The following is a 59,137-nucleotide window of genomic DNA, read 5'->3' as shown; positions in this document are numbered from 1 at the left end:
TTAAAATATTTTATTGCGACGCAAACTGATGTGTCACAGACGATGACAAATCTTATAATGGCGGCCGATCGGCTTGTATTAGTGTAAGCGTGCGTGGGGCTATATATTTACACGTTTACCGGCTTGTTTTGGTGCCTCACTGTTTTGTTATGTAAGGTGACACGGAGTCCTTACTTTTTTACTCGTCCGTGATAAGTATCCATAAATGTACCAGTCGATCTGTTACAGTAAATAAATAGTTGCATGTATTTGTTTGATGCGATTACTAATATTGTGACATCATCAATAACGATCATTATGTTCACGAAGTATCGAGCATTGAATTCAAGGTTTTAAGGTTGATGCATCCAATACACGACAATTTATATAGATAATTTTTATTACGTTTTATGAAATACTTGATATTTAAAACGCCTTACAAACTAATTTGTTATGTTAGTAGGTAGGTATAGGTATTGTAAAACACTGATTGATTCAGAAGAGTGGCCGTTGAGTTTCTTTTATGTTCTTCTCACGAGCCCTTCTTTTTCTGAACATAAGGTAAATTCAGTAATTTATAAGAGACATTTATAGTGACGATTCATAAGGACTTAGTTTAAGCCTATTTGAATAACGTTTATTTGACTTTGACTTGAAGTAATTTCATTTGTTCTTATACAAATTGTCCTTCAGTCTGTAAATTACGCCTTATATGTCATAGTGTCGCGATAGTGTTATAATGTATTCTTGGATCAATGAATGACGCGGTATGCCTAAGTGTTTCCCTTTAAAACTTGTGTAAGTATTTCCCCAAACATTCACCTAGAAAAGACTGTTCAACATAATGTTTTATTTTTTTCCCAATCGTGTAAAATATATGGAGGATAATGGAGATAGTAGTTTTAAAAAATAGCGATACGTTACAACATACATAATCTAAATTAGATATTTAGGGTAAGTTCCGATATGCACTACGAGCACTGCACAGTGCTATCAATGTAGAAACATTTGTTCCGTTATGGACTGCCAGTATACTGCCGCAGTACTCTAGGGAAAAATATGATGTCATAAAACGTCGCCATAATCTACTGTGAGCACTGGCGTTTTCGAGGTAAGGTACTCGCAGTACTTTGATCACGTGATCAGTCAAAACCACTCGAATGCCTAACTTTTACGCCTAATATTTTTTGTCTGACAGTACTCCAACAACAGTTTTTTTAAATGAACTAGAAAACTTTAATACACTCATTTGAATGCTGCGTCAAAAAATGCGGCTGACAGTATACGGGATTGCGTTCCGTTTTAAACAGTACTGGTTACTGTACGAGGGCGACACTGAAAATTTCGGGAATCAAGGAAGTTATTTATAGAACATTTATATATATTATAGAACATTTTTAAATAGTAATAAAAACAATGTTAATAAATAAATTATATAACTGTAATGACATTTATCAAACTGAGACAGACATGTAACAGCACGGCAGTTCAGTCCCTAGGTTTCTTTAGATCTAGATATTCAGATATTTTATAGTACCCTTTTGTATACAACTCTTCCACGTACTACATAGCTGTGGAAAGAACTTCTTTGTGCGGTGTTTCTTTGACGATATGACATGGGTACCTTCAAAAAAAGTGCGTACACCTTTCTTAAAGGCCGGCAACGCTCCTGTGATTCCTCTGGTGTTGCAAGAGAATGTGGGTGGCGGTGATCACTTAACACCAGGTGACCCGTCCGATCGTTTGTCTTCCTTAAAGAAAGAAAGCGCGATCTTGCCAATTTCTACCGCTTATCACATTGAGTATTCATAGCAGTTCGGGTTGCTACCAGCAGTCGAATTCTCCCACGAGATATTACGTCAAATTATTATTATTATATTAATTTTATCAAAATTTATTCTTGATCCGGAGACTCGTGCAAGGCAAGCGGTTCAAAATTCGTCACTATAATTAGTTTTGTAACAATGATATTTTTGTTTGCCGTTTTTGTAACATGGCCGCTGCATATTAGATAGCGTAGATAATTAAATTTAGTTTTCTATTGTCTGGTTGAAGGTCATCTATTACGCGCTTTTTGTACACGTACACACGTTTCAACTGTTAAGGTCAGAAGAACTATAAATAATTAGTCAGGCCACAAATATAAGAGTATTTTTAAGAAGTTTCGATTTTTATTTATCATAAATTTGCAGTGTTTATACTTAAAATGTTTGCTATATATTATTAGATATACTTACTTAATTAAACCATTGTTGAAGTAGTTTTCAACGATGATGAGAAACAGAATGTCCGATAAATAACAAAGAGGATTGTAATAACAATTAATGATGTTAATTGAAGTATAAATCGTAAATAATAAGATATCGTAGAATCTTCCACAATTTAAAATAGTTTTCTATTGTCTGTTTAAAGGTGGGTGAACTTATTACATGCTAAGAAAGGGCAAGTATTTTAATAACCAGTCCCACACTCATGATTTGTATATACTTATGAAATCACATAATATACATACATACAGAGGGGAGGCTTATATTACCAGTTTCAGGGAGGTTTCTTTTGCTATCGTGAGGCAGTAATTATACTTGCTTACGGCTGGAACGGCGTCGTAGCTAGTGAGATTACGCTGAGATTTTTAAACCAACCTACGTGATTAATTGATGCGCAGTGTTTGCGATTTGGTCCCATAAGAATTTGACATAGTTTGGCCCAGTATTTTTCATTTTACAAACATTTTTTATGAATATTTTTGTTTGCGTTGATGATGTAATGCACCGGCACCGGCACCGGCATCATCATCATCAGCCGGAAGACGTCCACTGCTGGACAAAGGCCTCGCCCAAAGATCTTCACGACGATCGGTCCGGCACTGACTTAAACCCTATCATTAGGTGGCACATACAATTAACAGTATTTTATTAATATTAAAGATGTGCATAAGAGGTGTAATTAAATTAAATATTTAATGAATTATTTTATACGTTTCAGTTTTTTAAGTCGGTTTTTCAAACGTACTTGACGTTTGAAAAACCGACTTAAAAGTGTTTTGTTATTTCAGTTACCTAACAAAAGCCTTATAGTATTAATTTTTGAACATGATAATGATATTAGAAAACTCGTAAAGATGGATGATAATTGATATTTTTAAATGACAATAAGTGTCGAGACAAGCAGGACGTTCCGCTGATGGCAATTGATACGCACTACCCATTACAATGCAGTACCGCTCAGGATTCTTGAAAAACCCAAAATTATGAGCGGCACTACAACTGCGCTCGTCACATTGAGGCATAAGATGTTAAATCTCATTTGCCCTGTAATTTCACTAGCTATGGCACCCTTCAGACCGAAACACAGTAATGCTTACACATTCTGCTTCACGGCAGAAATAAGCGCCGCTGTGGTACCCATTATCTAGCCGGAATCCTGTGCAAAGGTGCCTCCCATTGGTAAACTGTCCCACTGCAACTAATGTTAAAATCCAATTGATTAAGTTGTATATAGTTATATTATATTATGTATCAATAAATTTGTTTTTAAATAAAACATATAAGATAATAACCTATTCTTTCATGTACAGTAGCGCAAGAAAAAAGCTATTGCTCTACCAATACGTATAATAAAATCTATATATACATATATATATATATATATATATATATATATATATATATGTATATAATATGTAAGACTAACTGCTTGAGCATCGTTCAAGGCACTATCTACCACACTTACCAAATCTAATTCTAACGCAAAATAATGATGTAACTACTTGCACTTTTATGTGAATCGTATATCGACCAAAATATATAATCTTAGAAACCAATCATAAATTATATAACTATATAGATGAATAACGCTAGATGCCAAACTCCCTCATATAGAAAACTTATCGAGTAGACTAAGTTCTGCTGCATACGCAGTTAAAAAGATTAGTTCCTTAACAGACATTGAAACTGCAAGATTGGTTTATTTTAGTTACTTTCACAGCATTATGTCATATGGTATATTATTATGAAAAAAAAAAAATAAAATAATATTACGGGATAATGCTGCTGATATTGATTCTATTTTTGTGCTGCAGAAAAGAGCTGTTCGGGCAATTTATGGTATGGGACCAAGCGAGTCGCTTAAATCTAAATTTAAAGATTTTAAAATTATGACTGTTTCTAACCAACATATATATATGGAAATTTAGCATAATATGTTCATAAAAATGGCAATAAATTTCAAAAGGTATATGAAAAACATAATATTAATACTAGAAACAAAAATAAACTGTTAATGCCCACTTGTAGGCAACTCGACAAGTCATTTATCGGTAATTGCGTTAGATTTTATAATAAGCTTCCTGAGAACATAATGGAAATGTCCCTTAACAAGTTCAAAGCCTATATTAAACATAAACTTATGGAAAAATCGTATTACATTATTATTATTAGTATTAGTAGTAGGATTATTTAGATGATAAGAAAGCTTGGGTATGAATTGTTCTAAAGGATTTGAGCTTTAATTATCCTTAATTAAAAATAACAGTATTTATAATTATGAATAATTATACTATAAGCAAACTGTTCAAATTGTAAGTAGAGGTGTTTAGTGAGTGTTGTTGAATATATTGTAGATGAACATTCTTATTTTTTGTTATTTGGTTGAGTTCTTGTGACAGTTTTCATCATGCTTGCTTAAATGTCACAGCTTGTGGTGGCAACGTGGGACGGGTCGTTCCCTTCCCTAAATATCGTCCAGGGAGGCGATATCTGGCTCATGAGTCATGCTCATATATATAGATGAGCATAAATATAAATATATATATATATATATATATTTTGACTATTTGACGTTTGAGTTTGTTTGTTGCATCATTTTACATATTATATTGTAATTCAAATGATTTGTAAATCGATAGAAATGTAAATCTTGATATAAAAAAGTGGCAATGAGTTTCTTGCTACATCTTCTCATTAGCTCAACCCTTAACGAAGTAGCGGTAAATTCAATAAGAAAAATATTTTTTTTACATTTTTAAGTGTCATTTCCGTGACCTACTTGAATAAAATGATTTTGATTTTTATGTTAGGTCATACCTAGTCTTGCTACTAACTACTACTAATAAATACTGAAACAAAGAAAAATATTTCTATTGCAAAAAACATTTATTACTTTTACAGTGTGTTAGTTAAATACATAAATTTAAAACAATTTAAAATATTAAAAGCTTATTCGAAGTGGTCTCTATGGCTGCAATATAATAACAATAGAGTATAAAAAATTGCATTTGGCTCCATACCTACTTCATGTAATGCAATCACAGCGATTCAGTTCTCTGTATCACCCCACTCCATTTTAATACCCCTAAATATTGTACAATATATTGGCGCCAAAATGAGAAAACTCAATGAACAATCATATAATAATGACAGATTCCAAATTCAAATGTAATATTTTGTTTATTTTTAATTGTAACAGTATTTATGGCCAGACTAAATATATTAATGAATACGATACACACTGGTAGTTTTATCCTTGATACACTTTCGTTTCAACTGTTACGGTCGGAAGAACTATATTATTAGTCAGGCTATAAATACTTACAACTTAAGAACTTTCAATTTTTATTTATCATGAATTAGTATAGCATTTATTTCACAAACTGATAATTTCATGATATTTTCACATATTTTGATATAAATTATTTGGCTAAAATTGTTAAACCATTTTTGAAGTAATATCCAACAACAAATTGTTGGATTAACGCAAAAGGGAATGTCCGATAAATGGCAGATGAATATAAAAATTTTGTTGAAGGAAATACTAATTACGATTAAAAAAGTGTTTTTTTTAATTATGTGAACAAAGCCATGGAAATAAAAAAAAATCGTATTACAGTGCGTTGGTTTGAGACGAATAATCTGCACTTAAACAGTAAAAAAACAAAGTGTTTACGGTTCATTACACCAAACACGGCGGAGGTACAAACCAACGTACTTATAAACGACCAGAGATTGGAACTTGTGGACACTACGGTCTTATTGGGTATCACGTTAGATAAAAAGCTTAAGTGGGGTCCACATATTGCCCAACTAGCAGATAGACTCAGCTCTGCGGCATATGCAGTTAAAGATTAGAGAGTACACTAATGTTGCGACCGCTAGATTAGTTTACTATGGTATTTTACTGTGGGGTCATGCTGCTGACATTGATATAGTATTTGGTCTGCAAAAGAGAGCTTGGTTATAGAGAGTCTCTCAAAGAAAAATTTAAGGAAATAAATATTATGATTCTTCATTGTCAGTATGAAAATTTAATATACGCGCACAAAAATCGTCACCTTTTTGCTCTTAATAGTGATTTTCACTTTTACAACACTAGAAATAAGGGATTGCTTGTGACTAACTCTAGTAGGCTTTAAAGATACATATTACCTTTAGGCGTAAATGTATACACTTTTATAAAAAAGTCCAAGCCACTGTTCAGGCAATATCTATAAATAAATTTAAATGTTTTATTAAAAAATGGCTCAGTCGTAAACCTATCACTCCACAGCTGAATATCTAAGTGATCGGACAGCCTGGGACTAGATTATGATTATTTTATAGCAATAGCAATGACAGTACAATATTGTATATTTTTATTACAAAGAGCGCAAAAAAAAATGCTGGGAGAGTGTCTAGCGCCGCTTCTTCTCTCTCAGAGCGCCATTTGTTTCCGAAGCGGCAATAGTATCTAGTATATTAGAATTTACATCAAAACGAATCCGAAAGGAATCAATTTTGAGAAAATAAATGCCTTTTATGCCTTTCAAGGTACATTTAAGGAAATTTAGGATTTTTCATTATGTTTTGTTCTACATTTCAACTTTATCATTTTTGGTTATTATTCAAATGATTTTTTTATGTGTGTACATCGATTATGCTAAGATTAATTATCCGATTTACGTGGAGCATTATTTCTTATTTTATGAATATTTTTGTTGCGATGCCTAGGGACTTAAACTCTATCTGTAGCACATACAAAAACTAGTGTTTTAATTAATATTAAAGATATCAGGTTTGCATAAGAGGTGTATTACATTAAATATACTTTTTAGTTTTTGAAGTCGGCTCTTAAGCGTAGTTTTTGTTATTTCAGTTACCTTCCATTGGTGGTTGTGGAACTATTTTTATATCTAACTTTACCACGGACGAGAAAAAAAAATAAGGACGCCGTGTCACCTTACATAACAGTGAGGCACCAAAACAAGCCAGTTAACTTGTAAATACATAGCCCCACGCATACACTTACACTAATACAAGCCGATCGGCCGCCATTATGAGATTTGCCATCGTCTGTGACACATCAGTTTGCGTCGCAATAAAATATTTTAAAAATGCCGTCGTGCGTTGTGAAAAAGTGTAAAAACAATAATATAAAAGTATTTATGGATATATGATTTTTTAAGGGAGATAAAATTGTGTAACTGGTATACCCCGTAACCGCACACACACTATCATAACGGTGCTTCACTTGCTAATATCACGGCGCGGAGTCCTTCTTTTTTTACTAGTACGTGACGTCAACGTTAAGTAATAATTACAGAGTCTATACTCTGAAGTGAAATATATATTTTTCAACAACACGGACTTAGCTGAGTCTCTCACCAGATGAGCTTCTGTTTTGGAAGGTTAACGGTCTTCTCGTTTCAGATTTCGCATATTACATACATTAACATAAGGTAAGGGCAATAAACTATACAATGGGAAGATAATTTCAAAAAGATTGATGGAACAACATGGAGAAGCACAACTTACGACAGGAAAAGTGGAAAAATTTGGAGGAGGCCTATGTCGGCGGACAAGCGAGCAATGATTAACATAAGATACATTATATATTAGGTGAAATATAATTTTAATCATTAAGTTGTAGCATAACTTCAAAATGTACCTTTTCAGTTTGCTTGAAATAAAGGCTTCATTCATTCATTTATTCATTCAAGCGCTATAAAGCATACATTTATTTATTACACTCCCACAGAAATATAGATATCGCTCGAATTATCGGCGATCGAGTGCTCCGTGAACCGCTAAATCACTTGGCGTTGCGTAGAGACGTCGCTTTATTGTGTGTCTTCTACCGTAATTATCATGAGGAGTGTTCCGAAGACCTGGTTCAACTGATTCCTGGCACCCAATTTTACCCCTTGATATCATCCCCACCATCTGAATTTGTGGCATTCCTCCTAAGTGAGGTTTTCAGAGAACTTTCTCCCACGTGAAACCAAGCTGTGGAATGAGCTTCATTGTTCGGTGTTCTCAGGACGCTTAGCGTCCTTAAAAAAAGCGAGTATACCTTTCTAAAAGGCCGACAACGATCCTGTTATTCTTCGTGTTACAAGAGAATGTCGGCGGTGGGGATCACTTATCAGGTGACCCTTACGATCGTCAAACTGTATAATTCAAATCAGCCTTGATGTTCCCCCAGACTGTCGTCCCTAGATGGCGCTAGTTGGCATCAGACAAATGAAATATCCAAAATAACTAACGACGTGTTTCGGTAATCACAAAAAGACCCCGAAGCGAAATTTGTAGCGTATCTGCCAAATATTATTGAAATAAATATTATGACTTTAAATAAATTTAATATACTTTCATTAAAATCATCATCTATTTGTTCTAGATAAAGCTTTTCATTTTATAAACGTGGAAAAAGTTTAACTAATTATGTTTTTTTTTTTATATTGGGTTCATAGCTATCTGTCAAATATTAATGAAATAAATATTATGACTTAAATTTAATATACTTTCATTAAAATCATCATCTATTTGTTCTAGATAAGGCTTTTCATTTTATAAACGTGGAAAAAGTTTAATTAATTATTGTTTTTTTTTTTGGGTTCATAGCTTCTTCTATACTTTAATATTATAAATAAGGGATTATTCGTATGTTATTTCTTAATGCTAGGGTAAACCTTGGCAAATGGCTCATCTCTCAGACTCTTGGACATCCGCAGCACCGAAAGTTAGGAGATGTCTTTCCGGTCTTTGTGATGGGAGTATGCTGAAGTCTTGAAGGTACTTGAGTAATATCTTATATTAACTTATGAACAACTTCGATATGATACCTAAAAAAAATTAAAGCGATAACTGATGCACATATAATATAATGTAATATAATGCATTAAATGTAATTTCACAGTGCAGTCATAAGCTTTTAATGAGTGGGAGGCATCTTAGGACAGGATGCCTGCTAGATTATGGGTACCACAATGGCGCCTATTCCTGCCGTGAAGCAGTTATGTGTAAACTTACTATTACATTATTGTGTTTCGGTCTGAAGGGCGCCGTAGCAAATGAAATTACTGGGTAAATGAGACAAAGTCTTATGTCTATTTCATCTGTGGCTAATTTAGTTGGTTTTACAATTAATTAAGATTTAAATTTATAAGTAAGTTATTTTAAAATGTCATTATGTTACTGTTTGTTGGTCCTATTAAAGTAAACTAGTAAAAAAACAAAATTCGGTTCGAGAATATGGCAGCTAGCATTAAATATTCTAGTAAAACTTGTGTAAAACGCGTGTTTGTGAAATGGCAGACATCAACGTGAGGCTCGTGCGTTTTACATTTTCAAGTGATGAACATTTCCCGTCCTACTGAAATCCTTTAAAAGAATCAGGTATACCTATACGCAATTCCAAAGAATGACGCAAATCGGAGATTACTTGATCGTCGATGACACGAGCCGCTCTACGTTGCATGCGGTAAAATGGATCCGCCGCCCAGAGATAAACCGAATTGACAACTATTTCACGTATTCACGTTTTTTTTCTGGATTACCTGTCGTACTAAAGGTAGTGTACGTTACTGTTATTCTGATACCATGCCTTAAATAAAGAAAATCTCTCCTATGCTTTGTTCACGTATTTTGACTTAAAATTTGTTATATTTTGTATTTCAGTGTCTTGTTTGTGCCTAACAGAGAAATGCAATGGACCAATGGGTTAATAAAAGGTGGAGGTACCAAAAATACAGTGGCAGAAAGATATTGCTGGGATAGACTGGTGAATCAGTGCAAACACAGATAAACCTGGATAAAGAAGAAGGAGGTGTTCTCCAGAAGAGAGCTTCATATCGATGAAGATTAACAAGCTATCAACACTAATAACTATGAACTAAGTTATCTTAATCACTAACAATTAACAAATACATCTATTTTGAATTAAGTTATCTTAATCACTAACAATTAACAAATACATCTATATTTTTATGGCAGATAAAGATAAACGAGCTTACTGGTCACCTGATGTTAAGTGATCACCGCCACACACAATCTTTTGCAACATTTTCAGAGGAATTCAGGAACATTGCAGAGGAATTACAGGACCGTTTCGGCCCTTTAAAAAGGTGTATGCGCATTTTTTGAAGGTACCCATGTCGTATTGTCCTGAACACCGCACAAGAAGGCGCAGTCCATAGCTTGGTAGGGAGACATGTGAGAAAGTTCCTTAAACGCCACACATCCAGATGGTGGATATAATATTGTAATTTGTGGCGTGTCATGCGAAGGTGGAAATCGGCGGTAGGAATCCTATTTAACTAATATTTACTTTAAATTAGTGTGAAGAGTAAAAGGGTTTTTGTACATAATTACAAAAATAATTGAAACACCTTAGCTAGGCGATAAAAAATTTCTTTTAAGTAAGTTTTACGCAGAGAGTAGTAGGTAGTTGAACATAAATACGCGAATGGAACATTCATGGAATAAATATTATAGTAATATAACGTTTTATCACAAGTTAGAACTATCTTCTTATCTACGTTCAGAATCACACTTGGCTAGTCTTGAATGGAATGCTGCTGCGCGCTGGAGTCGATTATTCGACAGTAGTGATTTCTTACATCTGACCATTGTACTCAAATGTATGAATGATAATACTTTAGTAGTATTCAAACCTTTATCTTGAATCGACGCGCGAGTGTGGTAAATAAATATGACGTTGTGATCTCTAACAAAATGAATACAATACTAATTGGTAGTGTTTTGTTGCATTTTTTTTCGAATTTAATAAGTGGAAGGGTTTTAGGAAACGGATTGTTCAGGCTTGATGCGATTCATTATAATGATTTTCATGCCAGGTAAGATATTAAACTACGAGAATATGAATTTAGAGAATAATTAAGTAATTTTGTATAAATATAATAATCATGAGGAAATGAGGAGGAAAATTCTATTAATACCGTTATACAGACATCATGTAATACTAACATTTAGAACAGAATCGATAGGTAAATGTAATGTACATCATTTATACGAGCTTATATAATAGTTATATTATTTTATTTAGTTACATGTTATATTATTTATTTACATGAATCAATAATTATGTAAACTATCGAACACATGTACGAAAATTTATAATAACTATTATATTAGTCTCTGTTACATTGCACTAAATATAAAACTATTCTAATCTAAAACTAGCCAAAGGGGAAAGTTGTATAGAAAGTGTGTTCATTTAAATATGTAGGTATGTTTGACCACGAGAAATGTATTATTTAAATAATTTATTTATTTTAAAAGAGTCTGTGGCGCAATAGGTTGAACCGTTGACTCTTGTTGAAATAAAAAACCAATTTAATACTCCTTAATATAGATGTTAGATAAACAATAAACATATTAATAGATACAATGTGTATGTTGATATAGTATTAATTAACGTTAATATGATACGTCTAACGATCGGCCAACAACAGATAAGAAAAATATTGGTACCAGTACCAACTTTAGTAGAAAGGTCGGGCCTTAGCAGGAAAAGTACACAGTTATTATACTAACTTTATAAGGAAAACGGAAAAAATTAAAAACGAACTTCAAAACATTTTTAACTTATCCGCTAGGAACTCTGTTTTGTTAATTAAAATATAATTCCGATCGGTTCAGTAGTTTTCGCAATATTACCGAAGGAAAAAACCGGCTGTCCATTTTTTTGTATAGATGACCAAATGGTAGAAGTGTATGATTTATTACCTTACATCATATTTTATACGTCTAGATAGACTATGACAGCTTTAAAAACGACGGAAAAAATAGAGTTAAGAACTAACCTCTATTTGGAGTAATTCACGCACACTAAACTTATATTCCTGGCCTGTTTTTATCGGTTGTCTAACAGCAAGAGACTCTATCTCGATTATATATATTACATTTCCTTTCAGCAATATATTATATTACCGAAAATTACCTTTGCAAACGGCTTCTATACCTCCTTAAGTGATATTTTACTACCATTTCGACATCATATATCCAAAATATGAACCTAGTTTACGAAAATATATTTTTATCAAGACGTTATCACTTATAGTTAGTGTGAACTTAAAACATGCACAATTAGATTAATCGAACAACGAAAGTGCAAAGTTTAGACATATTGTTATCAATACTTACAACGACTTGTTATTAGTAGCCCCGTTTACTAATCTATTGTTATTAATCGGTGGTTTATTTATGTTTTTTATAGAATAGAATGACGGTGGAGTACAGTCGTATGTCTAACACTAAAATATTAAATAATTAGGCTCATTTTGTGTGTTCTTAATACTCTATAACAGGTTAACGCTCATCGAATCGACTAACGGCCATTCCCAATATACTATCTATAGATTCACAAATAACTACCTTCTACTGTCAATAATCTGAGGCTGTCCCAATATAACCGATATGTCATTCTTATCGCCTTATATTGGGATGCGAGAGTTGTAATTTCCATACAAACTTTATATCGCTACTAAGCTATACGTCGTCCCATTGACAGACAGTGTGCACGGATAAGGTGAGTTACCGTCGATAAGCTTAATGGGACAGAAAAGTCAACGATAGTTACGACTTTAATCTCAAGTAAGAGAAAGACTGAATATTGGGAACGGCCGTAAATCGAATTGCTAAGTGCGTAATCATGTCGCTTTACTTATGTCAGCCATCTGTTCGGTGTCAATGTCAAATGAAACCACACTAGTCGTTATTGTCAAAAAATACACTTACAATTGAAAAAAAGAAATATTTAAGCATTTTCCACCGCTTCTAAAATAAATGTAAATGAATTAAAAACACACAAGAGTTATTGATTATAGTAGAGGAACCAATTCACACTTACTGTAAATAAATTAAGTTATTATGCGAGTCACTAATTTCCATTAGAGCACAACTTAGATCAACTATATTTCTATTCATGGTATTTAAATATGTATTCTTGTTTGTATGCCTATCTAAGTCCTGGACTGCTTGACCGATCTCGATTTGAATTGGTTTGTTCTAAGGATATAGAATTCTTTTACATAAGGAGTGGGCCATTCATGTAATTGACCCCAGCCTGGTTGGTTATAAGCATAGTAAGAATGGCAGTATGTAGCCATAAACCATATAGTGTAATTACCGTGTATACTTGTATGCAGACGTTCCAAATTTACACTAAATTTACAGGTAATTATAATTAATCGGCGGCTCATTTACAATTTTTTTTTATAAAAATAGGAGGACAATGAAACACGAAAAAAATATTTATAGACCTTAAGCTAATAATTAAATAAAAATATAGTAACTCCTTTGATTAACGCAAGTGATACGTACTCTGGAAAGGTGACGAAACGTCGCGTTAAATAAATAATAATAAAAATGAAACTTTTACGCAAAATCCAAATGTAAAATACAGTTTGTCATTACACTTTTTTTAATCCTTTAAAAAGTATTTTATTCAAATGATCTAAACTGGGGCTGTAGATATTGGCTCAATATTATTCCACATTTTCCAAGATAGTTTCTCGATTTTAAAGATTGACTGCTCTAGTACAGCAAATATTAACTTCGATGGTAACAGTATACCTTTCTGAAGGGAAGTTCTGTGCAACGTAAGTACATATATACATTGCCGCTATAACTCCAGTTGCTTATAATATTCTTGGTCAACAAGCAGCAATGTATTTATTAAGTTCAGGTTACGTATTTTAAATTTAGAACCCGATTCGGACAGTGACAATTGACACACGATTAAGGAGAAAAGTGTGCTTATATCGTCTTTTAGCTCCCTTTTACTGTTCCGCTATCCAACTGTGAATGATATGTTCTCTTATGTGTATAGAATTGTTTCATTGGTTTTATAAAATATAATTGTATTATCTGTCAGACACAAAGTTTATTACATAACAGATGTTTGAAAACAAAGCCTCGCATTCTCATCTAACGGAAATATTTTCAAAATAATAATGTTTACAGGTTTGAGGAAACAACAGTTGAGTATCCAGTTTGTACGTCAAACGACAGCAATTGTCTAGGAGGCTACGCGCGATTGTATTATGTAATAACACATCTATTGAAGGAGAAACCAGGCGCTTTGTTATTGAACGCCGGCGACACGTTTCAAGGAACCTATTGGTATACGCTGCTGAAATGGAATATAACACAGAAGTTTATAAATTTACTACCAAATGATGTACATGTCAGTAGATTTATAACGGACTTTTTATCTAAATCATTAAAATTAGACCACATCCTTAATCTGACAATACAGTTTTCTAATGATATTCTTGACCTTTATCGTGGCTTTGGGAATAGTTCCCAATACATTGCAAATAAATACAATTATTGATGATTGAATTGATTCTATTGAAGGCTGTCGTATTAAATATTCAATTGGCGTATAAAATGAAAGTTGCTGTTATAAAGGTCAAGAATAATTGGCCATTGATGTTTGTTTTATATCGCGTTTGTCTTTGGACACAAGGCTTTAGATTAACGACCGTTCCCAATATACTATCTACAGACACGTTACTACACTCTCACTACAGTGTTAAATTACTACCTTCTACTGTCAGAAATTAGCTGTCAATAATCTGAAGATGTCCCAATATACCCGATAAATCTTTTATCGCCTTATATTGGGACGCGTGAATTGCAATTTCCATACAAACTTATACATCGTTAGTAAGCTATACGTCGTCCCATTGACAGACAGTGTGCACGAATAAGGTGAGTTACCGTCGATAAGTTTATTGGGACAGAAAAGTCAACGATAGTTACAATTTTTATTTCAAGTAAGAGATAGTCTGAATATTGGAAACGGCCGTAAGACATTAGATGTTAATTGACTCTTAAACGATCGACAGTATAATTTCTGGTTTATTTAATATTGGTAGAAATTTAATGGTTGCTTTCACTAAGATGTAAGTAAGTATAAGGATGAGTCGTCAAAAAGGAGTTATTTATTTGGCTCTTTATTGTATTAAAAAATACTAATACTAATTAATACATTAACAAATATAAACTAAACATAATTTATTCTTTTTATATTATTTAAATATATGACAGAAACGCACAGCATTGACCATTATAAAAAGTAGAGTTTAATGCTAAGGTATAAATTAACGTTACAATAAAAGTTAAAGTTAGTTATCGCATTCAATAATCTCTAACTTAAAACTGTTATTTGTTATTTTATCTGCAGTATGGCTCTTTTACCACACCACTTTTGACATTCTTAAAAGATATTTTTCGAGGTTTTCCAATGAATTATCGATTCAGTTAAATGTTTGATGTAATTTTTCCGTGTCATGATTCTCTGACTCGTGACTAAGGTAATTTATTAGCATCATGATAAGTGACCGAAAATTACAGATATATATTTCCAGCTATGCAACAAGTACTTGCAGCACAAGATCATGATGATATTCTATTTCATATGTAAAAACTACTGAAATATCTAAATTTGATGTAAAAAAATATTGGTAATGCGTTTTTCCACATTATATGCTATTAAGAATAATTATTTTCAACCAAATATATTTTATAAATTAATAGTAATCTTTGTCTAAGTCAAGATCAACCTTATATTATAAGTAAGTAATCTGTGGCAATGATTTAATTGTAAAATCAATAATTACCTTGTATATTACAATATTAAATTGATCACTCTCACCCAACTAATACTCATTAAATTGTTTTACGGACACTAATTACAACATGATAACACTCAATAGTAAATAATAGACGACTCTGTACTCAATATGTTCCATAGGAGAGAATTACTAAAAGACCTGAGACTTATTTCATCTGCAGTCCAAAATGGAAAGGTCTTGAAACGTCGGATTAATAAAAATAAAAATACAACTCTAAAAGAATTTAATTTAAATGTATAACACTCGCGTTAATTAAAGAAAATACTAAAAGTTTTATGTCTAAAACAAAAATTTTGGTCATTACAACTGAAATGATAATATGCTGTTTTCTCTGAGAGTATATTTAGTTGCAAGTTCACTCTTTTTTCTCCGCAGACGATTGGAAACCATGAGTTTGACGACGGGATAGCGGGCCTAGCACCGTACCTTGCGGCACTCCATGCTCCTGTAGTGGTGGCTAACATTGATACATCTAAAGAACCAAGCTTAAGTGGCCTGTATACTCCACATGTAATCCTAGAACGACGAGGCAGGAAAATCGGTGTGATTGGTCTTATAACAACTGAAACTCAGGTGCATATAATAATATCATATGCTTTACTCTTGTCTGTGTCTGTAATATTATGTGAACTTTTTAACTATAAAGAAAATAATAAATTCACGGCTATATTTCGTACTAAATATCTAAACATAATATTATGACTCCTCCCCCTCCCCGCCAAACTGTTAAGACGCTCAGTCTGTATCTCGTCGAATTAAATTCTTAATAAATCGTTTTATATGCTTTGTTGGGCTGAATTGTAGAAATCTAAATAGTTTTTTTCTAGTGTATTATTCTTATTCTAGACAACATTATCTAAAAGTGTAGTGATTAAATTAAATAATTAGATTATTGCATCTGTGTTGTGTGTGCGTCTGAAAGCAGTTAGCGATTACCGTCATATTTGAACGAATTGATATCTCTAAACTTTAATTTGGACTACAATATGTCGCTACCGGTACAAAGGTCACCAAAACAATCCACCAGAACTCAAGGTTATTTTGAAGGAATGCCAACAGAACAATATGCATCAGATCCTGGATTAAATACGAGCACTTTCAAGCATATCGAATCAGAAAGTAATAAACGACATAAAAGATCTTTCCGTGATTTCACACAAGACTCCGCAACAACTTTAGGTGAAATTAGGGCCATGTTTATGGAAATAAAAAACCAACAAGACCAAAAGTATAATGCCCTACATGAATCTATGTCAAAGATTGTAAACCAAAACGAAGACATACAAAAATCTGTGGAATTTATGTCATCCAAATATGATGAGTTGTTAGAAAAGATTCAACAATTGGAGCAAAGAAACTGTGTGTGAACAAAATATAAGAAGCATAAAGCGCAACATTGATGGGTTGTTACCAATACTCATCAAAAGTAATGTTGACTGGGATTATATAGTATTGACAGAGTGCTGGCTTCCCTCCACTCCCTATATCCCTACCATAGCAGGCTATAATTTCTCAGCAACAATAAAAAATTTAACTCAAAGTGAAGGTATTATAGACAAGATCTAATTGCTACAATAGAAGAGCCCGAAATTCTAGATGCAAATTGCCTACTAGTAAAACCGAGCAACAACACAATAATTCTAACTATATATCGTCCTCCCGGGTATAAAAATATTGATAATTTTATTCAATCATTGCATAACGTATTACTAAAATACTCTTCTATACAAAATATCGTAGTATTAGGAGATATGAACATAGATATTGGTGAAAATTGTAAGGACGTTAATAACTTTACTTTTTTGGATATGCTTGCTTTCCATGGCATTCTACCTGCTCACACTTTCCCCGCTCATAGCAAAACGTGTCTCGACCATGTATTGTTAAAGACGAAAAAACATGCTCACTGTCTAGTCCTGCAAACTTCCCTTACTGACCATGACAGCGTCGTGCTATATTTAGCCTCTTGGCAACAAACAAGTGCGCCCAGGACAAAAAAATGTATCGACAGTGTATCCCTATCTTGCGATTTAAAAAATTCAAATTTTAACCCCCTTTACCTGTCTCAAAATGTTAATAATGCTACTGATTTTTTCATACATACGCTTCAAACATTAATTGCGTCCAATTCAAGAAGTGTAATAATTTCAAGGCGTAAAAAAATTCTTAAGCCATGGGTAACACCAGGTGTTTTGAAATGTATTAGAAATCGCGACAACTTGTATAAAAAACTAAAAAAACACCCCAATAATACAATTCTTAATACAACATACAAAAGATATAGAAACTACTGTTCAAGTTTACTTAAAAAATTAAAAATTGAATATGAAAAATTGCAGTTACAAGGTGCCAAAAACAATAATAAAAAATTATGGAAGACTATCAAAGAGATTACGTATTCTAACAAACCTCATCAATCTAACTTAGAACTTATATCTACACCTAATCCACAACAAAAAATTAATAATATAAACCAATTCTTCGCGTGCGTTGGTAAACATTAGCTGAGAAAATAACCAAAAATACTAACACTCAAACAACACCAATTGCCTTAAAGTCTCATCCCCACTCATTTGTTTTATTCCCAACCAATGTTCATGAAGTGTCAACAATTATTAATAACCTCAAACTTAATACCGCCGCTGGCCTTGATGGCATTCCACCAGAAATACTAAAAACCAATGTGGATACCTTATCTGAGCCAATAGCATTTATTTGCAATTTAGCAATGTCCACTGGTGAATTTCCTACTGCTTTCAAGAAATCAAGGATTCACCCGATTCATAAGAGTGGGGACAGAGATTGTGTCAATTGAACTATAGACCTATTTCGATACTCCCCACATTGTCAAAAATCCTAGAACATATAATTAATAAAAGACTCATCAGCTATTTGGAGAAAAACAGTCTACTATCAACAGCTCAATTCGGTTTTAGATCTGGAAGGTCAACAGCTGACGCCGTACATGAACTTACAAACTTTTTGGTTAAAAATATAGATAACAAAAAAGAACCATCGCCATTTTTCTGGATTTGGCCAAAGATTTCGACACAGTCTCTGTCTCTATCCTTTTAGAAAAGCTTGATCGTCTCGGGATTAGGGGTATACAACTAAAACTATTTGAAAGCTACCTCAGTGATAGAACACAATGCGTCCAAATAGGTAATCTGATAAGTAATGAAGCCGCAGTGTATTTTGGCGTCCCTCAGGGAAGTATTCTTGGCCCTACATTATTTTTAGTATATATAAACGACCTATGTCAACTACAGCTCCCAAATGCTAAAATAGTTACCTTTGCTGATGACACAGTTTTATTGTTTAGAGGAGATACTTGGGAAGAAGTGTATTTGAGTGCACAAAAGGGCTTTAATACCGTCAGTGAATGGCTAAATAACAATGTCCTGACATTAAATATAGTTAAAACCAGTTATATTACCATTTCTCTAAGAAATACAGAATTTACAACCAATCATAATATAATGTTCCACTCATGTGGTAATTCTGAAGACTTATATTGTCCCTGTGCCAAAATACAGAAATCAGAGACCATCAAGTATCTTGGTATTATGGTAGATAACAAGTTAAATTTTCAATGCCACATAGGACAACTAGCAAAACGAGTGCGAAAATTAATAGTCATTTTTAAAAATTTGAGAAATGTAGCTGAAAAGGACTTGATGAAAAACATATATCAAGCTTTGTGTCAGTCGATATTAACATATTGCATCACTTCTTGGGGCGGCGCTACAAAATCACACTTCCTCAAAATAGAAAGGGCCCAAAGAGCTATATTGAAAGTAAGTAACTCATTACCAATCTACCATCCCACTACAGAACTCTATAAACTATCAAAGGTTCTAACTGTGCGTCAGCTTTATATCTTGCATACAGTTTTAAAAAAACATAGCCTTACCAGTTACGATCCGGAAAAAAATAAAGCGCAACGGCGAAAAGATAGAATCTGTGAAAAATTATTGTTTAATACTAGATTCTCCCAAAGATTCTTCTGTGTTCAATAACCTTTACAATAAGGTAAACAAAGAGCTGTCAATTTACCACCTCAACAGAACTAAATGCAAGCGTATCTTGACAGAGTGGTTACAGAAATTGGACTATACCTCAACTGAAAACCTTCTACACTAATAGTAACTGAGAGTAGAGTACGCTCACACACACACACACACACACACACACACACACACTCACACACATTTTATTACTAGTAATTTACAAATTTAAAGTCATTTATTGTTATGATCTATTGTTGCTCTTCTAGCTACTAGTACGGATGTGTACTATTTTAATCATTGTGATCCTTATATCTGGGGGTGAGGTCCTGGTGATCTGTAATACAGGGTCAACCTACTTCAGAAACCAGCTCCTCACAAAATACTATCTGTTAAAAAAATGTAACACTACTGTACTGTTTTAGCTTTAAGATCTTTGTGAGGAGAAAATAAATAGATATTATTATTTTATTATTATATGTTTCTTGAGGCGGATCAGGATCGAACTGGTAGCAATAAACGGTTCTACATATTTTATGGATTTATTCTTAACTTTTAATGAGACAGAAGTTTATCCGGGATATCATAAAACACTAATGTAAACTAATAATATAAAAAGAGGAAACATTTATGTTTTTGTATATTTTTGTAATGTTTTCACATATGAACATACACTTGACCGATTTCAAAAATTCTTTCACCATTACAAAGCTGCGCTCTTCACTTAGTGACAAAGTATATATAACATTTTAACTAATACTGTAGTAATGCCAATATATGAGTAACTACTTTTTTACTTTTTAAAAGTTTATAAAAGTGCCGACAAAAATCTTGTCTTGTCTGTATTAAACATTATCCCATTAAATTTGAATAATTAAATTAACATTTTATTAAATACCTGTAAAATACTTTTTAAATTATTAAAATTGGATATTCCAAAGAAAAGATATAACGAATTTAAAAATATCAATGTAAAGAAAATAATGCAATAATAATATAATACAGAAATGGAAAGGGGCACCGCTATCTATAAAAAGTGTGTACAAAAATAAATCTTTAGCCGACTAAGATTTGATAAAGTCTACTAAGTCCGAACTTAGTAGACTTTCCAATACCACGAGATCGGTATCCACGTGAGTGAAACCGCGGAGCATTGCTAGTCTTGAATCTTCTTTACCCACAACTAAAATAATAAAATAAATAATACTGATTATATTATGATAATATTATATCCTCAGAAAAGAAGTGAATGAAATATTGTTAATTTTTGCAGACATCATCAAATCCTGGGCGGGTAAAATTCCTAGATCCGATAAAAACGGTTAAGATGGAGGCTCAATTATTAACTGATCGAGGCATTGATATTATTATAGTGTTGTCCCATTGTGGACTCGAGGTTGACAAGTAAGTAAAATGCTTTATACTGATTTAAAATAAGCGTGGAATTCTATTAGAATTTTTTTGTGAATTAAATGTATCTTTATATTCAAATACACATAAATTTCGCCTATAGCACAGGCTAGACAGTTTTGTACTAGATAATTTACGTTTAAGTGTTGACTTCGCAGCAGATAATGGTTTTGTATTGACTTCAATTCTTACTTCAAAAATAAATTATTATCCTCCAACATCCAGCTTATTTTGAAGTCAGTTAAAAGGTACGCAACCCTTTACGAAGTAGCGGTAGATTCAATAAGATTTTTTTTTGACATTCATAAGTGTCATTTCCGTGACCTACGTGAATAAACTGATTTTGATTTTTGATTTTGAGATAATACCAGACAGCCAAAAAGAATGGATATTTTTATCTTCACAGAGATGAATTATCCTGCGGAGCACGAGGGAATCTCGGCACATTGGTATACACACAAATATCTACATCATTTTCATCCTGTAATGTCTTTATTTTTATGGGTTCAATACCAAAAAAAAGCAACGGGAAACCTGTTCTAAGAATCCACTGTTTGTCTGTCCGTCGTAGGATGGAATATGCGTCCACCACTATAGAATTGGCCCACGCTGAAACCCCCGGCAAAGCAAAACTTTGCTTCAACCAATTCGACATGAGTTTTGCGACCACACCGGACATCCGCAGGAAACATGTTGACCCGCCAAACTCTGGAACGAGAGTCAATCTCTCGTGGAGGAGGACTCGTAATCCCCTAAATTTAAGCACAACGGTTGGGTTTTAAGTGAATTCTGCATGTAGTCTAACAAACCACAGTTAATTCAACACTTTAGATAACTCATAACATTTAGATAAATTCTTAACACATACGGTGCGCTATGAAAATACTTCATACAGCTACACTTAAATAATTTAAAAAAAGTTAATAGATAGCGCTCCTTGTCGTCTATATCGTGATCCTGCACACAAAAGAAATTAGACGAAAACGCTGTTCGTTTTTTTAGAAATTTTAATTTTAAAACATTTGTCTATAATTCGTCATAGCTACCAAAGTGTGTGTTGAATCATTCAATTTCATGAATATTATGGCGTATTGAAAAAAACCAATAAAATTATTTTATTTATTGTTTCTTTAACAACAGGATTTAAAAATAAGATACTAATTGCTAATTGTATAGGACGAGCACTTCATGTGTGATTCCTACGTACTCGCACTTGAGCGATTTTATTTTGATATGTGCCAAAGCATTTCCAATTTCCCCATGATGTGTAAGTCATATTTATAATGATAAATTACAACGTGAAACACAGCTCTAATATCTACAAAAGTAAAATAGATAAGGCGTGTCTAAAGTCACATTATATCCAATTTTACTTAAACGCTTGACTTATCGACGATTTAAATGCAAGGAAAGGAGCTTTCCTCGATATTTTCCAATAAACCTGTCAAATTACTAACAGCACCAACGGGGACTCTAGAAGCGGAAATATATTTAAGAATTCAGTTTTGAGAGGGAAATATAAAAAGTAAACGGTGTTACAAGAAAAATTCAATTGCACATGTTCCTCTATCAAGATGTTATCATTCATAATTTTATCTATAGGTGTGAGAAACAATTCATTTCTAAATTACTAGTTATCTGTTAATTGTGAATTGATTTTAATATTTTTTTTATGAGTAGCTAACATCTCGCTTAGTTTTGATAAACTTTATCTAAGATGCCTGAGGGTGTTATAATGCGGGATAAAATTTCATATTTGTCTCGATTTCTTCGCCAGTTGTGAATGAGTTACTCGTAATTAGATAGAATTAATTATCCTTAACTAATCGTTATGTTTATCGTTGGACATACGCCTTAACTTAAAACTTCAGTCTACCTCTTTGTCTTGCTATTTCTATCCATTCTGCGTAAACTATTTTTACGTAAATTTAATAAGAAATCCTTTTATAACTTGGTTTTTCTTTTTAGAAAAATTTGTATGTTTTGTAAATGCGAATCAAATAATATATTACGACAATTGAATATTGTGACCTCATACTTGTTACAATTTTGGTCATTTAATACGATGCAATTTTTTTTTATGTTTTGTTTTATGCAAATAAGGGACGAGACGAGCAGGACGTTCAGCTGATGGTAATTAATACGCCCTGCCCATTATAATGCAGTGCCGCTCAGGATTCTTGAAAAACCTCAAAAGTTCTGAGCGGCACTAGAATTGGCTTGTCTCCTTGAGACATAAGATGTTAAGTCTCATTTGCCCAGTAATTTCACTAGCTACGGCGTCCTTATGACCGAAACACAATAAGGTTTACACATGACTGCGGTAAAAAAAGGCGCGTTGTGTGGTACCCATAAGCCGGCATCCTGTGCAATGGAGCCTCCCACTGGTAAAATTTGGGTAAAAGTTCTGTAATAGTCTTTTGTAATATTATGTTCTTCTATAATTTACGTGTCATATCACTTTTTAATGTTACTTATTTACGTTAAGTGTAATGTAGTCAAATTCTTTAAAGATTTTAAATTAGGTATAAAATCTTTCGTAATTGAAAATTTATAATGTTGCTGCAATTAACCATATCCATTTGTTAAGTGGAATGATGAAATAAGAAAATCAATATTTGGTCTTGCAAATAAATCGGAAGAGACCTTAAGTTAAAATAAAGTTACTTCAACTAGATCTCTGCCATACTAACTGTTCCCTAACACCCTGTATCACGAAAATTGCGTTTGTAACACGTTTTATAAAGGCCACTACAGCATTCTATTAAATAACTAAAACGGCATTGTTATTCTTGATATTTGAGTCGTGCAGTTGTATTGCAGTACTAGTTGATGTATTCTGAAAAATATATCTGCAATGCAACTGCACTGCAAGTGCGTAAATACAGCAATCGTCCTGCATGCAAGTGCAATTAATAAAAATTCCACCAATAATAAATGAATGCCCGAATAGATGAATGTTTGGCTAGTAAGCTCGTAAATAACTTAAAGAGGGTTAATTTAATAACCGTGGAGAATAAGGAATGTTTGCCAGTGGGAGGCTCCTTTGCACCGGATGCCGGCTAAAGTATGGGTACCACAGCGGCGCGTATTTCTGCCGTGAAACAATAATGTATAAGCATTACTGTGTTTCGGTCTGAAGGGCGTCGTAGCTAGTAAGATGACGAGCGCATTTTTTGGGTTTTTCAATAATCTTGAGCGGCACTGCATTTTATCGGCAGGGCGTATCAATTACTATTATCTAATTTATATATTTTTCTATTTATATATTTATATAATTGATTATAAAATTTTTCCTATTATTTTATTGACCTACCCATAAATTGTATATTATCGCGCTCAAATGTCCCAAAATTTCAATGCAAAAGTTACCTACGAACGACTTCTGTAAACCTACGAAAATCTACTCAGCAACTGCCATACTAAACGTGCAACAGAGAGCAGTTTTGTTATATGCCTGCTTAGTAGAATATGGATATGACAAACTTGATCTTTCTGTCTTCTGCCTAGTAATTTTCCAGGCGCCGCGACAGGAGTGCATTTGTAGTTCTTTAGTAGAATAGCCCTACAGGCTACAACTTTACATACAGACTACGTCGAACTCAACTTAGATTGGTAGGCATAAATTTACCTTTATAATAAATCCATCGTTAATTTGCATTTTACAAGATTTGCGTTAATCAGTCAGTCAGAAAAGCCTTTTAGTTACTCAGAATCAATTAACATTTTATGAAGGCAAAACCTAATTGAAAGTTGAACGTGGTGTTATTCTAGTTTACCTTTATGTTGATATATTTCAATATGATAGAGATATTCAACATGATCTTAATAATGACAACAGAAAATGAAATAATCTTGTTGCCGTTAAAATTACGTGATGTAAATTTCTGTTATTTGATAACTGTTTTTGAAACATAGCGGAATAACATGAGAAGCTTGATAGTATGAGGGTATTTTTTAGTAATTGTTCACTTACGGTGGGAAGCCTAAAACCAAAGTAGAACATCGTCGCGATAAATAGCCCACAAAAGTGGGGAGATATGGTGCGGTGGAGGCAGACAACGCTTAAAACCCACATAACTGCCGGCATTCTCGTAATGATTGCCGGCAGAGTAGTCAGGGTTAGCAGGTTTAATTTTATTAACATTATTTAATTATAAAATAAATTAGAAAGTAAGTGAAATATCAAAATTATTTTTAAATGTCATTGTATTGGTAGTGCCGTATTCATATTAAATTGAGGTGTTAAATTTTTTATTTTTATTTTATTTTATTCAGAAACAAACAGTCATTTATAACTATATTAGCTGAGAAACATTTAGTAAAATATAGACCTACAGTTTCCTAGATTTTTAAAAACTACATCATTAATTATTTTATATAATACAAATTCTTAATTATAGACATAAGTTTTGAAGAGTTACATACCATCTACATTATTAAACTACAATTTCTTATTTTTTTTTTAATCTATTTTATAGTTTTATTTAAAGCAAACAATATTAACATAAGTATTGAAGAGTTTCCTACATTTTACAAACTACATTATTAATTATTTTATATAACACAAATACTTATTTATAGATATACATTTTGAGGAGTTACACACTACTTCAATTTTAATAACTACTTAACTAATTATTTTATTTAAAGCAAACAATATTAACATAACTTTGAAGAGCAACATACCTACATTATAGACCTACCGTTTCTTACATTTGTAATACTACATCATTAATTAATTGATATAAAACAAATACGTACTTAATATAAACATCATTTTTGAAAACCATCATATCTATTTAAAATAACTTGATTACTTTTTATCAGAAAGATACTCCAAAGCAGATTCTTTCAAACTGCTTAGGGATTCACTAAATAAATCTATGTGTAATAACTTATCATTGTACAACCTGCAAGCACGTCTCATGAATGCGTTTTCTGCGTAGTTTGTACGACTACGAGGTATTAGAAAAAGAGGCTGTTCGTTCGCGACGTTGAGGCACTCTAAATGACAGTGAGTGCAATAATGGTGGGGAATCGATAATATTATTTATAATTTTAAAAATAATTGATATATCAGTACAATTTCGACGGCAACTTAATGAGCATATTTCATGCCTTTTCAGTGATGTGTCATAATCCATATATAAGTGACCTGTACGATAATCGAGAGCTCTTAAAAATTTTTTCTGGACCCTTTCTATTTTATTGTAATAGGTTTATTTTTAAACATGTGTATCTCGCTAAGCCTACGTGTGTATGTAAGAGTAATATATAACTTCCTCATTATCATCCATCTAAATTGCTGGCTATATTCCTGTGATTCCTGTGGTATTGATCCCTTATTAACCGTGAGCTCAATTATTACTGAGAAGGAAAAGTAACCATAATCTTTACTCTTATTCCTCCTTCATCGCCATTCCGTAAACGTTTTCCCTCGCCTCGTTCGCTTATCATCATCATTGGCAGAACAACTCTTACTCATCACCAATGTTGCAACTTGATTCAATTAAATAAATATATTGTAATACAATTTTAAAAAAGCCCGCTTAGTGCTACTCAGGGCTTTAAAATTCGCGATACAGTGATATGCTATTTTTATACACACTATCACATATTATCGGGTTCCTTATACGCTAGTATATTCTAAGTCTCTTCTAGTGTATGTAACGTATTTGGAATCCGCCATTCTTCTTTTTATTATTTGTTATTATAACGTCACCAAAATATAAGCGTTTTCTAAGTTTTAGCATTGTATCTATTGTAGTTTATGACATACAGTCCATTGACAGATAGACGGACGCATGAACAGTGAATCCATAGTAATAGGATTCCGATTGGTTAATCTTTAAAGTCAAAGTGAAATAAACTGTATTGAATTATATGTTTTTAAACTTTTATCATTGCGGAAATTCATTTCATCACTAAATGAAAAAAATATATATCGTGAGTACCCGCAATATAAAATATTCAATTAGGCTTCAGCTAAGCGCTTTTGAATCGTCAATATTTCTTATAAATTACTGAATTTACCATATGTTTCGGAAGTTAGCAGTTAAGCTCGTGGGAAGAACATATAAAAAGGCATAAAAGGCATTTATTTTCTCAAAATTGATTCCTTTAGAATTCTTTTTGATGTCATTTCTTATACTACTAGATACTACTACCGCTTCGGAAACAAATGGCGCTCTGAGAGAGAAGAAGCGGCGCAAGAAACTCTCCCAGCATTCTTTTTTTTTGCGCTCTTTTCAATAAAAATATACAATATTGTACAGTTGCTATAAAATAATCACAATCTAGTCCCAGGCTGTCCGATCATTTAGATATTCAGCAGTGGAGTAATAGGATTTACGACAGAGCCATTTTTTTATAAAACATTTAAATTTATTTATAGACAATGCCTGAACAGTGGCTGGGACTTTATTGTAGAAGTGTATACATTTACCCTTAAAGCTATTATGTATCTTATGAAGCCTACTAGAATTAGTTACAAGCAATCCCTTATTTCTAGTGTTATAATAATGAAAATCACTATTAAGAGCAAAAAGGTGACGATTTTTGTGAACATATATTAAATTTTCATAAATGTACTGACAATAAACAGTCATAATATTTATTTCTTTAAATTTTTCTTTGAGAGACTGTCTATAACCAAGCTGATATATAGCACGAACAGCTCTCTTTTGCAGAGCAAACACTATATCAATGTCAGCAGCATGACCCCATAGTAATATACCGTACGTCATGATGCTGTGAAAATAACTAAAGTACACTAATCTAGCGGTCGCAACATTCGTGTACTCTCTAATCTTTCTAACTGCATATGCCGCAGAGCTGAGTCTATCTGCTAGATGGGTAATATGTGGACCCCACTGAAGCTTTTTATCTAACGTGATACCCAGGAAGACCGTAGTGTCCACAAGTTCCAATCTCTGGTCATTTATAAGTACGTTGGTTTGTACCTCCGCTGTGTTTGGTGTAATGAACCGTAAACACTTTGTTTTTTTACTGTTTAAGTGCAGATTATTCGTCTCAAACCAACGCACTATCTTTGAGAGTGCATTGCTTACCTCGTCATCAATATCCGCACGTCGCTTCACTTTAAAAATAAGTGAAGTATCATCAGCAAACAATACAATCTCATGGCTATCATCTACCACAAACGGTAGATCGTTAATATATATAAGAAACAAGAAAGGACCGAGAATAGAACCCTGTGGAACACCTATTCGCACAGGTTTACCCGAAGACCGTTTGCCATTTACATCGACTATCTGAACTCTTTCGCTTAAATATGATTTTAACAGATTTAGGGCTCTATTTTTCACTCCATAATGCTTTAGTTTTAGGAGTAAAGTTTCATGGTGGACGCAGTCAAATGCTTTTGACAAATCACAAAAAATGCCCAATGCATCCTGTGACTCTTCCCAGGCGTCAAAGATGTGCTCAATGAGTCTAGTACCCGCATTAATTGTTGATAAACCCCTAGTGAAACCAAACTGATTTTTCTTCATTAATTTACAAAAATGCATTTGTAGCTGTTGAAGCAAAAGTTTTTCAAAAATTTTACTAAAAACAGGCAGCACTGAAATAGGTCTGAAATTAGCAGGGTCAAAAGAACTGCCCGATTTAAACAAAGGTATAACTTTGCTGTATTTCATGAGGTCAGGGAACACACCCTCATCTATGCATTCATTAAATATTATTGCTAATTCAGGTGCTATAATGTCAAGTATGTATTTAACAATATTAGTCGAATGGCCCCATAGGTCTTTTGTATTTTTTAGGTTAATTAATTTGAAGATTTTTATTATATCGCTACCTGTAACATACTTAAATTTCAAGTCAGTAGAAGATACTGGTACGTGTAATTTAAGCATATCATATGCTGCTTTTGGCGAAGCGTTAAGGTATTTGGTCGTGACAATCGGGATTTCGGAGAAGTATTTATCAAATTCATTTGCAATTTCTATTTCCGAATTTATAACGCGATTATTAATATTTAAACAGATAGAGGTGTTACGGCAATTCGATCTACCAGTTTCATTGTTAATTACACTCCAAGTCGCTTTTACTTTATTATTACTGTTTTTAATTTTATCTGCAATGAAACGTGTTTTCGCTTCATGACAAACTATTTTAAAAAGCTTGGAGTATTTTTTTACATATATTTTAAATTCTTCACTATTATTGTAATGGTTCTCATAATAAAGGTCATATAAGCGTTTACGACTTTTGTGGATACCCATTGTTGCCCAATCATTAAAACTATGTTTGTTGTTTACTGTCACCGTTACTGGAGTAAAAATCCTGTCAAATTCCTCACAGAAGGAATTGAAGACTAAGTTATAGTGAAAATTAGCAGTTTCACCACAGTGTAAAAATGGTATCGTATTTACCAAATTATTTCTAAACCTCTCAAGACGGCTACCCGTAACTGGTATAATCGTCACCTTTTTTGGTCTGACATTGTCCAATCTTGTATTTACTTTTATAAGTTGCCCACTATGGTCGGACTGAAGATTATTAATTATGAGTTTACTAGTAATAGTAACATCTGTAAAAATATTATCTAAACAGGTTGCTGTTGTAGAAGTGATTCTAGTAGGTTCCCAAAATACATTGAACAAATTAAAACTTTGAAATAAATTTTTAAGGCTAGTACAATTGGCCGAAGGTTCAAGCAAGTTTATATTAAAATCTCCACACACTATAATTGACTTGCTAGTTTTGCTAAATTTTGATAGTACCTCCTCCATTCTATGTTGGAATTGTTCATATGATGCAGTGGGGGGGCGGTATACACTTACAATAATAAATTGCTCTAGTTCTATACAAGCTATCTCAATTAGTTGTTCTATAGAGAGATTAACAATATCTCTTCTATTTTTACATTTTAATCTATTATTAATAATAATTAGGGAACCTCCATGTATTGCCCTACTTCTACAAAACGAACTGACTACTTTATGTTCTCTAAAACTAAACTGGAGCTGATGACTCTTACGCCAATGTTCTGTAATACATAATATATCTATATTACAGCAGCTCAAAAACAGTTCAATTTCTAATTCCTTACTTGAGATACCTTGTATATTCTGGTGAACAATATTTATGAGCTTTATATTATGATTATCTATAGCAGTAACATTTATATTTGGTGAATGTTGCCTATTTGGTATGATATTGCAAGAGTTGTCCTCCCTTGTCAAATAACTTAATTTAAATTAATTGAAGAAAAATCTTCATTGTTATATTTTAGTACTAATACATTCCCCAATAGGGGCTTGTATGTCGATTATTTTACAATTTTGCCCAATAGAGGCATGTTTATTAAATAATACTACAGAGGAAGTAGTTTGTTGACTAACACTATAAGCTACTAAAGTAGCCAGCTGTCGCTTAACTCTAAATGGTAGGTATAGGTTACCATTGGTTATTTTCATTTTATAATTAATGAATTTATAAGAAATTAAGAAACTCCACCAATCTTTCAATCAAATAGAGTATTTTACAATGGCTGTAATATACATAACAAATTAGTTTGTAAGGTGCTGCATCCAATATATGAGTCGTGTTTAAATAATATAAATTATTTAATTAAAGTAATAAAGAATAAAATGTATTTATATAAATTATCGTATATTAGATGCATCAACCTTTAGAGCTTGAATTAATTGTTTGTGTAAGGATGCTTCGTGAACATGATGGTCGTGATAACTGTCACAATTAGTAGAACAGGTCAACCTGGCACCACAAGTAACCGTTCACGAGTTTGCGCATGGACCAGCCATCGTTCCCTTCGCACATATTTGAAGGAAGGAGATGAGCAGGCACACGACACCGCCGCAAGCAATGCTATTCAGTGAACATGGCGAACCATGTTATAGGTTCAGTTACAGAACTTTAAAAATTATTTTTTTTCAGGAAAATAGCGAAGTTGGTTGGTGAGAACATTGATATAATTATTGGAGGTCATTCACACAGTCTACTCTGGAATGGCAAGTCACCCAGCAACGAATATATTTCTGGCCCATATCCAGTTGTTATTGAGTCGGAAGCTAAGCCTGGCCATAAGGTTTGTAAATCAATTAATAATTTGTTTGAGGTTCCAATGGTGGTGTATCCAGGTAGATACGAAATGGATAACCTTAAAAATGGCAATTATACAGACTGCCGATACAAGTAAAAACTGAGAAATTTAGCATTAAAATTTGAAATTTCATAATGTTTAAGAACAATTTAATTATTAATTTCAATTTATATTAAAAGCTTATTTTCAATCATAATATATTAATCAAACGAAAACACTATTTCAACAATACACAGTACATTGAAATTTTGACTTATTTCTTTCAATTTCACAAGATATACACAGCACTAATGTTGCACAATAAGTCAGCTTTTGCGATATTTCATCCATCCAAAAAGTGTCTAACTATATATAAATATTTATATTTATTTAATTATTTATTTATCACGTGCGCCATTCTTGAGCATGTCAACGAGGCGAACCCATAAGATTTTCCCCCACCAAAAAGTGCCCAACATGGTTAAAGAAGTTTTTAGTTCTAATCTAATCCACGTGAGGCTACAGCCTCAGATCATCTACAGATGATACATCATCAACATCCATATTGATATTTACATCGAAATATTCTTTATCGAAATATGTACATAATTATTTTGTATAGAATATAAAGTATGGATGGAGATTTGTGATAAAATTTTCAGCGACTGCCTTGTTTGGGATAGTGTCACTTACTTACTAAGTGCTTTTACCTTGGTGTCTAACTTAATATAGAATTTTCGTCGCAGAATAGTGCCGTTGCCTCATATCCCAGAGACGCCGGTTGATATAATGTACGTTTATACGCTATTACGTTGAGGGAAACTCATACACACCTGGGCCAAAGAATATATAATATTACAAGTACAGAAGAAAGAAAACTAATCAAAGAAAACCAATCAGAGAAATAGGGACTTTTATTGCCATACAATAAGGTGCAATTCAGATCGCACAGCGCTATTAACCTACATTTTTATTCACCTTGACATGCCCCTCTTTCTATTGCGTGACTCTTACATCTTCTGACGACGTTAGGGTTGTCTTCTTTACCTAAACGGTAGCTACCTTGTATCATCATCATCATTTCAGCCGGAAGATGTCTACTGCTGGGCAAAGGCCTCCCCCAAAGATCGCCATTACGATCGGTCCTGCGCTGCCCTCATCCAACGTATTCCGGTCCATCTTCTTGGGGGGCTTACCAACAGTACGTCTTCCAATACGTGGTCGCCATTCGAGAACTTTACTTTACTTTGTCCGTCGAACTATGTGCCTTGCTCACTGCCACTTCAGTTTCGCAATCATTTGGGCTATGTCAGTGAGTTTGGTTCTCCCTCTTTACTATTTCCTCATTTCTGATTCGATCTCGCAGGGAAACTAGCCGTAGCCCTCTCCAATGTCCTCTGAGCGACAATGAGCTTCCTCGCAAGGCCCATAGTTAGCAACCACGTCTGCGTTCCGTATGTCATCACTGGCAACTTACACTGGTTAAAAACCTTCGTATTCAGACACTGTTGTATTTTGGACGAGAAGATATTACGGATCTTTCCGAACCGTTTCCATCCGAGTTGAATTCGATGAGTGACCTCTTTCCCGAAATTGGACCTGCCCAACTGGATTCTTTGTCTAAGGTATACGTACTCGTCAAAGATTTCGAGAGTACAGTTCCCAACTGTTATAGGAGTAGGTGCAATACCTACCTAGTATAGGGTCATCTTATAAAAATAGCTCAGTTATTTTGTATTTAATTTTTTTTCCACTTATAAAATATCGGTCAAGTAGATGACGAACAATGCTCCAGCGTCCGATTTCACTGCTCGCTCGTGAGTCCCTACTGGATAGCTCCGTTGGTGTGGCCGCCACAACCACTTACAATTTCAATAACTACACGGGGAGTGAGACAGGCACTGCCTGGGCTTACAACGGCTTTTGATCCTAGGAGGTTTTTCAAGCACAATAAGCGCACAGTAAACGGCGAGTCGTGGAAAATAACTCGATAGAATAGTTCCTAAAACAGCATATGTAGCGCGTTAAACCCAATAAGGTTTTTTTTTTCAATTCCGTGACCTTCTCAAGAGACTCTACAGACAAATTACAAATTTCTTCCGGCAGCGGTGGATGATTCCTAGAGAGAGTGAAAAGCGGTATTATATTAGTCATTATAATAGTTACATAACATTAATTATATAAATATATAATAAATCATAGAGTATATAATAAACCGACTTCAAAAACTAAAAAGCAAAAATTATCTTAATAAAGATTTAATTTAAGACTTCTGCAAACCTAATTCATACCTTAGATATTAATAAAATACTACTATTTATATGTGCTTCGATAAATTTTTAAATCATCAGCATATATTTCATAACTAGATTCAATAATACATAAAATATATTTAACCATCATAATTCTAATATTTCATATTTTCCCTTTCTGTTATGTATTATTATTTAAAATTATAATTTAATACTCTAATACTTACAGGTGGCGAAATCTAATTATTCAATTTGTTCTCTACGGATTTCTTCTAGCGTAATTTAGAAATATTATTTGTTTCAGATTCCAATTGTGACAGCTTCAGCCTTCTCGAAATACGTTGGCAATTTAACTATGTACTTTGATAGAGCCGGGGACTTAAAGTATTTTGGAGGAAAACCAGTATTCTTGAATAGATCTATTCCTGAAGGTAAGCAGTAAAATATTATGTTATTACAGCTTTATTTGAAGATAATTTATAGAATTAGGCCATATTTTGCAGAAATACATAATTAGCAATATTTTATGAGTTTTAAGTAAGTAAGTAATTAACACTAAAGAAAACTTATAATATTAGGACTCTATTGGTCATTTCGTTAATGTTTTTGTTTTTATACATATAATATGGATCTATTATGTAACGGGATTATGAAGATTATTTTCACCCACTTGAAGGGATGTACTTAAGAATTAACTCACAATCTTTGCAGAATAAAAAAAATATCAATACACATACGCTTTAAAAAGAAATCAAGTTTTTTTCTTATAAGTACTTCAGTTATAATAATAAACTGTGATTCCTCTGGTGTTGCAAGAGATTGTGCGCGGCGGTGATCACTTAACAACAGGTGACCCGTACGCTCGTTTGTCCTCCTATTCCATAAAAAAAAACCTGCGCTCGTCGACCTAAAACAATTATGAGGATTCGATGAATATATAACTCACTTTGTCTTTTTAATTTCACAAAATGACCAACTGTTTCCTTGATAGATTGCCTTATTAGGTAATTTAAAGAGTAAAAAAAAAAAAAAAAAATACTAAATACAGGCTTCTTATCGTCCAGACTTTCTTCAATAAAAATGTAAACAATTTGTTATGTTTTAAAGTGATAACCCTCACTTCTAGGATTAATTACACAATTAAAACGAAAGGTCGCGGCTTCGCATCCCTCATCGTTCATAAAATTTTGTTTTCAGTTTTATTTGTGTAATAAAAATCAGTTTAAACTATATTTGAAATCCTTTTAGACCTCGAAATAAAGCGATTGCTTGAACCATACAAACAGAAGCTACACGCAGTTGTAAATGAAGAAGTGGGCTACACCAAGGAGGGTCTGATAGCTGAAAGATGCGGCCAGCAGGAATGTGCTATTGGGGATTTAATTGCTGATGCTTTTCTCAATAAGGTATGTTTTTGTTAATTTTATTTATTAGAATTGAGGGAAAAGTGCTTCCTGATGGTAAAAGATTATGCAATTCCTTGTTCGCAGCATGAAACATTCATTTTTAATTATGGGCATTTTTTTACGTTACAGATCAAAACTCCGCCTTTAACCCTAGAGTGGTCGCGCGGATGACATATGTCATCCAATCTGATTAAACTGACGGAATTTTTCGTTTTTTGTATGGGAACAGGTAGTTGGCACTTAGTTTAGTAATGCCTATGATACGCTTCCTGACATCAGTAACGGCCGTATGCTTGAGTGGCTTGGATGTGTCAGGAGATGTTCGAAGTTGTGGGTGGAGGACGCATGTCACCCGCGCGACCTCTAAATGGTATGATCACAAGCACGACCACTGTAGGGTTAATATCTGGATACTTGATGTCACAGTATTTTTTTGGCCTTTTTTTCCAGGAAAACCTTTCAGAGTACATTGTCATGTCATCGCCTCGCCACACTATGACACGATTATTTACTACCAACAGAGTAGGGATGGATACTTACATATTAATTAACAACAATTATAATTTATAGGATATTCTAATGAACCCGATATTCCCGGTGATCAACTAGAAACACACGATTATACAAAATAATAATATAATATCTGATGTTATTAAGGGTTATAAATTTTCATAAGTTTTGTTGGGATTATATGTATTAATTTGTTGCTTAAATATTATTAAAGGCGATTTTACTAAATGAAGGAGGGTTTTGTGGAGTAGCTCAGGTTGCCTGTGTGCTCAAATGGAAGAGGTTAATGTTGATGTTTCACATTCACGTACGTGGACCGAAATGAAGTGGATTGCATTTAATTATCAGGCCCCTATATTATTTATATAATAATTAAATAATAATATATATATAATAATTTTAATTATTGCATGCCTTTCAGCACCTCGACATTTGCGACCGCCTATTGTGGAGCATGTGCCTTTTTTTAATGAAAATAAGGGTCAAGACGAGCAGGACGTTCAACGGATGGTAATTGATACGCCCTGCCCATTACAATGCAGTGCCGATCAGGATTCTTAAAAAACCCCATAAATTCTGATTGGCACTAGAACTGCACTCATCACCTTGAGACATATTAAGATGTTAAGTCGGCGTCCTTCAGACCGAAACACAGTAATGCTTATACATTACTGCTTCACGGTAGAAATAGGCGCCGTTGTGGTACCCATAATCTAGCCGCCATCCTGTGTGCGAGAGGAGCCTCCCACTGGTTAACGTTGTCCCGAATTAGCATTGGGGTAGAGCAATTAGCACCAAAAGAAATATCTTAAATTAGTTAAAGCAACCTTTGTCATTGACCACGTGGGGTTATATGAGGGCTTCAGAGCTAACGAGTTTGTTGAATAAAAAGATACCTTGGTGCAATTTTCATGAGCAGGATTAAATACAAAGATCTACCAGAATTACCTTCAACGGTCGGTTCAAGAATACAAAGAATATGAAACGATTGGTTGATGGTGATGAAATTAGGTCTTTTTTATTTGCCCTAAGCAATTTGTATTACTAGTGAGTATGTTCAATATTATAAAAATATGATTTTTTTTCAGGAAAGAGAACTTATAGATGGAAACTTGACAAGTATTGCTTTCTTGCTCAGAAATATGATCCGAGGCTCGATACCAAAAGGAGGTAACACGTGCCATTTATTATTAATGTGAAAAATGTTTAAATATATCATAAATTATTATCTACGAAGAAGTCACTTATTCTGGGTGCCGAAAATATATATGATATTGAGAGGCTGGCTTTTTTCCATCTGTCAGTATACTTTGAGAATGTAAATCTGTGTTGAGATGGAACCATTGTGGCTGCAAAGAATATTTAAATTGTTCTTCTTTTTAGAGTGCCTCTTCAGCCATCAAGGTTAGCCGTTTTTGAACCCTTCCCTATCGTCGGCGTTATGGGACACTTGTCGATGGACGCAGTTCCGATCCAATCCCGTTCTTTTCGTTTAGCATGTCACTTTCCACATTTCCCATCATGAAGAGCTAAAGCAGACGCGGTGAAGCCCGCATTCACATCTTACCTTTGTTGTCATGCTTATCTAAAATATTGAGCGGTATCTATCATCACCACGAACTTTCGGATGCCTCTAGACCAAAATAAAAATAAAGTTTCATTTCGAGATAATGATTGATTAATAATAACTAAAAGTATAATTTAATATGCAATTACTTCAAGAGGACTGATGTGAGATACATTTTTATTTTAAAAAATGTTCTTTAGCTCGATGTGTTCCTTCACACCGTCGTTTCCTCCAACTGTCTCAATTGAGTTCTAGCCTTCGCAAACCTTGTCCAATAAGGCCCCAAGACAAGAATTAAATGCTACTAGATAATTTATTTTTTTACATTATTACAATAAAGTTCTTCTTAGTAGAAAATGTTTATTTTTCTAATAATAATTCACTAACAATGTATTTTATATAATCTACCTCACTACATAATTAACATGTTTGAAAAAATTTTATTGCAGGAATAACAAGAGGCGAGCTGTTGAATACATTGCCATTTACAAATTCTGTTGTTACTTTTCTAATTAGTGGACGATACTTGATTGATACTTTTAAAATATGCATGACAAACTTCTGGCAGAGAAATCCATTTAGTGGCCCATGGATGCCACAAATTGCTGGTAAGTCACATAATACGACATGTTCACTCTAAAGAAATATACATATAGTTCTAAAAGACCATAAATGGATCTCTCAGTGTATTTTAGTTCATTATTTTAATTTCAAATTCTAATATTTTTATTCAAAATAGGATTTAAAATCACTTATTGAACGTCCAAAACTACCACCCATTCAAAAGAGACTGCCTCAGACCTGAGAAGATTGGGCGCAAGAAACTTAGCGGGATTTTTTTTTCATATAAAATATGGATTACAATGTGATATCGTACATAAACATTTATAATTAAAGAGCCTGAGGATGTTCGCTTTATTCCCAGTCCGTAATGTCATTAAGAAAATCGTTTATGCTATAGTTACCTTTCCCACACAAACGTTTTTTAAAAATTCTTTTAAATTTCGTAACACATTTGTTTTGTACATTTTCTGGGATCATATTGTAGAAGCATATACATCGCCCAACAAAAGACTTACTAACTCGACCCAACCGAGTAAAAGGCATAATAAGTTTATGTTTGTTCCTCGTGTTAGCATTATGATTGCCAGAGTTTCTAGAAAATTCCTCAATGTGCTTATGAACATACAGAACATTATCAAAATGTATTGAGAAGCAACAGTCAAAATGTTTATTTCTTTTAATTTGCTCTTAATGATTCTTTAGGACCCAGGTTATAAATCGCACGAATAGTCCTCTTCTGCAGCACAAAGATGGTATTAATATGTGCCGCACTGCCCCATAACAATATACCATAGGACATAATACTATGCAAATAACTAAAGTATACTAGTCGCGCCGTATCTATGTCAGTTAATCGTCTAATTTTCTTAAGCGCATATGCTGCAAACTAAGCCTATTCGCCAATCCTTCAATATGGGGGCCCCATTGCAATTTGGAATCAAGAGGAATGCCAAGAAATACAGCAGGTTCCACTGGTTTTACCACCACTCCATTTAATAAAATATACGCCATATTTGACAATTGGCGCGGTAAACTTAATATTTTTGGTTTTATGACTCTTTAACAATAAGTTATTGGCGCTAAATCAGTACACGATGTCAGATAGAGCATTGTTTACTTCGTCATTTGAAATATATAGTGATAATAGCCGTCCCCGCCCGTTTCGCAGGGCGGGGATGGCTGCATCGAATGGTGGTAGTTTCATTTCGATACGATCAGTGGTTTAAAGATATATATAGATTACGCACAAGAAGTTTGTACAAACTTACTTAACACTTAATCATAACTTTACAGGATTTAAATTAAAGATTAACTTAACTGAAGAAGTCGATGTAAATGTATTTGTCAAAGAAGGTGACGAGTATCAATTGATGAATCCGGACAAGGAATATCGTGTTACCACACTGACTTTCTTGATAAGAGGTGGAAATGCATTTTCTGTGAGTACCTGTACCTATTCCTATTCTAAAAATTAAATGCTTACAATTCTAAGAGGGGCTGCAATGTGTATCTTTTACCATTATTATAAGTCTTGCATACCCGTCAGTTTTTGTCACAAAGAAAGAGGGGCCCGAAGATCAGGCCTGAATTGGTTTTTCGCCCTGAGTAATCCCCTCGTAATAAATGTATTTACAATTCCGCGCCCATAAAATATTTATAAATGTATTTACATGGATTGCTCGTTTTATCTTATAAGATGTACACGCTAAAACGGTTGGTTTACAACTTTAACAAGCTTGTATTGAAAAAAAAAGTAACAACTGTCTTAGCTATAAAACCAGGTAACTCGCAAACTAGCAAAATTTTATGATTCGAAATTTATGGCACCCGTGTTTGGTTAAACATATGTCTACGGCGTAGCGTACCGCATGTACAGTACCGATTACATAGACCTCCGCTGATCAACCGTAAACCTCATACCTCATAACTCCCTTTGTCTTTATAATGTCACAGATATCTTTAGTTAATTAAAAAAAAAACAAAATACATATTTCTCTACAAATTATCTATGATAAAAGTCTAAGAAAAGTCTAGTCATGTCTTAATATCTTACATTTCCAAATAGTCTACAAATACCTTCAGTTTGTTTGTTAAATACAATTTCATTAAGGGTTTTACTTACTGGAACTTCGGTAATTATGTTTGACTTTTGTTTTTAACATATCATGGAGTAAACAGTACAGAAAACTGCCATGTTATACTGGGCTGACAGCATTTTTACCTGCTAATACAATAAGGAAGTCCCCACTGGCTATGGACTTAGCTTCATTACCAGAGCTATTTACAACATTCGAATATTATCAGATTATTCTTACCAGCGTAAACAAAAGTAAAAAAAATCTCTTCAACAGTTTGTAGTTAGTCGTAATTATTACCTACAGCGATATATATTTCGTATTGACATTACGTTAGATATTACAAGTAATGAATGTAGTATTTTTTATGCTTAACTTGGCATCTTCAAAGTATACATTTATAGAGAAGTGCCCAAACTGTACGTGTTATAGAGAAAAATGCTTTACTTTTCAGTAGATACCTAACCCTGTTTTCCAGTTTAACATTTTACTAAGTTTGTAGTTTTGTTGACTTTTTTTTTAATAAATTCTTTTGCAGACTTAACAAAACGATTCCCATAAGTAATAATAAATAGCAAGAGCTTCATTCTCATTTCCATCTCATCATTATTGTTGATTGTAATAAATACATCAAAGATATTATGACGACGAAGCTATATACCTATATCTCAAATCTCATTGAAGTTATAAGAAAATGTATTTTGTTGAATCAAAGCTTAATATAAGCTTAATATAAGTCCCTTGAAATATTATTTTACCTTTTTGATTTGCGAAAATCATTTATTTCGGAGAAAAATGAGATTGTGTATTTATCAAATACATAGGTTACATTTGATTTTGTTATTATTTAGTTTTGCAATAGACAATTCTCTTTGAGAAATTTAGTAATAAACCGAATTTGTGGTCTTAAAGGCGTTAAGGAATGAGTATTTTCTCAAAGTACCAGCCATAAAGTCATAAGTAATATCACTGAATATTCTATAGCTATATTATCAGTGGGAGGCTCTTGTGCACAGGATGCCGGCTAGACTATGGGTACCACAACGACGCCTATTTCTGCCGTGAATCAGTAATGTGTAAACATTATTATGTTATGGCCTGAAGGGTGTCGTAGCCAGTGAAATTACCGGGCAAATGAATCAAGTTTCATTGTTTCTCATGTCTCAAGTTGACGAGCGCAATTATTGTAGTGCCGCTCAGAATTTTTAGATTTTTTCAGGAATCCTGAGAGGTATATTGAAATGGGCAGGGCGTATCAATTAGCATCAGCTGAACGTCCTGCTCGTCTCGTCCCTTATTATAAATAAAAATTCCTGAGAATTATTAAAGTGCAAACTTCTTTTTTACGCGATACCGTTACGACTAAGAGATTAAACTAAATATAACATAGAGAGAACAAAACGTAATAAATTATATATTAACTAAAAGATAAAGATAATATAACAATTTGTATAAGAAAAACATACATTTAACTTTAACTATCTAAAATTAACTAAAACTATCCCAATGCTATAAATGATTGATTACTTGTTCGAGTTGAATTTATAATATATTTCATAATTAGCTGTTGTTATAACTACAGAGTAGGGACGGATACTTACGTTTATAATTAGTAGTATAATGTTTTTTGTCACTTTTGTTTTAATTTCGATTCAGAACATCTTGAACACAAGCTGTCAAACGGAGGGCTTCTTCTAATTGGCTTCCTTTTACTGTTTTATAATATGAGATCACAACTTGCCTCACTTTCTTGACACAACTATTATCTTCTTCTCTTTTACATATTTACATATTGTCGGGCGTATTGGAGGAAGCAAAATTACGTTGTAAGGACGAAGTTTGTGGCAAAACGCAACAGTGCTCTGCTGGCAATATTAATATATTTAATGAGCCTATGTTAATGTTACTGTCTGCTCTCACACCAAATAATTCAGAACTGGCGATTAGAGAAGTAGAGTAGTAGTTTAGAGGTGTAGACACTTTTGTGAAGGAAACTTAAAATAATTGTGGGTTTAAAAACAACAATTACAACTTCTGAGAAATTAACTACGTTTTTAACCAATACTTAGATTTTACCGTTATCCGTTCTCATTTTACAAATTATATAAACTGATGCAACAATAATACTTTAAAGGAAAGCTTCAATTATCGTTTAACAATCCCAAATGAGGTCAGACTTAAATGTTGGCAAAATGATAATAGACGCCTAGAATGGACTAATTCCAAATTTACATCGCTAACAGGCTAATAGATGATATATAAATAAATACATAGACAAATAACTAATTTGTATTATGTTTCAGTTGCTTCTACAACACGGCCGAGACTTCAAGATAATCGGAAAAGAAATTGAAATCGTCGAGGAGTACGTCAGAAAAATATCTCCTATAACACCAACTTTGGATAACCGACTTGTTGTTATCAATACAAAATCTAAAAACTCTACTTATCAATGATAAAGTAATAAATTATTCACAACTACTTTGGGTATATTTAGTCAAACCCATTATTTTGTTTCAAGGATTCACAGAACTAAAAATTCGTATCAGTAGTACATAAATAGTATCACATATTCCTGATCGCTATTTTTTTTTAATTTATCATAATAATATCATCTTAAATTATAAGTTAGTAATGAGATATTTTTTGATCAGTAAAATCAATCCAATTATCGTCTATTCATTTGGGTTAAAAAAAATTAAAGTTGCTATAACTTTTACCAGTTACCATCACATCGGAAAAGCAGAGGTTTAGTGAGATGTAATGAAAAGAAATTCACAGCCACTCTTTAAAATCATCATTTATTAGCATCAATTATTACAATACCTGCGAGGTGATGAAATAAATACATTCCATTTTTTCGGCTTAAGAGTAGTTAAACCATAAAACAAATAAAAAGAGTGATGAGTACAGAATATGCTTTTTAATTAATGATATGATTTTAATAATTATGACAGTATTGATTAGATATAAAGAAGTTATGAAAAATATTAGCATGAAAAAATCTTTGATAAGGTCAGGTGGGGTAAAGGTAACTACGGGGAAAGGGGAACTATGGGAAAAGGGAAAAAGAATCTTGTATACCAATGGAGAAATGCGTAAGCCTTGAAAAGTGATGATGATGCCTTTACAGATTGTTGAATTATTTGATTTCGACATATTGTAACGACTCCTTATATTCTTACAAAAAATTGCAAAATATAATTTAGTGTAACAGCAATCAGCAAAACGTAATATAAAGTTTGGTGTTATTTATGGCACTCCTTAACAAAATCAGAACTAATTACTTACTCAGTTTAATTTAGAAATTGAATTCACCAAACGGTTAGGTTCTTTGTAAAACAATCAAACAATTCCATCCAAATTTAATTTGCGGTAAAATGCTGAAGTTGGACACGACACCTGTGACTAACTTGGAAATTATTAAATCTTTCTAAATTAAAGTTTGCGGTTCTGCTATTAATTTATTCTATATTAATGAGATTCCATTTGTTTGATAACCGCTTACCTACTTTAACAATCTCAATTTTGAACAATTCTTTATTTTTAGCTCTCAGAGAAATTACAATTTTAAGGTAATATCAACGTAAGCTCCGCGTAAAGGATCTTTACTAAAATATTATATTACATACATACCAGGTCCTGCTACCGCCGCCGTTTAGTCTCGTGTCATGGAGATTTAGCTGTCCTACGAAGCTTCTCTCTGTCAAGTGAAAGCTGATAACTTCCTAGTATAGAAGGATAAATAGACGATAATAACTGCCGTAGGAGAGAAGCTCATAGTTAAGTTAATATTAGATGTTAGAGTCCCGTATTTTCTGTATTTAATTACCACTGTATAAAGGTTCTCTGAATTGCTTTGATCCTACCCATATTTAACTTCGTATTTATGCCACAACCACACGAGCTTAACTTTTCATTTGGTACTATCGTGTAACAGAATGAACGCTTTCTAAAATTTTATATATGACTAATTAAGGAAAAATATAAAATAACGTTTACAAATATCAATAAATAATTTTATGATATGCAAACATTTTTCCATTTTTATGAAGCGCTTTAACATTATCACACTTAAAAAGACTATTTATACAACATAAGAAGTATAATGATAATTGATAAATGTTGTCAACATTAAAGATATTATGATCTCGTATATGTCGCAGGCTTATATTAAGGATTGATCTCCGCTGCGCTCCAACTAGAGACGTACTACCTAAAAACAAAAGCTTTCTTATTACGGTGACTGCATGTGTGCGTGGCAACTTGACACTTAATGGCATCTTTCAAATTTTTTACATACGGTTCGTGTTATTCTACATTGAAATTAATTAAATATAAAATACTTACTAATAATATGTGAACACAGTGTCTTCCATATTATTTATTCCGTATTATTTTTACAAAGTTTAACTACGCAACCCAGCATTTTAGTTTCAATTACTCGTAAAGTTTAAAAGAACTTGTGGCCCGTCAACGTCACCCATTGTTCGAGACTGATTCAAGTACGCCCGCTTGGGCGTAGTATTAGTTTCCACACTTTGCGACTGCGGTATCTAGTTGGAGCACAACGGAAATTAATCCTTAATCTAAGGACGCAGGTCTATTGTCAAAGCCGTGATATTATAATTTCACAAGTGATATTATAATTATTAAACGGTAGATTGTCAATCGACTTCATTACTTACAATTTAACCTGGTTTTAGTGACATTGTAATGTCACGGGTACACTGTAGTGAGAGTAAGGCAATGCAAATATTTTGAAAATTTTACTGGTCGTTAGTTTATCAGACCGTCTGTGATTGGTCTGTTTCTTGTATTTATTGTCATTATTTCTTAGTTATGCATTAGCGTAATCAACTAATTGTTTTCTAAGCGAATCGGCCTTTCTACACTAGTAGGTCCCAAAAATACGAGCCGAGCGTAGCGTGCCGCGGAAGCGGCCGGCGAGTGCTAGAACGAGATCGGCTATTGTTCACTATTATTTCAACAAGAATTTCAGATGGAAAACTGAATACACGCTCCAATGTTTACCATTCTTGTTTTTCAAATTGCGTATGAAAAAAAAATTACCTACTAGAATGCTGGACGTCTCACACTGCTAGCTTCATTTATAATATACCTAGATTTATTATAATATCACTCACTACCCGTTACTTTACAATGTCAAACTCAAATTTGAATTTGAATTATAAAGAGTAAAAAAACGTATTAGAAAACCGAAAATACATTGGTGGCGGGGGATAATTAAAGTTAAAGCGGGGGATTTCGTGGCGGGACGCATTTATCTTAAGTTATAGTGAAAATAAAATAAATCTGATTAAAAAATCACACATAAAAATCAACAAAATTAAATTTTAAATAAAATTATCTATTACGATGTAAGTTTTTTGTGTGAGATGTCGCACCAGAATGGCAGCACCCCATCTCCTCCCATGGGTGTCGTAAGAGGCGACTAAGGGATTCAAAGAATGGAGGATGGGCAGCAGCATCCTTCCGAGCGTGGCGATTACGGCAAACAAATAAAACACCCCAAAAATGAAAAAATGGCGATCTTTGTCCAGCAGTGGACATCTTCCGGCTAAAATGATTGATTATGATTCTGATCTATAAGTATGCATGATATAAAGAAAATGTAATTGCAGGTTTATCGATGTCAAGATCATTCAGCCAGTTTGAAAATGCAGGATTCGCTTATTTTTAAAATTCAATATAAAACGACTACGCTTGCTATCAGTAAGTTTCAGTTTGTCAGCGATTCTGTAAGCAAATGCAGCAGAACTAAGCTTAGAACAAAGCAGGTGGTCCCAATAGGAAATAAATTATTTAAACGACATTATTGATGTCTATTTTCTCAAATTATAGAATTTGACTGTGTGTCACTGTAACTTCGAGTTGATCTTTCTTTTTTTCTATTTTATTTAAATTAATGGCCTATATCTGCCATGAAGCAGTAATGTGTAAGCATTACTGTGTTCATTTGGTGAACACAGTAATATATAATACAACTAGGCAAATGAGACTTGACATCTCATGTCTCAAGGTGACGAGCGCATTTGTGGTGCCGCTCAGAATTGTTGGGTATTTCAAGAATCTTGAGCAGCACTGTAATGGGCAGGGCGTGTCAGTTACCATCAGCTGAACATCCTGCTCATCTCGACCCTTATTTTCATAAAAAATAACGAAGGGGAATTAGATATCCAATGTAGCGCGCGCATCGTATGTCTCCACATTGTACTGCCAATTGCCAATGTAGCACTGGTTTTCAGTAGCCCCAACATTATAGACTTTTACATTTTTAAATTATAGTTATGAATATAACTGAATAAATATAAATTAAAATTAGTAAATAAAGTACGAATGGCAATATAAATCGATTAAATTGCTTTATTTAAAATCGTAAAAATATATGATAAGATCTAAATTTACAATGGAAAAATAAAATAGTATTTACAATAAGAATTACTCAAGTAGTAGATTGTAATTCGACACTATTAATGGATTATAATCTAGCGATTTTTAAATATTATTAATTGACTTGAGCGCATGTTCCAAACGCCTTCTCACGCATGCGCACAAAAGGCAAACATGGCGGCGAATTGGCGACCGCATTTCGTTTCCAGCTGAAATCTTCTTTATCAGTTTCAATTAATAATAATTCTTACATTAAGGAAATATTAAATACTTAAACATATAACTAATTCCAAGTAATTGTGTGTACCAGTACTTGTAAACGATTGATAAATTTACGCAGTTGACAAAACAATACATTTGTGCGTTTCGGTATTTTGTAAATATTATATGGAATTGACAACATATGCTAAGGGAATTAAGATGATTTGAAAATGAATAAATAAGCCAGAGGAAAACAATAGTTCAAAGCAAAAAGGTAAGTCGAGTTATTTTTATCGTTTAATTTTATGTCAGTTAAATAATCAAGCACCGTATAGATAACATCGCTACATCGCAAGTTATTGAATATATTCGGGCACCAAATATATTATGCTAACTATAGCTTTTGTGTCTATTAAAGAATATAAAATAACAACTTACATCATAGAACATTGTTATTGATATATAACTTTACTAATATTGAATTAGCTTAGTAACAAATATAGTTTTTTGTCGTAATGTTAATGGGTGATAAATTCGTACATTACGGAGCTAACAACTATTTAAACAGTCGTTTTCAAGAACGTATTATATTTAAGAACCATAACATAATAACCATAATGTAGTATGTAGTATACCTTTGTGCTCGTAATGGTAATTTTCATTATTATAACACTAGAAATAAGGGGTTTTTTGTAACTAATTCTAGTAGGTTTCATAAGATACATAATAGCTTTAAGGGTAAATGTATACACTTTTATAGTAAAGTCCCAGCCACTGTTCAGGCATTCTCTATAAATAAATTTAAATGTTTTATTAAAAAATGGCTCTGTCGTAAATCCTACTACTCCACAGCTGAATATTTAAGTGATCGGACAGCCTGGGAGTAGATTATGATTATTTTATAGCAATAGCAATGGCAGTGCAATATGCTGGGTGAGTTTCTTGCGCCGCTTCTTCTCTCTCAGAGTGCCATTTGTTTCCGAAGCGGTAGTAGTATCTAGTATATTAGAAATTGCATCAAAAAGAATTCTGAAGGAATTAATTTTGAGAAATTAAATGCCTTTATGACGAGTCATATAGCCCAATGGTAAGTGACTCTACCTAAAGATCTTGAGGTCCCGGGTTCGAATCCGTCGTGTGTATTTTAGAGAGTGTCAATATTGTTGTATTATGTGAATTATTATTTTAAATTATGAGGTTTTAAATATAATATTATTTTATTCCATATGATAGCATAGTTTTCACTGCATTAAATACAAAATAAATTGCGTAATTTTTACACAGTATTTTCACCAACTTCAAAGTATAGAAGAGGTTATCAAGAAGTGTAATTTTTTAAAATAAAAAATCACTATTAGGGCTAAAGAAATTATGAATAGCAAGTTTCGGAATATATTGTGTTTATATACGTCTTTGTATGTATTCCTATTACTAATATTCTGAGAGTTTTTGTATATTTTTTTACAGCCCGATCAACTTCCATGCATTCAGATTAGAAAAAGGAAATATACCTATACCTAATAATGTATACGTTGTGAAAGGTTTGCATTGTAATTTTATTACAAAAAGGGTCGAGACGAGCAGGACGTTCAGCTGATGGTAATTGATACGCCTCCCCATTACAATGCAGTGCCGCTCAGGATTCTTAAAAAACCCAAAAATTCTGAGCGGCACTACAATTACTGCACTCTTCTCATTTACCCAGTCATTTCAGCTACGCCAGCTGCTAGCCACGGCACTCTTCAGACCGGAAAACAATAACACACACTCACGCCTTGTTCCCGTCGGGGTAGGCAAAGACAATAGAATGCCACTTGCTTCTATCCTTACAAACTTCACGCGGTTTTCATACATGGTCGCCGGTTCCGGGGGCTTCGAACCTTTCCTTTCCTCAAACCGTCCCCAATTTGGTCGACGTGTGTTCTACGAGGTCTCCCGCGACCGACTTGCCCACACACACTTGCCTTATATATTTGATAAGTATTTTTTTCTTCACTCCCTTGTCCCTTTCTTCTTTCTTTCGAAATTCTATCAATCAGTCCTACCACACACATACTACGCAGTGATCGCATTTCAACTGCGTTAATTCTAATTTTATGCTTCTTCTGCCATACCCAACTCTCACTTTCGTACATTAACGAGGCGACAAACACTCCATTATGGACCGCCATTCGCTTAACAATAATGCTTACATGTTATTGCTTCGCGGCAGAAAAGGGCACGTTGTGATACCCATAATCTAGCCGGCATCCTGTGCAAAGGAGCCTCCCACTGACTACCGTTATAAACCTTACTGTTTATACTTATTTGACGCTTTTCCGTACTTTATTTTAATATTGGAAACATAACTACACATTACAAATACTTTTGAGTGACCATAAATAAAAAATATATTAAGCAACTCCTTCTTAGTAAAAGTAGCTTATAAATTTAGTTTAGCTATATGTAAAATTAGTCCTAAATACGAGTATTTTTAAGTATCTATTCGTTGGTGATGTAAATTCAACATTCCCTTAAGTAGCTTTCAACATGATCGTAGTCTTTATAACACTTGGCCTCATTATTTCTAGAGAGTACGTGTTATTGTCAGGCAACTTGAGACAATCCTTCTTCAGATATTTTCTTATAATTAACAGGTCCAATTTCCTCAAAGTTTATGAAATTTTTTGTATTATTGAGTTAGGTTAACCTTTAAATTCAATGAACCCACATAATATGGGTATCAAATAAAATGAAGGGCGGAATCAAGCTTTTAAAGAAATATTTAATATTTTGAACGCTTTTAACTTTGAACATGATTTACTAGTGGGAGGCTCCTTTGCTCAGGATGCCGGCTAGATTATGGGTACCACATCGGCGCGTATTTCTGCCGTGAAGCAGCAATTTGGAAACATTACTGTGTTTTGGTCTGAAAAAGTGTGAAATTACTGGGCAAATGAGACTTAACATCTTATGTCTCAAGGTGACGAGCGCAATTGTAGTGTCGCTCAGAATTTTTGGGTTTTTCAAGAATCCTGAGCGGCACTACATTGTAATGGGCAGGCGTATCAATTACCATCAGCTGAATGTCCTGCTCGTCTCGTCCCTTATTTAAAACAAAAATAAACTAGTTAAAACATTGACAAATCAATCTTGGTCACGTATCATTTTTAGGGGCTTTTTACGCTAGTACATTCTAGGTATATGGTTCAGACCTTTCAAATCGCGTTTGGCTATTAATCAATTAAAATATACACAAATAAAATTTATGTATTAATCCTAGAAGTGAGTGTTATCACTTTAAAAACATAACAAATTGTTTAGATTTACAAGAGCGACATCTCAAGTCAATTTCCTAATATTCAAATACTGGGGTTGAGCAGGTTATCAACTGTAAAGTAGATCCTGTATATGAAGCCACAACCTGAGATTTGAACAAATCATACCAGATTTTATGACGATACGTGACTCGAACGGTAAACTCAGTTGGCAGAGCACACGCACGGAACGCGAGGGGTCGTGGGTTCGAGTCCCGAATCGTTCATAAAATTTTGCTTTCAAATTTTATTTGTGTATTAATCCTAGAAGAGAGAGTTATCACTTTAAAAACATAACAAATTGTTCAATAAAAATATAAATAGTAATGGATAAACGAATACCAATATCATGCTCTGCATCATCCAAAACTAGTGACTCCTATACTCAAGATATTGTTTCTAGTTCTAGAGTCATGATTGATGATTTGTGATGTTTATTAATACAATAATACCCCTTCGAGTTTCCACCAATTATCTAAGACTGCTTTGTAAGATAGTTACGTTTTACAGCTGCCCGTAGTTCACTTGAATGAGTATTACAAGGAAGCAATAAACGTTGAGGAGACGGTCGTAACTCAATCACGAGGGTCTTCATTGCTCGTAAAATTACTCGTGTTACTTCTGAGATTTGCAGTTATCGGGTGTAAATGTTTGCATTTGCTTAACTGTTGGCTACTTTGAAGGTATCACATAATTTCTAAATTCAATTCAAATCATGAAAGCTTATCGACCCCAGAACTATTTCAAATTCATATTATATTTACAAAAAAAATTACGATCTTTACTAGAATTATATTTTAAGCTAGCTGAAACTCCCGAATTCGTCCGCGTACGCACAGGATGGAGCATGTAGTAGCGGCATTTTAATATTTTTTTAAATAAAAGAACACTTATGACTTGTATTCTGTATTATCGTACTACATTATTTTATTGTATCATCAATAGTTGTCGTAGCGTAAGCGATGTAATATACAGGATGTCCCAAAGTTATGGGACATGAAGGGAAAGTACCTTAAATATCGAAGATAGGCTATTTTATTTAAAGAAGACTTTATGTTATTTTTAAAAGTTAGTACTTCTGCATTCAAAGATTTTCTAAAGATTACTTGCCTCGTCTGGGAATCGAACCGACTGAAATGTAAAAATAAACACCCCTACTTTTATGATGGCAATTGAAAGAATGGCCAAAAACTAATAAATTTTCTTAAGTAACATAGAATTTTAAAAGAAACTAACAACCTAAAATGAATGTTTTCCTACTTGGATTGGTACGAATGGACCGATTAGATGGCCGGCCATATCCCCGGACCTTACACAATTAGATTTCTTCTTTTGTGGATACGTGAAAGATATGCTATACAAAATGCGATACGAGAACGTGGGCGAGTTACAAACAGAATTATGCCATATCATATCGAGTATTCACCATAAAATGATAAGAAAATCACAGGCAGCGGACTCATTAAAAGATTGGCTATTTGCGTAAGACAAGAGATATCACATTTTCAGCATTTAATTAATTAATTTACAAATAATACCCACTTCTTCTTCACTTCTTTCTTTTAAAATACTATGTTACTTAAGAAGAGTTATTAGTTTTTGGCCATTCTTTCGATTGGCATCATTAAACTAGGGTTTTTTTTTACATTTCAATCGGTTCAATTGCCAGACGAGGCAAGTAATTTTTAGAAAATCTTTGAATGCAGAAGTACTAACTTTTAAAAATAACATAAAGTCTTCTTTCAGTAAAATAGCCTATCTTCGATATTTAAGGTACTTTCCCTTCATGTCCCATAACTTTGGGACATTATGTATATTTTAAGGTATTTTTTTACACTTTGGGTTACATAATTGGAGTTCTAGTAAAGATCGTTATTTTTTTTATAAATATAATATAGCCTATGTCACCCGGAGAATAGTGTAGTGTAGCTTACCAACAGTGAAATAATTTTCCAAATCGGTTCAGTACTTTCGGAGCCTTCAATGCAACCATCAAACAATCAAATCTTTCATGTTTATAATATTAGTATACATAAATAGGAGGACAAATGAGCATCCTGGTCAGTTGACGGTAACTGACTCCTTTACTACATTATATTATAATAAAAAAATATATAACTATAGCATTACTTTATTTAAATGAATTAAAACCAAGTTGGGGAATTTCAAAATCACAAACTTATGAATGAAAAAGCATTTGAAGCATCCTTCCTTACACGTGAATGAATTCAAGCTCTAAAGATTGATCCATCCAATATAATACGATTTATTTATACAGCTTATTCTTTATTACTTTTATGAAATATTTGATATAATTTTAGCACTATTCATATATTGGATGCAGCACCTTACAAACTAATTTATTATGTATATTACAGCCATTGAAAATACTGTAGTGATAGAAAAGGGTTGCCGATGAGTTTCCTATGTTCTTCTAATGAGCTCAACTTTTTCCGAACACAATATGGTAGATTCCGTAATTGAAAATAAATGTTTATAGTGACGATTCAAAAGCGATTGGTTTGGGCCTAATTAAATAGATTTTATTTGACTTTGACTTTGAAAATAAGAACGACAAAGTATTTAGTAGAGTCAAAGTTAAATATTGGTTATACAACTAGGTATATAAACACAGTTTTGAATCGTATATTACTTTTATAACAACACTACCGTTTCGTAAAGCTTATATTGAGACTCATCGACAAGAAACTGACGAATTAATACTAAGTAAAAATATTTCAACCTAAATCTATATATAGGAGAATGTATGTTTGTATGTTCCCTAATAACTCTTAAACTATTCGACCGATCTCAATGAAATCTTTTGTAGTAGATTCGTTGAAGCTCAAGGAAGGTTTACACATATAATTTATATGGCGAAACAACGTTTTCCAGGTCAGCTAGTTATCTATATTATAAGGGATTTTTTTTTAAATAGTTATTTTGGTTACGGTTCGAATCATCTGTGTAATTATTATATTATATGTGGTATTAATAGATTATTAAAAGAGGTTATATAATTCAATACGCAAGGATTATCGAGGGTACTGCTGGATCGTAGAACCCCAATTACGTTCCATCATTGTGAATTATAGTAAAATTATGGTCTCATTTTGTTTGTATAATATTGTTTCATATTGAGGGAATATAATAATATACTGCCACATCGGAATCGCATTGTTTTAAAATAATCTAAGTTATCCCTATTGTGGTGGTTTTCTTAAGGTCCATCATTCAACATAAATCAAAAAATAAAAATTAAAATTAAGAAAAAACAACCGACTTCAAACACACTTTTTCAAAACAATAGACATAACATGCACTAAAAAGTATAAATATAGAATAATTAATTACATTGTATAAAATACGCAATTATTTTTATGCATTTTAGTGCATATTATATTTTGAAATTGTGTTTTCGAAGTAGGTTGTGTTTTTGGTAAATTTTTTTTATTTTTTAATTTTTAGTGAATTTGAAGTACACTAACTAACAATTTGTCTAAATATGTGTAGATATACTTATTTTTTCAATGCAGCAATCAACGTAAGCGCTTTGCAATTTGATTACAGGCGGTAAGAAATTCTGCCACAGATCGTACCCTTATTGTAAGTCGTTAAGGTGTCCCATTGATTATCATATTCGACTACGAGAATTACTTGACCATAACTATGTTATGGTCGATGACTTAAATATTCGGATACCATAAAAAAGATTCAGCCCAGTATCGTTACTTTGCTCCTAAGAATTGAAGAGTTCGGTTACTTTGTCATGGATTCCGTAAACAGAACCTACCCAAACCATCCATAACCAAACTATCTTTGAAGTTTATCCTTTCCAATAAAAAAAGAATCATCGAAATTGGTTGGCGTGATATTGAGTTATTCGTAAATATATCATCCACAAATTTAAGACTTTTATGGTTTTCTCATGGATGCCATTGTCAGATCTGGACCAAATTACAATTGGACCACAAGGGATGCACCACCAGCTTTCAAATAAAAAGAACTATCAAAATCGGTTCACCCAGTCGAAAGTTTTGAGGTAACAAACATAAAAAAACTACCAACGAATTGAGAACCTGCTCCTTTTTTGAAGACGGTTTAAAAGTTCCATACACTAAGATTCGGTCATAAAGTCAGTGAAAATCATATTAAAAGTCTAAGTTGAAACTAAAATAATGTAATAAAAAAATGATTGATATTTTCAATATGACGAATGATCTGGGCCTTTTTCTGTCGTCACGCAGGTGTGGGCGAGCATTTTGTGTATCGGTTGGATTTGATGACGATCAAGCAGGTATTCAAAATTTGTTATGTTATTAAAAGAGCTTATTTTTCTCATGTTTACATAACTTTAAAAGACTTAATCTGCGCTTATTTAAATTATAACCCAGTAATTGATCAAATAGAAACAGAATTCTGTAAATCGGAATTCCTTTATTTGAATTCCTTTATACGCTGTCTGTCAATGGGACGACATATAGCTTACCAGCGATATAAAGTTTGTATGATATTTGCAATTCACACGTCCCAATATAAGGCGATAAGAATGACTTATCGGGTATATTGGGACACCTTCCAATTATTGACAGCTAATTACTGACAGAAAAAGGAAGTAATTTATCTCCATCTGTAGATAGTATATTTTGAACGGCCGTTAGTCGATTCGAGTTGACTTTACATGAACAAATAATGGCAATTTTGACAGGTCAGTGTCAAAATTAGCGTTTAAAAGGCATAAAATGCATTTATTTTCTGAAAAATTATTCCTTTAGAATTCTTTTTGATGTCATTTCTTATAACTACTAGATACTACTACCGCTTCGGAAACAAATGGCGTTCTGAGTGAGAAGAAGCGGCGCAAGAAACTCTCCCAGCATTCTTTTTTTTGCGCTCTTTTCAATAAAAATATAAAATATTGTACAGTCATTTCTATCGCTATAAAATAATCACAATCTAGTCCCAGGCTGTCCGATCATTTAGATATTCAGCAGTGGAGTATTAGGTTTAAAGTTATCATCTCAAAAAAAGTGTAAGCAAGTATTATCTAAACGGCGACCAAAGTTGAGCATCGCCGCGGGCGTGACTAATGACCAAATACATTAAGCTTTATAAATTCACCTGACACAAATCCTTTTTGTAATTTACCTTTGGATTAAAAAGGACGACAAATCTTTAAGCGTTCCGCTCTCAACCCAAAGCGACGATACTGAAAACCAATTTCGAATGTCATGATAAAGATTTTGCATAAATCAGCGATATAATCCAATATTACTGCGTTTTAGCGCGCTCTGTTACTCCTAATGTTCGCAGAGCAATCTCTATTCCAATTTAAATGACTTATTATATTACCTTGGGTTCGTTTGATCGGATTCAAAGCGAGAAACTTGAGCATGAATCACGTAATTGATTATAAGATATTAGCTTCTCGAACGTACCCTGTATTATAACTTCATAAACCGCCACATAAAATATTCAACCAAATCAACCACAGCTTACTTTCATATATTGACACCCAATGGTAGAGTGCGTATATATTTTTTGCCATATTATACTGAGCTTGATGGTCGGAGACACTCTTACAACAGAAGAAGAAACAAGCGCTCTTGTGCTTTTTAGGTGTTCGCGGTTTTCGTCTTGTAAAAGTCCCTCAATTATTAAAAAAATAAATAAATATATTTATAGGTTTTTAACTCGTTATTTATATCTACCACTTAATTATACCAGTGGGAGGCTCCTTTGCACAGGATGCCGGCTAGATTATGGGTAAGCAGTAATGTATAAGCGTTACTGTGTTTTGAACTGAAGGGCGCCATAGCTAGTGAATCTACTGGGCAAATGAGACATAACATCCTACGTCTCAAGGTGACGAGCGCAATTCTAGTGCCGCTCAGAATTATTGGGTTTTTCAAGAATCCTGAGCGGCAGTGCGTATCAATCACCATTAGCTGAACGTCCTGCTCGTCCCGTCCCTTATTTTAATTTAAAAAAAAAGATCCATGGTTACAGCTCTGAAGTGTTTTAATATATGTAAACGTTTTAATAAAGTTGTTGGAGAGGTTCTTGCGCTGCTCCTTCTCTCTCAGAGCGCCATTTGTTTCCGAAGCGGTAGTAGTATCTAGTAGTTATTAGAAATGACATCAAAAAGAATTCTAAAGGAATCAATTTTGAGAAAATAAATGCCTTTTATGCCTTTATGCCTTTTGTTCAAATCATTACCAGTGAATTAATCCATGATAAAATGAATAAGTACGAGATTATAACTATAAAAAATGCATCTTCTGGCCTATATTAAGACCAAACTATTAGTGGAAAGAGAAAACCGTGACAAAATGCTTGTTATATCAGAAAAGAAAAGTGTAGTTCTAATAATAAGTAAGAAATACCATGTAGACAAGATTCCGAAGCGAATGCTTACAAGTATAACAAGCTTACGAACTAATAATGAAACTCGACGGCACCAACTTGCCAACACTTAGCCGTTTTTAGCCATTAGACAGCGCCTTCCGAAACTAATCGGCAACTTTGTGCTCAACAGATTCTAGAAACTTTGTCAACTATATTACCAACTCGGTTATGTAGCGATGCTTGTTTCATATTACTCCGTTGTATAACAATCCGCGAGATGAAACTTCTCGTATTAATGTTTGCAGTTTAGCAGGTAAGTCGTCATAATGCAAGCAGTCTTTTATTGGAGATTTTTAAAGTGTCTGTCACGACGCCATATTAGTTTTGGTCATTATGACGTCAGAAATATGGGGTCTGTCCATTCTCAACATGCGAGGATCATTACAAATAAAGCATTTTATTCGGATTAATCATTATCAATCCCTTAATTAACATTTATTTTAATGATTGAGAAGACATCAACTCTAATTTTAGCTTCGATACAACAATAATTGCAAGTGAAAGTGATTCGATAGGGCTGTGAGTTTAGCGTGAATTAGTTGTGTACACGTCGATATGTCTGTTTTTGTTATGGTAGCTTTTTAGGATTACGTCCCACTATTGCAGCTAATTTAAGACGTTATTGATGTCAAAAAAGGTATACTGGTGCGCGAGGGTTAAAAAACTGATCATTTCGAAAGTAAGTCAAACCTGCAAACAATCCACAAACCTGTCTAGGGCAATTAATTCATATTGAATTAGAATAATGAAAATAAACGAGTAAGGTTGTTGGTCTTACACAACATTCACCACCCTGCTTTTATTTTATTAGTAATGCATAATATATTATGTAGATGAACATTACCTTTTGTTATATGGTAGAGTTCTCGTGACAGGCATCGCTTAATGCTACTGCTTTTGGCAGTGACGTGGTGCGGGTCATTCCCTTCCCTAAAATATAATCGAGGGAGGCGATGGCTGGTCCAGGCGTCATGCTCGTGAACGGGCGCTTCTTGTGGTGGCTGGATGATCCTCGCACCGGGAAGTCTGCTTCATGTTTTTTATTTCTCTTATTTTCTTAATAATTTTCTTTTAAATTAATGTAATTATATATTTTTTTATATATAAAAGCTAATAAAATCCTCGCTTAATGCCTTTGTTTTATTAACGGTATGTGTAGATTGATGCATCTACTGTATTGTGCAATATGTATGTACTCAATAACTATAACTATGTTTTTACTTATAATTTACATGTTTTTTAGTTACTCGTGTAAGGCATTTAGTAATTGACTAGCCTTTGCATTTATTGTAAATTTAATTAAAAATAGGAACTTGTAGTACCATTCTGTTTTGAAAACACCAACCTTAGAGTTTCTTGCTCGTTCGTCTCTAAGGAAATCTGCCTTCCGAATGAGCTGTATCAAAAAAATATATATTTTAAGTGTAATACAATTTACATATGAAATAACATATTTTTGATTTGATTTCGATTTACATTTACCATTATTACATTACCCACAATAATATTAAAGGTCATTAGTCTTATTACACTGTTATATTACCTCTTTATTAGTTAATATATATTTTTTAAATATTTCGGTTAAAGTCTTTGTTGTAAAGTTTAAAGAACGAACAAGTCCGCCTATATTACGAATACTTCTTTCCAATGGTATAAAATGTTCAATTTCATAATATTATGTATCAATAACCAGCTTCAACCCGCAATTTTATTCGCATTTATTTTGTACCGCATGAATATGTACTGTATAATGTAATAATGTACCTTATCTGTACTGGTAGAAGTTTTTGTCATTTAATATGTGATTTTATTTTAAGAAGATAATAAACCCTTATTGGCATTAATAATATTAGTTTTGCTCCAACTTACGTGAATGTTATGATGAGTGTATTATATTGCTGTAGTCATTGAAACCACAGAATCTCATTATTGTTTTTGGCAGGAGCTTACCAACGTCGATAAAAATATATGTTATCATAATATGTAATAATGTCGAAAAACCGCATGTCAGTTAAACACTGAATTTATAAGGCATAAAAGGCATTTATTTTCTCAAAATTTCTTCCTTTAGAATTCTTTTTGATGTCATTTCTAATATACTAGATACTACTACTGCTTCAGAAACAAATGGCGCTCCAGTATTCTTTTTTTGCGCTCTTTTTAATAAAAATAATATACAATATTGTACTGTCATTGCTATTGCGATAAAATAATCATAATCTAGTCCCAGGCTGTCCGATCACTTAGATATTCAGCCGTGGAGTAATAGGAATCTTGGATTTGAAAAATGATCACAAAATCGTTCTCAGCACCCTCGAAAAACTCGGATACGATACCCATAATGTAGTTATCATACTTTTGAGCGGCGGTCGCTCTTGGATTTGAAAAATGATCACAAAATCGTTCTCAGCACCCTCGAGAACCTCGGATACGATACCCATAATGAAGTTATCATACTTTTGAGCGACGGCCATCTTGGATTTCAAAAATGATCACAAAATCGTTCTCTGCACCCTCGAGAACCTCTGATACGATACCCATAATGTAGTTATCATAATTTTGAGCGGCGGCCGCTCTTGGATTTGAAAAATGATCACAAAATCGTTCTCAGCACCCTCGAGAACCTCGGATACGATACCCATAATGAAGTTATCATACTTTTGAGCGACGGCCATCTTGGATTTCAAAAATGATCACAAAATCGTTCTCTGCACCCTCGAGAACCTCTGATACGATACCCATAATGTAGTAATCATAATAAATAAAACATTTAAATTTATTTATAGATAATGCCTTTATTATAAAAGTGTATACATTCACCCTTAAAGCTATTTTGTATCTCATATAAAAAGAATTATTATTATTTTTACTTTATAGTAGTTGTAATATTTCTGTCGCGCTGGCCAAAATCAGTGCAGTAAAAGTCACCTGTAGGTCCAACTAAAAATCATGGGTAAAAAAATTTAAGGGTTCTCGATTATTTCTTCCTCCAATAAAGTGGAAACTGAATGAGAAGGAACTATTATGTGTCGGACTCCTCGATATGGTCGGACT

At 33.2% G+C, this 59,137-nt stretch overlaps 2 protein-coding genes across 2 annotated transcripts in view; both read left to right on the top strand.

Annotated features, from left to right (window-relative positions):
* The first annotated feature begins 10,884 nt into the window (after nt 1-10,884).
* On the top strand, nt 10,885-42,245 carry LOC126975671 (apyrase-like). Its single transcript, XM_050823666.1, has 11 exons — nt 10,885-11,089; nt 14,220-14,442; nt 16,274-16,471; nt 21,179-21,309; nt 31,246-31,396; nt 33,947-34,073; nt 34,891-35,048; nt 36,647-36,728; nt 37,575-37,733; nt 38,983-39,128; nt 42,068-42,245. Exons 1-11 carry the CDS (start codon nt 10,968-10,970, stop codon nt 42,218-42,220), a joined length of 1,650 nt encoding a protein of 549 aa, XP_050679623.1. The 5' UTR covers nt 10,885-10,967; the 3' UTR covers nt 42,221-42,245.
* A 4,118-nt stretch (nt 42,246-46,363) lies between these two features.
* Nucleotides 46,364-59,137, top strand: part of LOC126975682 (potassium channel subfamily K member 18-like) — an 18,672-nt gene continuing 5,898 nt past the window's right edge. The window contains exon 1 of the mRNA XM_050823681.1: nt 46,364-46,653. The gene's annotated coding sequence lies outside the window, so the exon portion shown is untranslated. The remainder of the gene's footprint in view (nt 46,654-59,137) is intronic.

The sequence above is a fragment of the Leptidea sinapis genome, chromosome 37, assembly GCF_905404315.1.
Source record: "Leptidea sinapis chromosome 37, ilLepSina1.1, whole genome shotgun sequence".
Taxonomy (NCBI): Eukaryota; Metazoa; Arthropoda; class Insecta; order Lepidoptera; family Pieridae; genus Leptidea; species Leptidea sinapis.
The sequence above is the reverse complement of the archived record's forward strand: the minus strand, read 5'-3'. Positions and strand labels throughout refer to the sequence as shown.

Excerpts from the sequence above, each read along its gene's own strand:
- LOC126975671 (XM_050823666.1), top strand. The coding sequence starts at position 10,968 with ATGAATACAATACTAATTGGTAGTGTTTTGTTGCATTTTTTTTCGAAT. Across the intron at positions 35,049-36,646 it reads CTGATGCTTTTCTCAATAAG|GAAAGAGAACTTATAGATGG; the intron begins GTATGTTTTTGT and ends ATTTTTTTTCAG. Across the intron at positions 37,734-38,982 it reads ATGGATGCCACAAATTGCTG|GATTTAAATTAAAGATTAAC; the intron begins GTAAGTCACATA and ends ATAACTTTACAG.